Source organism: Camellia sinensis, chromosome 1 (genome assembly GCF_055761805.1).
Source record: "Camellia sinensis isolate YWXY chromosome 1, ASM5576180v1, whole genome shotgun sequence".
Classification (NCBI taxonomy): domain Eukaryota; kingdom Viridiplantae; phylum Streptophyta; class Magnoliopsida; order Ericales; family Theaceae; genus Camellia; species Camellia sinensis.
The window spans coordinates 61,111,686-61,183,774 of NC_138961.1; the positions used below are offsets into that span (position 1 = coordinate 61,111,686).

The window sequence follows — 72,089 nt, forward strand, 5'->3', positions numbered from 1 at the left end:
TCTCAACTCTGTTCCCAAGGCTCCTTGTAGACTCTGCCAAAATCTAGAAACGAACTTCGGATCTCGGTCTGACACAATGGACATCGGCACACCATGAAGTCTAACGATCTCATTCATGTACAATTCGGCAAGTCGGTCGGCATTGAATGTAGTCTTGACAGGCAGAAAGTGAGCTGACTTAGTAAACCTGTCGACTATAACCCAAATGGAATCCATACCTCTCTGTGTCCTCGGCAAACCCACTACAAAATCCATGGAGATGTGCTCCCATTTCCACTCAGGAATTGACAAGGGTTGAAGAAGTCCTGCCGGTCTCTGGTGTTCTGCCTTCACTTGCTGACAACACAGACACTGAAATACAAACTCGGCTATCTCTCTTTTCATGTTCGGCCACCAAAAGGTCCGCTTTACGTCCTGATACATCTTGGTGCTCCCTGGATGAATGGCAAACTTGGAACTATGGGCCTCTTGCAAAATCTTCCTTTTCAACTCTGGTACGTCGGCTACACACAATCTCCCTTCAAACTTAAGCACTTGATTCTCCATAGTGTATCCTGGCCTCGGCTTGGTGACGAATTCATCAATTACCTTCTTGAGGAATTTATCCTCTCTCTGCCTGGTCTTCACTTCCTCAATAATGGTCGGTTCCACCGAAACCGCTGTCAGGCACGCCAAACTTCCAACTAACTTCCTGCTCAATGCGTCGGCTACGGAATTCGCCTTACCTGGGTGGTACTGAATCTGCATGTCATAATCCTTCAGTAGCTCGAGCCACCTTCTCTGTCTCATGTTTAACTCTTTCTGAGTGAACAGGTACTTCAGACTCTTGTGGTCGGTGAAAACTTGACAAGATGTTCCATACAAGTAATGGCGCCATATCTTCAAAGCAAAAACTACAGCAGCTAGCTCCAGATCATGGGTAGGGTAATTCTTTTCATTGGGCTTCAATTGACGAGACGCGTACGCTATGACTTTACCTTCTTGCATTAACACGCAACCCAAACCTTTATGTGAAGCATCACTGTAAATCTGAAATCCCTCATTAGCTGATGGTAGTACCAGAACTGGCGCTGTAACTAACCTCGTCTTCAGCTCCCGGAAGGCTGATTCTCTTTTATTGGTCCATTCATAAGCTGCTCCCTTCTTAGTTAGTTGTGTCAATGGCACTGCAATCCTCGAGAAATCCTTCACAAACTTTCTGTAATAACCTGCCAAACCCAGAAAACTACGAACCTCGGACACGTTGGTCGGCGTCGGCCAATTCACAATAGCTTCAATCTTACTGGGGTCAACTGATATACCGTCTTCGTTAATCACATGTCCTAGAAATGAAATGCTGGAAAGCCAAAACTCGCATTTACTTAACTTGGCGTACAACTTCTTATCTCTCAAGGTCTGCAGGGCAAGTCTCAGATGATTCTCGTGCTCGCTCGTACTCCCGGAATAGATCAATATGTCGTCGATAAAAATAATGACAAACTCATCTAGGTACGGCTTGAAGACTCTGTTCATCAAGTCCATGAATGCGGCTGGGGCATTGGTTACTCCGAAGGGCATTACCAAGAATTCGTAGTGGCCATATCTTGTCCGAAAAGCAGTTTTCTCGATGTCCTCGGCTTTAACCTTCAACTGGTGGTAGCCTGACCTAAGGTCAATCTTGGAAAAGACTCGTGCCCCTCGTAGTTGATCAAGCAAATCGTCAATTCTAGGCAATGGGTACTTGTTCTTGATGGTCACCTTATTAAGCTCTCTGTAGTCAATGCAAAGACGAAGTGTGCCATCCTTTTTCTTAACAAATAGAACGGGTGCTCCCCACGGTGAAGTGCTCGGCCTAACAAATCCTTTGTCCAACAATTCTTGTAATTGCGATTTCAGTTCTCTAAGTTCGGCTGGGGCCATCCTGTAGGGTGTTTTGGAGATGGGTTGTGTTCCTGACAAGATGTCCACAGTAAACTCTATTTCCCTATCGACAAGGTGGCCAGGCAACTCACTCGGAAAGACATCGGGAAATTCCTCAACAACGGGTATGTCGGCTAACTCAACATTTCCATTCAAATCACTTAGTATACTGCATAAATAACCCTTACATCCTTTTTGGATCAACTTGTAGGCCTTCATGGATGAAATTAAGTAAGGTGGGGGTACTACTCCTTTACCCTGGAAAATGACCTCGGCTAGATCTGGGGTCTTCAGCGTGACGCTCTTAGTAACACAATTAATGGATGCGTGATTCGCACTAACCAATCCATCCCCAATATGACATCGAAATGGGTCATGTTCAAAGGCATCAAATCAACTAACAACTCTACACCCTCAATCATAACAACACACGCCCTATAAATGGATGCAACAATCATGTTTCTCCCAAATGGAATAGACACAGATAATACATAATCAAGGGGTTCTAATTCCCTATTCAACTTCTCGGCGAATATAGTGGACACAAATGAATGCGTGGAACCCGAATCAATCAATACGTGTGCATCTTGAGAACAAATTGAAATAGTACCTGACACCACTGCTTCAACATTCTGGGCGTCTCCTGGCACTAATGCGAAAACTCTGCCCTGCTCGTCTGTACTCCCCCGATGTTATTCTTCTGTGCAGAGCCCGGGGTGCTTCCATTCCTCTTCCCATCATCGGTCCTTGCTTTCGGGCAGTCCCTCACGCGATGGCCTATTTCGCCACACTCGTAGCAAGCTCCCGTTGCCCAATGACAAACCCCGAAATGTAGCTTTCCACAACTCGCGCACATCGGCTTAGCATTCCCATCCTGATTTGAGTTACTGGAACTGTCCACATTCACCTTCTTCTTGGCATTGAACGGAACTCGGCGATTGTCATTATTCTGTCTCTTCCTCTGGCCCTCACTTGAACTCTGGTATCGGTTCAAGTTAGCTTCAGCTAAGATAGCCTTGTCTAGTACTCCAGCGTATGTCGGCATGTTGAGCATGTTGACCCGGTCTTGTATCGGTCCACGTAACCCACTTTCGAACTTTCTCGCTTTTCGGTATTCGTCGTCAACCATATGGGGCGCATATCTCGCTAATTCGGTAAAGGCACGATCATACTCTGCCACTGTCTTGTTCCCCTGTGTCAGATTCTGGAACTCCGTGGTCTTTCGGTCTCGAACGCTAAAGGGAAAATGTTTGTTGTAGAATAACTCCAGGAATCTGGCCCAAGTCAAACCCGGATTACTTTCTCGAACCATCATCCACCACCTGCGGGCGTCGTCGTCTAACGTGAACGCTGCCAGAGACACCTTCTGAGCGTCTGTACTGGGGAAAATTTCAAACAGCTTCTCCATTTCTAAAACCCACGCCTCGGCTTTCATTGGTTCTATGCCCCCTTGGAATCTTGGCGGTTTCATTTTCTTGAACTCTCTGATCAGGGTTATCGTGTCGTTCCCATACAAAGCTTGCTGCGGAGGCACTTGTGGTACTGGAAGAGGTGGAGGCGGAGCTGCATATCGGCCATTGGTCTGCTCGGCCTGGGTAGAGGTGGTACCAGTATCCTGTGGCCTCGGTTGTCTCAGTTCACAAACCAAGCCTTCGACTAACCTTTCCAGTCTCTCCAACCTATCCTCGGAATGATCTCGGCCAACTGGAGGTCTACCTCTCCTCATGGCGCTGGGTGTGGAGGATGTGACACTTAGAACAAAAGAACAGGTAAACGTGTATGCAAGAGAGTATGATCATGTTGATGTAACAAATTGTTCATGCCAAGACGATGCACACCTTTTCAAGTAGCAAGCAACATGATGCAATCCTAACATTCTTCTAAGGGACATCCTATGCTCTTTAGGACTCAAAGTGTGTGGATAACGTACTATAAGGAACTTGTGCTCTGATACCATTCTGTCACGCCCCCAAACCGCCCCTAGTAGTTTGGAGCCGTGATGGCCAGTAATCCGTAATTACCGAAGGCCAACTTACAAGAATCACACACAATCAGAGTATTTATATAGGGGGCTCACAAATGCGGAAGCAATAATTCAAGATACAAGTGGTCCATAAGAGCAGTGCATAAGTCAAATGAAATGACATACATCTTTATAAAGTCTTACAACTTAAATACAATAAGGAAATAAAATACAAAACACAGCTTGACCAAAAGGCTTCTCAAGCCGACATATACAAGTACAAATGAAAATAAGCCGAGAAGCATGATCTTCAAGATGGTGCAAAAATGCTAATCCAAAACATGTCGGCAAAGCACCCAAATCACATCGGCAATCACGTCTAGGCCTCAATGCCTTCTTGTTCATCACCTACATATATATAGAGAGGGTGAGCTTGGATACTCAGTGAATGATATTAGAAATAAAGGTTTTGCATGATCGATATCCAAGATTTCTTTCAAAACAATACATAGCATACTTTACAATCAAGAGGGAAAAATCAAGTTCATTGCCGGCCTTTCAAGTTCTTTGGATGTTATTACATCTACTTAATACAAGAGGGTGATGACATTCCCAAGACAAGAGTGCAGTTGCATTATAGTCCCCTGCAACTAAGGACTTTCAAGACAAGCTGTGCTACGAAAGTTTAGAGTCCTCTAGCACTAAGGACTGTCAAGACAAGCTGTGCTGCGAAAGTTTAGAGTCCTCTAGCACTAAGGACTGTCAGGACAAGCTGTGCTGCGAAAGTTTAGAGTCCTCTAGCACTAAGGACTGTCAAGACAAGAGTGCAGTTGCATTATAGTCCCCTGCAGCTAAGGACTTTCAAGAAATGTCATCAAAACAAGATAGTGCTTGATATGCAATTAGGGATAGTCATTCATGCTAAATCAAATACTTTTCGAGACAAGGCAAAACAAGATTTATCAAAACGAGTGTAACATAGCTTTATTAGAAATACCACTCACATAGTTTCTTCAAACGTCGGGGTCGAGACAAGCCCAAGTCCTACAAACACATGGCAAAGCCTATTGAATGTACCTTCAACAAGTTTCGTATGTACACAAAGGGTTTCGAAAAAGACATGTTGGGCACCAACCAGGTCTAGGCCGAGGTTCCACACCTCTTCGCCGAGGTGTGTTCCCGAGGGCCACATGCAAGGAAAAGAGATCGGGAAATTCTGGGTTTCCCTCTGCTGATGAACATGAAGAACATGAGTGTGAAAACATGAAAAATATGGATGTTCGATCACAATCTGTTATCACAAATCTGGGATTTTCGTGCTATGAGTTTGAAAACATGGACCTGGGTACCCGTAGTTGAAAATCATGTAAGAACAAACACAAAACACGAGCCTAGGCAAAAAGCTTTCGGATTAAAACAAGACTTTTCTTGAAGAACACATAAATGCCATTTTCACTTTCTAAAATCGAGCTTCAAAACGATGCATGGTTTACAAATCATGTCCGATCATGCAATGCAATAACATGAACATAGAGAACATCATGAGCAGATCAAGAATCTAACCTTAGAACACGGATCTAACGGTTCGATCTCTAGGAATCAAGCTTGAAGATTTACTTCTTCACTCTAAAACCCTTTCTTCCTCCGAGAGCTTCTCTCTCTACAAGACAAGGTTATGACACCAAATGATAGCTTTCTATACCCGGTCCTGGGGTTAACCCTCTGCTGAGACACGTGGCGGCGACTGGTTGGGTTCATCCTGAAAAGGTGGCTGACAGACCAGACAAAGCATGGTGGAAAGGGTGTTCAATAAGCAAAGCGGTATGGGCTCTCTGACGGGGCAATGACATCGGCTAACAACAAGGCGTATCTAATACGCCACACGGAATGGCACTCCAGCAAGGGATGACATCGGCTAGCAAAGGACTTCGGCAACTAAGGTGACAATGACCTCGGCTAGGAAGGACAACACTTGACTAAGCTGTGCCACATCTTGGCCTAGATGCGCCACACCTCGGCCTAGGTCATGCCACTCCAGGACGAGATCACTTGGGTGCAAGATAACATCTCGGCTAATGTGTCAAGACGAGAACGGAGGTCAACAAGGGGTTCCAAGATACTACTACTAGACTAAGGATGACCTCGGCTTGGAATAACATCGGCTAGCATGACTCAGGCAAGGCATAACCTAAGTTTCACATCAAGGAAGGAACAAGACAAGCATACTGCACTTAGACAAATCACAAGGCTTCAAAACAAGGCATGGATCACATTAGCTCAAACGAAACAAATCACAACATACACGTGCAAGCTAAACAAGTCATAATCATACCGATGCTCATGAACATGATGAGGACATAAAATGTGGGTTCCTACAAAATCTCTCAACCAATTTGCTTCCTCACGTGCTGAAGTTAATGCTATAAGCTCAGCTTTCATTGTACAATTAGTAATTATAGTCTGTTTTTTAGAATTCCAACATATAGCACCACCACCCAACGTAAAAATAAAACCCGAGGTAGAGAGAGAATCACCTAACAAAGTGTTCTAATCGGCATTACTATATCCCTCAAATACCGCAGGATACTTGTTATAAAACAAACCATAATTTTTTGTACCAGATAAACATCTCATAATTCTTCCCATGGCTAGCCAATGATCTCAACTTGGCTTGGTAATAAATCTGCTAAGTACTCCAACAGCATATGCAATGTCAGGTCTAGTACAGTCAGTAGCATATCTCAAACTAATCATGCTAGCATATTCCTTTTGATTAATCACTTCTTTTTCATTTGTTATAACATATAAATGTATGCTTACATCAAAAGAAGTAGCAACATGCTTAAAGTCTAAAAATTTATATTTCTTTAAAATTTTCTCAACATAATACGACTGATCAAAAAAAATGCCATCATTAGTCTTGGTAATTTTAATTCCCAAAATAAAATTGGCTTCACCAAGATCTTTCATATCAAAGTGGCTATTAAGCATATTTTTAGTCTCATTATAATATGCAAATTAGAGCCAAAGATAAGTAGATCATCCATATATAGGCTAATAATCACATGTGCATTCTCACAAGTTTTATAATATATGCACTTATCACATTCATTAGTCTTATAGCCATTCTCAAGCATGCAGGAATCAAATTTCTCATGCCACTGTTTAGGAGCTTGTTTTAAACCATAAAGGGATTTAGTTAGCTTATACACCTTGCTTTCTTGGCCAGGCTCCACAAACCCTCGGGTTGGTCTATGTGAATCTCCTCATCTAGATCTTCATTTAAAAATGTTATTTTCACATCCATTTGATGAGTTTTTAAATCATGAATTGTAGCCACTACTATCAACACTCTAATGGATGTAACTCTAGTAACCGGAGAAAAAGTATCAAAGAAATCAAAATCAGCTTGTTGCTTAAAACCTTTAGCAACAAGTCTCGCTTTATATTTATCTATAATTCCATCCAGTTTAAGTTTTTTACAAAGGACCCATTTACACACAATAGTTTTACAACCTGGAGGTAAATCCACTAGCTTCCATGTTTTATTTGAAAGTAATGAATCTATCTCATCGTTTACAGCCTCTCTACAGAAAATAGCATCAGGTGATAATACAGCTTCTTGCACCGTAAGAGGAATTTCTTCCACATTGTAAAGGCAATATAGTTAAGGCCAAAATCTTTTTCAACTCTAGCTCATTTACTCCTCCTTGGTTGGATTTGAGAATTTTCTTGTTCTTGAAAAACTTGAGATGGAGTAGAAGAGCTAGACATGGATAAAATATTTTCAGAAACTATCTGACCCCCACTATTTATAGATTTGAAAGGAAATTCATTTTCATGAAAAATAGCATCACCTGATTTAAAAATAATATTATTTTTCATATCAAAAAATCTATAAGTTGTACTATGCAACACATATTCAAGAAAAGCACAAGTGGTACCTCGTTCACCCAATTTAGGTCGTTTAGGATCTGCAAGCCTCACAAAAGCTAAACAACCCCAAACCTAAATATTTTCAGAAATTATTTGACCCCCACTATTTCTGAATTTGAAAGGAAATTTATTTTCATGAAAAATAGTATCACCTAATTCAAAAATAATATTATTTTCCATATCAAAAAATCTATAAACTGTACTATGCAATGCATACCCAAGAAAAATACAAGTAGTAGCCTGCTCACCTAATTTAGGTTGTTAAGGATCTGCAAGCCTCATAAAAGCTAAACAACCCCAAACCCTCAAATAACCTAGATTTGGTTTATGCCCCCACCACAACTCATAAGGTACAATTTTAGTCTTTTTGTGTGGCACTCTATTTATCACATGGCAAGCTGTCAAAATAGTCTCACCCCAAAGATTTGAGGGAGCACCTGAATCAATAAGCATAGCATTCGTCAAGTCAATTAACGTTTTATTCTTTCTTTCAACTACACCATTAGATGAAGGTGAATATGGTAGAATAATCTCATGAATAATTCCCAATGATTGAACAAAAGAGTTGAATCCAAGAGATTCATACTCCCGGCCTCTATCACTTCTAATTCTCTTAATCTTTTTACCGAATTGATTTTCTACTTCAAGAAAGAATTCTTTAAAATTCTCAAAAGCATCAATTTTGTTTTTTAATAAATATATGTTTGTGTATTTTGAAAAATCATCAATAAAAGTGATAAAATATCAATTACCACCACGAGTTAAAGTTCCTTCAAACTCACACAAATCAATATGAAATAATTCTAGCAATTTGATATTTTTCTCAACACTTTTATGAGGCCTCTTGGTAATTTTTTCTTTACTGCAAACTTCACATTGCTCAAAAAAATTTGCCACTTTAGGAATTAATCCTAAGCTACTCATGATTCCCACATATGTACTGTTAATATAACACAAGCGAGCATACCAAAAATTAGCAACATATAAACTGAATTGGTAAATGGTTTATTAATCTCAACATTCAGTTTGAACATCCTATCACAAGCATAACCCTTACCCACAAAAATACCCTTCCTGGTAATCACATATTGATCAAATTCCATAGTTTGCTTAAAGCCAGCCTTATTCAACAAATAACTTGACATCAAATTCTTCCTCATAAACGGTGTATAAAACACATCTTTTAAAGTAAGCACACGTCCAGAGGTGAACTTAAGGTCAACCTCACCACTCCCAAGTATCTTGGTTTGACTAGAGTCACCAAGCATAATTGTTTTCTCATCATCAAAGGGAGTATACACCTTGAACCAAGCTTTATCATAACAAACATGTCTATTAGCACCAGAATCTGCTCACGAACCGTCCACATAATTAACCATGCAAATGTCTGTAATCATCGCCACAAATGGCTCCTCGATAACGTTAGCCTTTGGGGCAGGTGCACGTTTTCAGAATTTGCAAGTTCGAGCAGAATTCTTCATATTCTTTTTATAAGGCTTCAAATAAGCATTCTTGGAATTGTGACTTTTGGGTAAATTATTATTTGCTGAAACCACTACAACAAAAAGAGTCTTTGGAGATGAAAACTAATGACGAAAATAAATTTTGTCATGAAAGACGTACCTTTTAGTGAAGAAAATAATATTTCGTCTCTAAATGTACCATTTTTAGAGAGAAAAATAAAATTTCGTCACCAGTCTACATATATAACAAAAAAATTAGGTGACGAAATTATTTTTCGTCATTATTTTTATTTTTTTTGTCATTGAAGATTTTTTCGCTTTTTTTTTGGATGGCGCCAAAATTTTGAGACTTTTGATGAGGAAAAAATTAGTCACCAATTATAAAATTATTAATGACGAATATATTTTCGTCACCAATAATTGTTAATATTTTTATATCATTTGGTGAGAAAACAGTTCCATTGTCAATATTAATTTTGTCACCAATTTCGGAGGGAAAATTGAGCGGCAAAAGAAAACCCAAAATAGGCTCTACTAATTTTTTCGTTTGGCTTCTGAACATAGAATTTGTAAGCTGCAAAACCTAGTGGAAGAGAGGGAGAAGAGAGAGGGTTCGAAGGAAAGACAGCTTCCACTTCGAACGGTGCTCTCTATTCGACGGCGGCGACGATTGATTGTTCCATTCTTGAGGTATGTTCGGATTCCCCCCTTCTCTCTCTCTCTCTCTCTCTCTCTCTCTCTCTTTTACAGTCACTCCATTTTTGAAATTTCCTCTTCAAAATTCCCAAATACGCCCCGTGCTTTACAAACCCTTTCTCAATTTCTGATCTGATACTCGAATTTCATTATCTCCGAATATTTGTTTGGCTCTGTCATATCTGTGTTTGCTATTTTTTGTTAGGGTTTTATAACTGTTCTTTTGGATTCACATGTCTTGATTTTCTTCTTGTTGGGTTGATTTGTGCTATTAGGGGCTTGTGAAAGCCAAATATTCGATTGGTGCTATATTACCAATTCTGGGTTTGCCTTGCTTTTTAGTGGGTTTGCTTCTTTGTTCATGTTAATCTGATCTCACCTCTTGAAAATAGGCCTAAGGATTGAATTTGTGTCGAGAGAAGAAGATTATGTATTGGGGTTGTGGAATTTGGCCATTTACGCAGCTTCCATTGAACCATTGTTTGCTTATTTTCTGTAAAGAAGCTTGAATTTATTTTCCATTGAACCATTTTATTTGAATTTTGGTACTTAATTTCTTAACTTAGTTAAGAACTCTTGCATGACCCACTAAAATGCTTATTAATTTGTTGCCTACTTTATGCTTTTGGACTACTATTATTTTATTAAATTTAAAAAAATTACCATTATCAAAATGGCTTCTCAATTATAGGGCTTAGCTTGGTGATTTGAGTCTCATGAGCTGCATCCTCCTCCCCCTTCACTTAAGGGTATTTATATGTATGTATGTTGTATACAATGTTTGGAGCTTAGCCAATATGTCACTAACTTAAAATGCTATATTTCATCTTTAGTTAAAAACATCATTGGGTCTCAATATGATTCATATAACTTGGAACAATTACTGTCCATTCATGCGAGCCATAATTGATTCATTATATTTCTAATGGGCATGCCTTTTTTGAAAAAATAAAAATATTCACAATTTGGTTTCTCAACAAGGAAATCAATATAAATCGGTTTCTAGAAAGATATGAATCTCCAGGTTTCATGAGTTTGTTCTTATAAGATGTAAAGTTTTCAGTCATTTAGGGGTTCAGAACCATTCATGCCATTTCCACTTTGAAAGAAACAGTACCAGAATTTGATATATTAGTGAATAAAGTTAGCTTGTATGTTATTTTTCCCTTGATTGGGCCTTGTAGATTCCATGAGACTTTGAAGTTATACATTATACTTGTAGTAGAAATTACAAATTTGATTTTTTTTCGTTTGGTAAACTGTGCATGCTAAACTCCTCCTAGAGAAAGAGAAGGGTAAGTACAGACCAATCTCATTAGAAATTTAAATGAGTCATGACCTACTTAGACCTATTTAAAATGAATCTTTAAAAAAAAAAAAAAAAATTGAATCTTACATGTTGGGTAAGTACTAAACTACCTAATAATTATCCATTAGATAACCCAACCCAACTTATTTATTTTTTGTTCTTTGAGTCAACCCAACTACGCAACCACCATCACTTACCTTACCACAACCACTTCTCTACCACCGCCATTCCCCACCACCCCTATAGCCACCGCATCTGCTAGCACTTCCATCCCAACCCAACCCATTTATAACCCACCCAAACCCATCCAAACCTGTCCATTTGAATGTGTAGTATGTGGATTCTTATGGAATGAGGGTTAATCTTGAATTATTTGATCTTATATATATATATATATATAGATGTGTGTGTGTGTGTGTGTGTGTGTGTGTGTGAAGTTTATTTGTAATATTTTTTTAGATTGTAGAAAATAGGTGAAATAGTGTTTTGGAGAATAGTGAGAGGGTGAGATGGAATGGTGTAGTGATCTAGTGTTTTGGAGAACCACCGGATGAACCAATGTGAAGCCAATGTAAATACCATAACGGATGCTTTCATTGTAGAAAAACTTGATTACAAAACTTATGTCAGTTACCATTTCTTCAGATTCTCTCTCTCTCTTGCATGAACATGCCCCCATCTTTATTAATTTGTTTACCTATATGTATTTTTAGAAGTAATATTTTTCCATCAAACCACTATAAGGTTGATTATGCATCTATTAATATTTTTAGGATTATGTACATGAGGCAAAATAAGAAACCATTGTACTATTGATATGACCAATGGACAATATTATCAATTTATTTCACACGTAGAATGTAAATGAGCATTGAATTCCACTTATAAGATTCAAATGAAAAGCAAACCTCAAGCTGGACATCATTAAACCGTTGTCTATCTTGTTAGTTCTTGCTTTATAATAGAGATGTTGGTTCGTAGCTTTCATGCCAATAGAGTTATATGGACTTTGGTTGTAGTTTCTTTGTTCTTGTCGGTCCCCATTCAATGTTGTATTTAGGTTCTGCTAATTCAAGACGTGATTTTTCATGGATTTCCATGGAATTGGAATTACGTCGTTGTTATGTAGAATGAAAATATGCATTTTTTCAGAAACTCCATAGTTCAGACTAGTGAGACTTGACTTATATATGGGTTAGAGCTGCTGATCCGAAGCTGCCTTTCTCTGTCAATGATTTCTTGTTTAACTTACAACAAATTAAGTTTTGTAGAAGAGGGATAGGTTGAAGTTATGCTTGTTCTATTTTTCTCCTCTGTGTGCAGCTGCTGGAGTGTTATTAGCCTTATTTCTTATTTCTTTTCTCTTCTGATGATTGGTGCAAGCAGACTAGTTTGAAGTTGTGGTGTCTTGTTTTTCTGATCTATTTTGAAGTTGTGCATTTCTGCTACTGATCTGCTGCTGGTGTTTTTTTTTTCTCCTCTGTTTTGGTGCTATTTTCTGGTGCCTACTGTTGGTACTTTATTGGTGCTACTTGATAGTGTTTTTTTCTCCTATGTTTTGGTTATTTTTCTCTAGTTTTTGGGTGGTCGTATGAGGTCTACTTTGTTTTACTGATTTTGGTTGGTATTCTGTGGTTCCTCTAGTTGATTTCTCACCAACTGTTGTATTGTTAGCGGATGTTAGGCTAGCTTTTTTATGCCAATTTTTGTTTGGTTTCAATTAGCTATGCCGGATGCTTCTTTTGTAATTGTGTTTTAATATTTATATACTTCCTTTGTTTGCTGATCAAAAAAAAAATATCACTATTAATTCCAATTTAAAGCAAAACCCAAAATTAATCAAAGGTATAAAAATTGAAATTATGAACAAATGAGTAAGAACACCAAAAGCATGTTACCTAGAAGGATCACCATGAGCAGCCAACCATGGCTCAACCATTGATTCACCAAACCCATCAACAATTTGTTGCCTATATATTAAATCTCCTAACACCTCCACCAACAATACAATCAGCCAAATTAGCTTGCTTCCCCAACCAAATTAACTTTTATCTGCTCTGTTTAACTAAACCTGACTATAACTGTCTAACTATACCATAGAGAGAGCTGCAGCTGCTGTAGTATTAGCTGCTCTGTCTGTGGACTGTGATCTTGGCTGCAGCTGCCTGTTGTTGCTGCTCTGTCTGTGGACTTTGGCCTTGGCTACAGCTAACTGTTGTGGCTGCTGCTGCTCTGCCTGTGGCTACACCGCTGCTCTGCCTTATCAAAAGATCCCATTGTTTAGAATTATGAAGCAACTTGATAGTTTTAGAATTATGGAGCTGCTGCTGCTCTGCCTGAGCTGCTGCTTTGCCTTATTGTTATAGGAGATAGAAGGTGACTCATTTGTAGGATAAATATATCTTCCGTATTCTTCATTCAACATATGATCGTGGCCATGGCTTCTTGTACTACTACTGCCACTGTTGTAAGCTTTCTCTGCATACTCACTACCATATCTAAGCTGTTTTTCAAAACAAAAAAATGAAAATAAGCGCATATTTATTCTATTTCAAAATCAAGTTTAGTTAAAAAGTAATAAAATTCTATACATCGATATAGCAGAAAATAAATAAAAATACAAATATGGTTAGGATGTCTATGAAAAATTATTTTTAGAATTTGCAATATTGCATAATATATAACAATTAGAAAATCAAATGTAATATATGATTAATGCAAAACATAATTATGTTAAGCATCAATAATCATCAATCCTAATTGGAGTTAAAATATATGCATTACAGGAACATCACCTCTTTTAAGAAGAAGATCTCTTGTCTTGATTTTTTTTCCATGGAAACCTTCACTACTCTACAATATGATTTAAAATTTTTGCGTGAAATATTAATTCAAGGGATTGAAACTTCCTTGTTATGAAATATTTGGAGTTAAAATATATGCATTACAATTCGAAAAATTGGGGTGGTGGTAGTGGCTGTTACGGTGGCAGTAATGAGAGCTACATGGTATGCTTGTGGTGGGAATGCTGAATTTATGTTTAGCTAATTATATATAAGGATTTATAAACTTCCCTCCTAGGGAATTTTGGACTGAAGCGTTGACACCTTGAAATCCTCCTTTCAATTGACTGAGGATCTGGAAATCCATTTCCCTGGGATCCTGGATATCCATTTCCCTGCCAAAGCAAGCAAAAGATTAGAAACAAGTGATTTCCAAATCCATTGTCACTCCAAATATTTTGCCTCTATCTCCCTCATCCATATGCTAAAGTAGTGATTTTTGGTAGTTACTTTCAGTGTGCTGGTTTATTTTACATTTTCTATAGGTGGTTTTCTTTTTATTGGTTTCTTCGTTTGGTTGTTCTCTAATTACCTACAAGGTCTTCGTTTTAGTAGGATTCATTTACCTTTTAACTAATATCACTCCTTTGCCTTTTTACTTCAGTCATCTTTATTCATGCTTACTAATAGCATGACAAGTGATCTATGAGTTGACAGAAGAAAAGATTACATTAATTGGAATTTTTTGATGAAGTTAAGGGCAAGCGGTTCCTTAAGTAACAGTTTGTGGTAGTTGCACTACTTTCTTAATCAAAATGCTATGTTTATATACAAATTGGAATCTAGCCTCACAAAAGTGCTATTCCTGGTTAATGTCAAAGATGGAACCAACAATTTTTTTTTCCTTTTGGACTATAAATCTAACTACTTTTCCTAACATATATAACTATTACATTCGTCTTTTTTTTGTTCGCATTTCTTTCCCTACTTAAATGCTGCATTTGGGTACCATATTTAACTACATTTTACTCGTGGTAAATCAAAGTCTATTGCAATCTTATAAATCTAATTTGGATGTTAGACTGTGATAACCCTGGTCCGTGTTATGCTAATTAATCTTGATTATGATTGTGATTATGTGTTTGATATGATTTTGAGTGCCATTTATATGAATATATGTGGTTTTGAATTTTTATCTGTTCACCGTAGGAAAATCTGTTTGATTATTTGCTTTAGAATTTAAATTGAAGGCCCTCTCAGCCACAGAACCCGAAATTGATTACGCCATTGTGATTAGCGTAATTTTTAGAGCCTACGGTGAAATTTAATTGCAAATTTATTCGGATCAAAATAATTAGATTCAGAACGATTAATTAAGTGCTATTAATTAGCTATAATCAAATATGATTAAGAGAGCCTATAAATAGGCCAATATACACTCATCTTTCTCATTTTTGTTGAACTCAAAATTGAAGTCACACTTTAGAGAGAGAGGGAGAGGCCGGCTCTACAGAGAGAAAAAGGAGAATTGTGTATTTGGCTCAAAGTTTGTGAGATTGGAAGGCTAGGCTCAAGGTTTAACTACCATTTGTGAGAATTGAAGCTCCTAGGTGAGTATTTGGGCATAGATTCATGAATTTAAGTTTGTAATTTTGTGAATTCAAGATAGATGGTGATCAAGAACATAATTTGAGTTGAAATTGATGAATTTGGAGCTTGTATGTGCATGCATGTGCATATTTGCCATGAATTTATACATTCAAACATGAATCATGTTGAACAAGAAGAATTGAGCATTGAAGCATACATGCAAGCATGGTTTTGTTGAGTTTCATGAGAATGGGCATCATTTGTGCCATTTGAAATGGTATTGAGATCTATAATACACATGCATTAATGATCCATGAAGTTATGGAGTTTGGTTATATGTACATTGAAGTTTAATCATGAAGCAATGTGTTTTGGTGGTAAACTTGAGAATTAAAATCATGATTTTGAAGAATTGGTCTGATATTGCTATTGTCCTCATGTTATGTAATGTTTTCCATGCTTTTGCGTCAAAAACATGGGTTTTGATCTTTTGAATATCAAGTTTGAACTTCAAGAACAGTTTTGGAAATTTTAGAATTTTGCATGTCCGCTCGAGCGAGGGAAAGGCCGCTCAAGCGTGAAATGTTGGTTCCCAGAAGTTTTGCAGACATGATGTCCACTCGAGCGAGGAGATTCACGCTCGAGTGGCAAGCCATGTAGTTTGAATTTTAGCTCGAGCATCCGAAGTCACGCTCATGCGTAAATTTGAGGCAACCAGTACTTTTGCAGACCAAAGGGGTCCGCTCGAGCGGGGAAACCTACGCTCAAGCGAGGAGCCCTATTTCAGTAATTTTGAAAAGTGGTTTCACGTATTGTTTTCCGTTCTTTTTCATTTCTAAGCACTCTTATGCATACATTACGCATTTGTAAATGAATCAAGAAGATAAGAAAGAGGCCTAAGAGGAATGTGTGAATTAAGAATGGATTGAATCGTTTGTGACCCGATATGTGTTATGTATTATGTAGGGTCGAGCATAAGGACGAATTCACCGGCAGAACGCTGTGAGTAATATCTTAGTAAAGATATTTTCAAGTATGTTATTTTTCAAATGCTACTTCTATATAAGCTTCATGGATTTGTTGATTTGAAATATGAATGAGTATTCTATATGCCTAATTTTGTATAAGGTCGTTTGTCGTTTGCCGTTGATATGTTTGATATATCTAAATTGGGCCTAAGGCCGTTTGATACGAATGATTGGACCTATGGCCGTTTGACATGAATGATTGGGCCAAAGGCCGTCGGACATGAATGATTGGGCCAAGGGCTGTCGGACATGAATGATTGGGCCAAGGGCCATCGGACATGAATAATTCGGCCAAAGGTCGTCGGATATGAATAATTGGGCCAAAGGCCGTCGGATATGAACGATTGGGCCAAAGGCCGTCGGACATGAATGCAAAGATGGGCCAAAGGCCGTTTGAATAAAAGGGATCATGATCATGAATATGAAACACACATGGATATGAATATAAAGAGAATGGGCCCGAGGCCGTTTGATGTGCCTGATATGTTTGAATTGGGCCCGAGGCCATTTGATATATTCGAATTGGACCAAAGGTCATTTTGAATAGAGAGTTGGTTGGACCAAAGGTCGTTTCGCATAGATGGGCCCGAGGTCGTATTATTTTATATAAGAATTGGACCTAAGGTCGTTTTGCATATGGATATGATGTGTTGGACCTAAGGTCGTTTTGCTTTGTTGAGATTTGTAAATCTGATGTGAATGAGAATAGTGGTTCAAATGTGTACAGTATAAGTATGATTCATTTATGAACAAATCTCATTCATTAACCTCTTTATTTTGATATTATTCACTGGGCGTTAACTCACTCTCATTTATATGTATGTAGGTGAGCAAAGGGACGTTCAACCCCAGCCTTAGTGGAATTTAAGAAGGAACCCAAGTTTTGCAAAGTCAGCCCAGGTGTCTCACGCAAGAGGCTTTGTTTATGATCTTTTGCTATTTCTATTGGTCATGATAGACCGTTTATGTGTATAAGCTTTTGGTTTAGCTGACTATGTGTTTGAATGATCCGGGGTATACAAGATGCTAACTACTGGCATGTGGTGTGAGTTATTATTAAGTACATGTGAAATGTTTTGATATGCCATGTAAGCATAGCTCATTGAACAAAAATTTTAAGTTTGCTTCTGTTTGGCCCCTTAACTCTGATGGAGTATATTCTAATCTGATTTGAGGCCGTAGGTAATCTCATGATTACTGGCCGGTTATGATCTTAATATATAGGGGTGGGTTCGGGTCATGACATAGACTGTCAAAGGTTTAAGTAGCAATACACATCACAGATTTTGAGCTCATACAAATTGACCTATAAAATTTGTTCTGCCTTTGCAACTTGCTGAATATAGCTTTTGAGAATCTACAACCAGGTTTGATGCGTGTTAAGTAATTTTCCTAAAGATAAAAGTTATAAAGTGACAAAGAGAATGAGACAGAAATTAGAGCTCCACCAGGAAAAAGAAAGAAAGAAGATTCCTGTGAAATTCTTACAAAGAGAAAACCATGAACCTATATAGGAGACTCTTCTAGCCATCAAAACTTTTGAGAATAAGAGATTGTTAAAACATGCAAAACTTTGGACCTGGTTGTTCTATTTCACCTGGTTGTTCCCTAGCCATCAATGCTGCAGCTCTATTTAACCTGGTTGTTCCCTTGCCAAAGCCTCTATTTCACCTTTAGACCACATACTCATACATCAGCATGCACCAGCATTAGATACTTTATAGCTCTCCAAGATTTACCCACTGGAAACTTTTCACGATGTTGCTTTCCAAAAATACATGGTTCACATGATGAGTAATGTTTTTGAGTACTTTTGTCATGTGCCAAGTTTATATTTTGTACCTTTTGGATTATGGTTTGGCGACAAGTTCGCTAGAAACATTTGATCTATTTTGGTATGACAAGCTTACGTAAAGTACCTTTCAATTAAGGTGTTTTGGATATTTTGGGATTATGTTTTTCTTCTTTTACTTAATGGTGCATAATTATATTGTCTATATTTTCCAATTAAAGTTGAATTATGTTATATAGTTGTAGAAAATGGTCAAATGAAAAAGACAATGGCTGAAACCAGGTGATTTGAGAACTAAGAAGCTAACAGACTATGAGAAACAAAGAAATAAGCGAATCAAGAAGAACTATGAGGTAATGAACAAACTTGGAGTGAAGAATATCACAAATTGTTTGATGAGTGTGGTTCAGCCCAAATGTGCAAATGCAAAGGAAAAGGGAATTAGGGTTGAGGTAGATGATGATGATGAGTATAAACCATCAGAGAGTGAGAACGATAACGATAATGAGTCATTGGGTTCTTTTTACTGCAAGGTATTATACACATTATTTTATATTTGTGTGTGAACATGCCTTTTACTATTTAAATATCTTCTTTATATATCTTAAACATCATATCTTTTTCAAAATATAGTTTAACTATGTTAAATATCTTCTTTAGTATTCGATTATGTTATTTCAAGAACAAGAGATGCCACCGGGGTTTCATTTACAGTCTCATTCAGGGCCATTAACTCCCACCCCAGAAGAAGGAATGGATCCCCCAGGTCAAGAGATTGGTACCCAACCCTTACCACCTCATAATGTGCAACCTGAGCATGAAGTGACCGCATCTAGCAGTGTTGGTAAGTTTGCAAAGTTGTTTATATTCAATTTAAGGTCTAACTTGCATTTGTTTACTTACTAACTCAATTAATATTATGTCCTTACGGCATCACATGACAGACGTGGTCGTGGTCCAACACGCGGCATACAAACCCAACGCATTGTCGAGAAAGATAGAAAGATGTTGATTCATGTACCTAAACAGTTTGGTGCGCCAGTAGGAGATCAAGCCTCTAAGTTGGCCTCCAAGATTGGCATAGAGGTTTGTAGACGCGCTCCTGGGAACTCTTCGATATCCGCGCTTCTTGCGAAGGCGCGAATCTCGTTTTGTTCTGAGCTACTACAGTTCGGACTCAATGTCACGGTTCTGAATCTGATCTCGCAAAGTGCAATGCAAGACCGATAAATCACCAAAGAGTTTAAATTCGGCAAATTGTTTTGGAAAACTGATTTTTAAGAAAGAAGTGCCAAACATGGACTGCTTTGCCAGATACAGAGTCGCCACCTAAATATTTTATTTTGGGGGAATTTAGGAAACCCTGACTCGTGTCTAAGGCCACGTGTCCGTCATCACCAAAGTTACCTCGGCTCAGGAACTTGGGTATGATTGGGGAAGGTCATCTATGAGCACCCCCGTTCGCCCAATCAAAGATCGGCCTGTACTAAGCATGATATCTTGTTTTTGAAAACACACGTGTTCTTATTCTGGTTAATTAGCTAAACTTACTATGTGATGCGTACAACACACAAGTATAGACTAGATCGCCTAATTTGGAACAAAACATTGCATATCCGTTTGTTTGGAAAATGGTTTGAAGTTTGCTACTCGTAAGTAGGCTAAAATGCGGATTGGATGAATTATTCCAATTCAAGTAATCTAACCATCACCCACAGGCATTCAGGCATTTATATCAATTAAGCAAATAGCCTCATGGCAAGCATGCTATCATGGAAACACTCACACACATGCAGTATGCTAAAGCGTAAACACTCGCAGTGTACTCCAAGCCAAAACAGAAACTAGTTAGTAATCAATGCATGATCCTAGTTCATGTTAAGATGACTAATGCAAAACATGCAAAATGCAACTAGAAATAGGCTCATCTATTCGAAAATGGCATGTGAGATGCAGCAATTAATAATCATGTATTCAAATTGGAATCGAAATATGATGCAGTTAGTATGATGCGCCGAGCCCGGTGCATGCAATATAGATGAAAGGATGCACGCATGCAAAGCATAAGGATGCTAATTCAAAATATGCCCTAGAACTAACCATTGTAAGCGGTTAGGTAAAAGGGAGAAAGACGTGGGGTTGGAAGACATTCACACACGCACGCACACTTATTACAAAATTCACCCTCTCGATGGAGGGTCCGAATAAATAATACATGCCAACTAATTAACTAACTAACAAGCTAATTAATTATTACATAACCAAATGAATAACTAGCTACAACTAATTATTACAAAACTTAATTAATTAACAAATTAACTAATTAAATTACAAAACCAAATACTAACTAACAAGTAAGGAAAACAGTAAATAATGATGTTCCAGCTCTAGCTGGGGGAGAAGGGGATAAATGCTCGGTTGCCATCTCGAAAGCTCTCCGGATGCTCTTTTGAGGCTCTGTCTGCAGGGTGTCCTCAAGGAATTCCTGCTGAACCTTACCAAAACCAGTCTGGGGAATACATCAGTGGCCTGCCGGCCATGGGGAGCCACTGCCGACCATCCTGCCAACCAAGAGTGAGCACTGCCAGCCAATAATGAAGGACTGTCGGCCATCTGCAAGGCACTACCGGCCACTGATGTACTGGGACACCAAGCTGCAGCAGAGCACAAAATAGAGAAAATTGAGGGTCTCCCAAGGGTATGTACGCACTATGCCACCCCATATCACCTCGAAACATCAAGGGAAAGGCATAATCGGATCCACGACCATCAATCACGCATCCCGATGCATGATGGCCAAAGATCCAACTTGTGCAAATCAATGAGAAATGAATGCACAAATAAACACATAAATGCCTAGAACTCTACCATGGATAATCAAGAGCGTCGGCGACCGAGAATTGAGACACATCTCATCACTTGAAGTATGAAACGTCCCTCGTTTCTCGTGCACGGATTAATATTTAATCCAAACAACAATGCAACACTAGCATGGCAAACATGGAATATGTCCTAAGCATGCAAACATGCAACTACATGGCATACTCAATGCAAGGTAGTATGATTAACTTAACAAATCTAATGGCATGCACAATGCTAATGTTTACAACAACTAGCATACTCAATGCAAAAGTCAATTAGCATACTCAATGCAATGGTGGCATACTCAATACAATATACATAACATACACAATGGATTTAAACCAAAAAGGTAGACCTCAGTCATGTCCCAAATCAATGGCCAAACACCAAAACAAAGGCACCAAAAGACAAGGCATGCATGCACAATGCATTGGCCAATTAACTAGGCCTAAGAGCACAACCCTCAAGAGTGCTCAAGGAGTGATAAACATGGAAGTGTAACAACACTAAATACACTGAAATGTGGTAAGAAATGATGCCAAATCATTTAAACAACACAAGCATGGCATGCTAGAGTCCTTAAGTATGAAGGCTAATAAAGAGGACTACAAAGGAGGCATGCAATACATGGCACAAGTGCATGAACTAAGCATGGACAGAGCTTAATTAGGTCTAAATGAAGACTTAAACATGCTGAGATGAAGGCTCAAAGACCTAGGCATGCAAGCATACAAGCTAAGCCAGAACAAGGTAACAAATGCTCAACCCTCAAAGGCACTTAAAGCATGATTGAAGTGGGAACATGACAATGCTATAGGCTCTGAAATGAAGTATTAAGTGATGCCAAATCATCTAAATAGCTCAAAGATAGCATGCATGAGTCAACAAAACACAAAACTAGCAAGGCCAATTACACTACAGCTATACAAAGCATGAAGAATATGGCAAAAGCAACCCAAAACAGTCCTAAAACATGTTAAAGTGATACTAAAACATGCATGGAAGTAAGCCAAAACAAGCTAGCATGGTGCGCATAAGGCATGATGCATACAAGGCAAATAAGGTGGATTACACTAAACCTATTAAGGCCAAGCTTGGGATGACTCAACCAACAAAAATCAGTTATATCATGACATAATAACCCCAAAAACCCACTGTGATGGCATCCCAAAGACCTAAGCATAGAGGCATGCACAATGATCCATTCATGAGGCACAAAACACAAACTCTTCAAGGCATTGATAACATGTCAAATGCAAGTGCGTGGCCGTATTATATGGACTAAAATAACATTTGAAATGATGGCAAAGCATGGAAATATCACATGTATGGTATGGTAGGGGCCTCAAAACCCAAGGCTAGCCAAAGCATTTACACTATAGCTATACAAAACATGAGTGGTATGACCATGGAAGCCCAAAATGGTCCTAGAACAGCCCAAAATAAGAATAAAATCATACTGGAGCAAAGCCAAAATATGTTGGAATGATGAGTCAAATCAACATGCACATAAGGCTAGTAAGCAAGATTTGTTCTACAAGTATATGGAGCATGCAAAAGATGACCAAACCAACTTTAGACAGAGTTATTTCATGGTAAAACATCACCAAAAACATGCTGAAATGGACACAACATAAGCTAGGCAAACATGCTACTTTGATGAGCCACAAATGGGATTACACTACACATATAAGAAGCATGCAAAATATGACCAAACCAGCCATGGACAGAGTCAAGGAAGGTCCTAAAAGTCACAAAAAAGGGCCTGAACCGAGCCTCAAAAGTATAGGGATACATGCTCCTTTGATAGGCCAATGATACAAGCAAACAAGACAAGAGGAGAGGGGACCACCCTCTCCTATTTGGGGCCTCAAAACCACATTCTTACCACTGAAAATCCACTGGATTTCAGTGGCTAGAAGGCCAAACAAAGACAGCTCAAAAGCCTTAAAGCATGGTACAAAACAAGGCCAAAAAAGGCATACAAGAGGGTTGTACACCCCTAACACCAAAAAGACCTCAAACAATCATCAAAAGCACTTAAAACAAGAATCTTTTCAGTTGAAAGTAAGGCCAAAAACAATAAGCAAGGATGGCCAAAATGAGGTACAAATAAATACTAAAAAGGGGAATATACTCACCCTTGAAGATCACCTTCGAAACCAGCAACTTCAGAGGCTAGAAACCAAGTTTCAGAGCTCAAGTAACACCCCCAAGAACCTCAGCCCAAAGATGGTGGTGTATCTTTATGTGTTGTAGTGCAAAAGTGCAAGAAAAATGGACTTTAGAGCATAAACAAACACAATATATAGAGAGAGAATGAGAAATATATATATAGAGAGAGAGATACAACTCCTTCAAAACTTTCTTCAACCTCTGATATAGAGGAAGGCCTCCTCCTTATATAGAAGAATGCAAGAATTAGCTTGTTAAACAAGCTTGGCAAGAGCTTCATCCCTCCATACACGTGTATGGAGGGGAAAGGAGTGAAAATCAGCTGGCTCAAAAGATCTGGCGTGAAACCTGCTGACACAAGGGGTCTGCCGGCCATCACATGGCCGGCAGTGGCTCATTGATGGCCGGCAGGCTCTATCAATGGCCGGCAGGGCAAAGTTGATGGCCGGCAGGGCCAAAAGGTGGTCGGCAATACTTCCAAAAAAGCATGCAGAAAGGGCCAACACATAGTCCAAAAATGGGGCAGGAAGGATATAGGGTTTGGAAAGCTCAAACCTGTGACGTTCCGCCGCAGCAGTCGAGTACTCGGCGAGCAATCGAACTAGTTGTTGGGTGTACCTGCAAGCACAACCAAGTCATAAGGACGGTCAAAAATGGGGTGTCTAGAAGGCTCGAACGCAATTACCAGACTTAAGTGTTCGTAGGTGGAAGAAGGTTCACGATGCTGATAAGAAGCTGATGATCCAACGCTTGGAGGTAATTATTGTCAAGTAAAAGAGGCATAACACATGAAAATTGAAATTGAAACCCTTCACTATTGCCTTCTATATTTTTTGAAACTGAAATTGAGGTGATAGATGGAAAGGATTAGAGAAAAATGGTGTAGCATAGGGGTTTATTTCAGTTTGTTGCTTGGTCATGCTCAAGTTTTTGCTTCTTATGAGAACTACTCTCTTTGTTAGGGTGATTACAAGAACTTGCTGCTAAACAAGATATTACATGGTAGCATATCAAAGATTTCTAGTTTTGGAAAGAATTTAACGATTAGTAAGAATGGAACTATAACTATGTATTCCAGTTTGCATCCTTGCGTAGTGAAACACAATAGAAAATCTAAAAATTTAACTAGTGATGCATATATTAGAAAACACTAATATAACTAGTGATGCCAACAAATAAACAAGGAAGTATTCTTGCCAGTACTAATCAAATCATGGAAACAATAGCTATGAATAGATGGATGTCATTATATTGGCTTCAGGAAGGTGACAGACAGCAGAGGGTATTTGATTTAATTAGAATAGATGGAGGAAGGAGGCAAAGATCCTTGGTTAGCTGAAGCAAGGGTGCCTGAATTGTGCAATTCAGAAACAGATGAATTAGCTAAAATAGGGGCAGTAACTCTGGCATGTGTGATGGGCCACTTTTCACTTGATGAGTTGTGTGATGTAGTAGGCAACCTCATTTTCTGTCAACTGATAAGACTGCTGCATTTTACCAAGATTGATATTATTTTTTAAAATAAGAAAATTGCTCTCTGGGATCAAAATGTATTTTCCCATGCTTACTGACTTCTCCTGATGATTAATCATTTTGTTTAGTAGGTCTTGGTGCAAAGGGATTTGGACTTCCGGGAAAACTATCCAATGTTAAGGTCATCCTTAATGGTGGCCAGAGGGTCACATTCCTCAAACCTAATGGATATTTTTCATTGTATCCTACCACCTTCATGTCATGCATTGAGACTTGACCAATTTCATTTTTGACTTATCTTGCTCGCATTGTATAACTCTGCACTCTTTTTTCTTTCTATGACTGAAATTGTTTGGTGTTCTACACATTGCTCTTTTCTGTTCCTTTTCTTAGTTGGTGGTTGCATCTTTTGGGGTTTCGTAGATTGAATTTGTTTGAAGTTTTCAAACTTGATTTCCTAATGCTTTAACTCATGGTGGGCAATGCATGCATCGACAATGTCGTTTGGTTATACTTCAAAATACTAAGTTTCTATAAATGGCTTAAGGATGTAATGCTCATCATCTTTTGGAGGTTGGATAAATGTTTCAAAGTGATAATCAAATGAAGGGAGAACCGACATGCAATGGATATGGAAAACTTTGCGAGATTCTATATGATGTCATATCAGAAAATAGTATCAAATAGTTCAAGTAGCTATGAAGGCATGAATTGGAAACTGACAACTCATCAACATCAATAATCAATATTGTCATTTAAATTCATGCCTTCATAGCTATTAGAGTGAAGTTTTGTTCTGGCCTTTGATAAAAAGGTGTTGCACCTAAATTTTACTATTTTGTATTTTGATGTTTCTTTTTTTCATTTAATTTACGAATGTTTTATGTTTTTGGTATCAGGACACCTTCAGCTTCTACATGTCATTCATGTTTGCTGGGGATGATGACTCCATCATGCCTACTGATGACTCCATGCCTTTACCTGTGGTAGCCTTCATTGAGTGTGGACTTCTGCTCCCACTCAACACCCTTTTTCCGTGAAATACTTCATTATTACAAGTTGAACCCAATGCAACTTTCCATCAATTCCTATCAAACCATCAATGGTATCATAGCCTTAGCCAAACAAGAAAACGCTGGGATCACATTAGTCGATATCCAATATTGCTACACAATGTGTGGCCTCAAAAAAGACACCGGCTACGTTTACTACCTCAAGCCGAGGTCCACTGAATACAAAATCGTTGCCGACCTCCCTGACTCCAACAAAGGAGCTGGGGACGATTATTTCATTACTTCAGGGAACTGGGAGTTCGCCCCAGATGAAGACCTCTATCTCTTCCCTCTCCTTCAATCAGTCTTTGTAGAGGGCAATGGTAAGAGCCCTGCATTCATGCCTACTTGCTTTTTAAAGTCTTTCATACTTTATCTATTTCTTAATGTCTGCTTCTCTTGCAGCTGTTCCTAAGCCACCAAAAAACTTTTGCCAATCCTTCATTCCTAGCAAGGAATTGAAGAAACTTTTGGACTTGCCAATCCATAAACGAAAGGCGCCTCTGCTTCTCAATTTTATTCCAACATACAAGTCAGCTCTGCCCGACGTCCCTAGGAGGAAGAAGAAAAGTCTTTCTCCACCCTCTGCCACAACTCCACAAACCGTGTCCACATCTCGGACAGACCAAAGATCAACCTCTGATCTAGCTGAGCAACCGTCAACCTCAGCTCCATACTTGGTTCCAATATCCCAACGCCGCCGTCGACGCCGAACAGTTTTTTCTATCGAGGTGGGTCGCCCAAAACCAGTTGCCAAAGATTTCCTGGCTAACATTCCAACTGATGTTGATGCCCAACCAGTTCCAACCTAGCCTCCAAAGCCAAAAAAAATAAAAAAGGCTCAGCCCAAGGCCAAGGTGACTTAGATCGATTCTGAGGATACCTTACCAATTTTCAAACTGGCTCCGAGTGAAAAAACTGCCTCTGTCCCTGCGAAGAGGTCCGCTAAAACACTTCCATCCGAATCCACCAAATCCAAAAGGCCGAGGTCATCTTCCGCAACGACCTCAGGGTCTAAGAAGCCCGATGCCCCCTGGACCCCCGAGATTACCCTGGAAAATAAGCCTGTTATGGCTAGCGATAGCGTCGATGATATCAACGTCGGTGTAGCCCTCAGTACTGCTCTATTTCTTCCAGGCGATCTCAAACGGAACGCCGAGTTGAGCGAGTATGAAAATTATGCTTTGATGCTACAGCGATCTGTTCAGGTAAGTATCTTCACTTGGTAATTTTCCTGTCTTGCTCTTCATTTCATACTTTGAATATTTTCTAATACTTCTATTTTCTTTTAGGCCATCCAGCATGCCCACTCTTTCTCAATACAATCTTTTGAGAATTGTGAGAAGCTAGTCGAGAAGAAGAGGGAGCTCTTCAGCCTTCAGAAAGCCAACAAATGCCTTCAATTGAAAATGAAGAAGCTAGAGGACCAGGCCGAAACTGCCATCAAGGCTCAGACCGATGCCGAAGAGAAGGTTGATTCTGCTGAGGCCATTAAGAAGGTTGCTGAGTCCCAAAAAAGAGAGGCCGAGGAGAAGATGGCCCAGGCCCAAAAAGAGCTGCAGGAGGCCTTGGCTACCAAAGAGGCTGAAATCAAGGATGCCGACGAAAAGGTGTATGCCCAGGGCATGGCCGATGTCACGGAGGCCTGCGAAAAGCAAGTGAAGGAGGCATGCAACAAGGGTTTCACCCTTGGTTGGATGTCCCTTCTAAAAAAACTTAATGTCCCTGAGGACTCGCCTTTGAAAAATGCTGACGCCATTCCTCTTCCATTCCCTCCAACACCAACTCCGGCTCAATCTGATGACAACGACTCTGAGTCCGAGGAGGAGGAGGTTTTGGTAAGGAAGTCCAAAGATGCTGCTGGGGCCAAGTCTCCTCCTCAAAATGAGCAAGTCCTGGATTTGACTCAAGATGAGGAGGATGAGGAGGTTCGCAAAGATGCTGCTCCTGAGAAAGTTTTATCCAATGTTCCTCTTGCCGATAAGAGCCTAGATGAAACCCTGCAAGAAATCGACGCTGAACTTGTGGCCGAGAAGGTTGTCGAGATGTCTTCTCAGCAATCCTCCGAGGTCCAAACCCAGCCTGCTGCTGAAGACTCTTAATTTTGATGTTATTTTCTTCCATCTTTTGTACTTTTGCTTTTCTTCTTTTGGGAACAATTGTAAGCTTTTGGCCGACGTGCCTTTTCTGAATATTAATACAACTTTCCTTCTCTGACTACTTGTATCTTTGTCTTCTCTTTATTGCTCTTGCATGATTCTATACTTAGAAATTTTTGTATGTCTTTAATATACACTTCAATCCTTGTGCAACCTCCTCGGAGTGACACACCTCGGTTGTACAAACTGATGATTTATCTCGGCAAGTACCTAACTACCTTTCTCGCCGTAATCTTGGTTTCGCCTTGTAAATACAAAATTTCCACAAGTGTTTAACCTTAGTCTTCCATCTTGTAAGTTGTCCACAAATTTCAACAAGTGTTAGATATCATCTCGGTTTAACTTCAACTTGTAAATTGTCCACAAATTTTAACAAGTGTTAAACAATGGTCTCGGTTTAACTTCAACTTGTAAATTGTCCACAAGTTTCAACAAGTGTTAAGCAATGATTTCGGTTTAACTTCAACTTGTAAATTGTCCACAAATTTCAACAAGTGTTAAGCAATAATTTCAGTTTAACTTTGACTTTTAAATTGTCCACAAATTTCAACAAGTGTTAAATAATGATTTCGGTTTAACTTCGACTTGTAAATTGTCCACAAATTTCAACAAGTGTTAAACAATGATTTCGGTTTAACTTCGACTTGTAAATTGTCCACAAATTTCAACAAGTGTTAAACATTGATTTTGGTTTAACTTTGACTTGTAAATTGTCCACAAATTTCAACAAGTGTTAAACATATTCTTCTTCTCTCTACCTCCTAATGTGAACCTAAGTTTCACTTGGGTTCTTATTATGCATATATTCTAGAGACAATGTCAAGTATCTTGAAAGAAGAACTAGCTGAATCTTTATTTATTTACTTCGGCAAATGACAAAGGAACAAAGAAATTCTAATGATAGAAAAATTTCAAATTGCAAGTGTTCCAAGGTCTTGGCAACTCTTTGCCAACATTATCTTCAAGCCGATATGCCCCATTGCCCAGCACCGACATGATTCTGTAGGGTCCTTCCCAATTTCGGCCAAGCTTGCCCTCTCTGGGATCCTTCTTGTTGCCGACGACTTTTCTTAAGACGAGGTCACCAATCTGAAATTCCCTTGAGTTAACCTAATGTACTAGTCCGATATGCCCAAAGTATATTAGGCAATTCATCTACCCACTTTCCTTTTACTGCCTGCAGCCGCTTCTTTATCCCATCCAGAATTACTTTGTTGGAGGCTTCTGTTTGTCCATTGCTTTGTGGAAAGCTTGGGTTGAAAAGTAGTTCTTGATCTTGAACTTTGCACAAAAGTTCTTGATTAGCTTACTGTCAAATTGAGTTCCATTGTCCGCAACAATTGCTCTTAGAATCCCAAACCTGGTGATAATGTTCTTCGAAATGAAGTTCTTCACGTCCACATCTCGGATCTTGGCAAGAGGATCCATTTGGTGAAGTAATCTGCTGCTACCAGCAGGTACTTCCTTTGTCCAGTTGCTTGGGGCAGTTGCCCGATGAGATCCATGCCCCATTGGGCAAATGGCCAAGGACTAGATACAGGGTTCAAGTCTGCTGCTGGCTGGTGTATTAGAGGTGCAAACCTTTGGTATTGTTCACAGTTATTTACATAGGCTTCTGCATCTTTCTGCATGTAAGGCCACCAATACCCCTGGGTGATGGCCCTATGAGCGAATGATCTGCCCCCAGCGTGGCTTCCACAAATTCCTTCATGTATTTCATATAAAAAATCTTCGACTTGTAAAGGGTGTACGCACCTTAAAAGGGGTCCAGTGAAGGACCTTCTGTAGAGATGTCCTTCTGCTGTCAGACTGAATCTTGCCGACTTTAATCTAATCTTGTGGGCCTCTTTGCGGTCATCTGGCAGCTTTCCTTCTTTTAGGAACGCAACGATTGCGTCCATCCAACTTGCTCCCATGTCTACGCACATTGCTTCACGCTCTGTGGTTACTGGTTCAATGCTCGGGCCCGACAGGTAGTCAATCATTATTGTCCTTGCTTTTCCAGGTCGTACTGCACTAGCTAGGTTGGCCAACGCATCGGCGTGGCTATTATCATCGCGGCTTACCTGAAGTAGTCGGCAGTTCTGAAACAAGGCTGACAACCTGATGACCTCCTTTGCGTAGGCCGACATTCGTTCATCTCGGGCTGCAAACTCGCCTGTTGTCTGGTTAACTATCAGTTATGAATCACAAAAAACTATTACCTCATCTGCTTGCACTGTTGCTGCCAACTTCAGTCCTGCAATGAGTGCTTCATACTCTGCTTCGTTGTTTGAGGCCTTGAACCCCATACGAATTGATTGTTCTAGTACCTGCCCATCTGGGGATATCAATACTACTCCTGCCCCGCTCCCTGTCGGTTTGAACTCCCATCAATGAATAGTCAAAAGGAGTCGCCGATGTAAATGCTGTAGGGTCTGAGTTTTCCTTCTTTCTTTTGTTCTTTCGCCTTTTCCTGGGCTTCTCCTTGCTTGTTTGGACATCGTTCATCTTGGCTCAACGGAGCCCGATGTACAATGGAATCTGGCGTGAACTCGGCCACGAAGTCGGCCAGAACTTGGCCTTTGATTGCTGTTATGGGCCTGTACTCCAGATCATATTGGCCTAGGGCGACTGCCCATCTGGCTATTCTTCCTGTTAAGTCTTCCTGCTGCAATAGGGACTTCAATGGATGTTCTGTCAGTACCACAATTTTGTGGGCCTGGAAGTAATGGTTCAACTTTTTTGAAGCCATTACTAAAGCTAGTGCCAATTTCTCTAAGGGTAGATACATCGTTTCTGCGTCGGCTAGGGTTTTGCTTACATAGTAAACTGCCCTTTGCTCCCCTTTTTCTTCTCAGATTAGTACTGCACTTATCACATGTTCTGAAACTGCCAAGTACAGGAACATCTCCTCTCCAGGTTCTGGATTTGAAAGAACTGGAGCTGTAGTCAGGTACTTCTTCAGATCGGCTAATGCTTCTTCGCACTCCTCTGTCCAAAGAAAATCCGTGGCTTTCTTCACTACGTTGAAGAAAGGTTTGCACTTGTCTGAGCTTCTACTTATGAACCTGTTCAGGGCTGCGGCCCTTCCAGTTAGCATCTACACCTGTTTTGCCGACGTTGGGCTCTTCAACTCTAGGATGGCCTTGATCTGATCTGGGCTGGCCTCAATGCCCCTTCTGGCCACCAGGTATCCTAAAAACTTACTAGATCCAACTCCAAATGCACACTTCGATGCATTGAGTCGGAGCCGATATGTTTTAAGGATTTCAAAGACAGCTTTTAGGTCGGTGAGATGACCCTCAGGCTCCTTGGTCTTAACGACCATGTCGTCGATGTAGACTTCTACTATTCGGCCAATCAGGTGTTTAAACATTTTAGTTACCAACCTTTGGTAAGTTGCTCCTGTATTTTTCAACCCGAAAGGCATTATTTTGTAACAGTACAGGCCTTTTGGAGTGATGAACGCGATCTTCTCTTCGTCTGGGAGATACGTGGCTATCTGGTGGTACCCCCCGTAGGCATCTAGGAAGCTCATTCTTCCATGCCCTGAAGTGGCATCTACTAGCTGGTCAATCTTAGGTAGAGGGAAACTGTCTTTGGGACAGGCTTTGTTTTGGCTGGTAAAGTCTACGCAGACCCTCCATTTACCGTTCTTCTTCTTTACCACCACTGTATTGGATAGCCATGTCGGGTAGTGAACTTCTCTAATGGCCCTAGCCTCCAGAAGTCTGTCTACTTCTTCCTCTACTGTTTCGACGTGCATCAACGTCGGTCTTCTGGCTCGTTGAATTACAGGTTTGGCTGACCTGTCGACATTCAGTTTGTGGCAAGTGACCTCGGGGTCAATGTCAGGCATTTCGTAAGGTGTCCAAGCAAACACCTCAATATTTGCTCTCAAAAAAGCATCCAACTCTTTTTCCTCTTCTTCGGCTAAGCCCGAGCCGAGAAGAAAGAAGCGTTCTTCATCCCCATCCTAGACGAGGATTTTCTTCAGTGCCTCTTCGCTCTTTTCGGCTGGCTCATTGCCGACGTCTTCTAGGACTTCCACGTCCTCATCTTCAATTTCTACCTTTTCTGGCTCTCGTATGCTACAGGTAGATTTCATTGCTGCCATGGAGCAATTCTTCGCCTGCAGCTGATCGGCTCTGACTTCCTCTATCCCCTACTCTGTTGGGAATCGCAATAGTTGATGCAATGTCGAGGGAACTGCCCCCATCGCATGCAACCATGGCCTTCCCAAGATGATGTTGTAAGGGAAGGGTGTGTCGATGATGGTGAATTCTGTCTTGATCTTTCTGGTGCCAGTCTGCACCTCCAAGCTTACTGTTCCCAGTGGCCATGTCGGCGTTCCATTGGGCCATTGGATTGTTCCATATCATCTGGGTGAAGGCCGAGCTCCTTGTAACATCGGACATACATGATGTCACAAGAGCTTCCTTGGTCAATCAGGATGCGTTTCACTTGGCACTCCCCAACCTGGAGGGATACTACCAAGGCATCATTATCCGGATGCTGGACCATCTCTAGGTCGGCTTCAGTAAAGGTTATCATTGGTCCCTGGTACGCTTCTGCTCGATGTCTTTTCTCCCCGGCTTGGTAGACATGTTGTAGGTGTTTTACCTTCTGGGTCTCTCCTCGGATTTCGTTTTCGTTGACCTTCGAGTGGATTACGTTGATTACCCGAGGTCCTCCCGTCTGCGGCTGCTGCGCTGGAAGAGGTGGGGCTGCTGGTGCCTGAGGCAATCTTGCCCGCTCTTCCCTTGTCCTGGTCTCATCGACAAGGTCTCTCAGATGTCCTTGTCTCACCAGGTCTTCCAAGTGTGTTTTCAGGGCTCTACAACCCTGAGTTGTATGTCCATCTTCATTGTGGTAGGCACAATGCCTGCCAACATTTCTTCCCATGAATTCTCCTGGAGTCCTTTCTGGCGTTCTGAAATAGGGCTGGTTCCGAATTTGATCCAAGACTTTGTGAATTGGGATTCGGAACACAGTTGTCACTGCCTGCACAGCCCTGAGTTCTGCTTCTGACTTGCTCGATCCATTGTTGCCTCGGTCTCTCTTCGGCTAGCCGTTTCCTTTCTCCTACTTTGTTTCCTTGGTCCCCGACGTATCTTCATCAGCTCTGGCATACTTCTCGATTCTGGCCATGAGTTCCTCCATACTTTTTTGCAATGTCTTTGCCAATGACTTCCGTAGTGGACAGTTATCTTTCAGGTCATTCTTGAAAGATACGACTGCCACTTCTTAATTATATTCACGTATTCGGTTGAACACCTCATAGTATCTTTTGGTGTAGGCCCTAAGGCCTTCATCTTTGCTGATCTTCAGAGCCATCAATGCATCCACTCTTAATGGCTGAAGTTTGTTTGTCACGAACCTGGCCACAAACATCTCGGCCAGGCCTTTCCAGATCTTCACACTTTCCTTTGGTAGTTTGTGAAACTAATCTGATGCAATCTCCCCGAAGGACGAGGGGAACACTTTGCAGAACAATGGCTCGTTCCCACTATACAATGCCATTAAGTTCAAATATAATCCAACGTGGAAGTTGAGGTCTGACTTACCATCGTATATTTGGAACCTCGGCATACTGAATCTCTTCGGCGCCTCAAACCTGTCCAATTCCACCGAGAATGGTGTCCTTGGCTTTTCTGGAGAGGTTACCTCAGCGTCGACGTTCTATTGCTTCCTCTTGAGGTAATCCCTTAAGTCCTCCTTCGTCCGCCCAGGAGCCCTGCTATCTCCTGCTTTTAGTCTCTTTGGTGCACTACTTTCGGCTTCGTGGTGAGTCCTCTTCGACCCTTTTCTGTGAGTTGTGTCGAAGCACAGTGCCTTCCCCTGAACATGCCGATGTCCTTTGGGGTCTGCCTCCTTTGTGCGATGTGTCCTTCGTGATTCCTTTCTTCTTGATCCTCTTCGTCCGACTTCCCTAGAAGGTCGGTGAGAGTATCTTTCGCTCCCGTTGTGCTGAGGGGCTACGGGGATTGTTTTCTGCCCTCCCTTCTAGGTATTGGCAGCTGGAATCGGCGTGTCCTATAGCGGGAATGGTGGCTGCATGACGTTATTTTGTATCATGAAATTGACGACCGACTGCAGGTCTGTCAATTTGTTTGCCATCTCTTTTACCTCTTCGTCCTTCCGCAGGCACCTATCATTCCATACTTGGAGGTCGTCCTCGTTGTAGTACCCACTCCGATCTGGTTTCTTTGGTGCGTCGCCAGTCTGGCCGACGTCTTTTACTCTGTGAGTTTGCTCATGAGTTTCTACGTTGGACCTGTCTCCTTCGATATCAAGGTCAATAGGTCTCCCACTCCCAGCAGGAGTGTCGTCCCCAATCTTTTCCTGCTATCCATTACTGGCCATCTATTCTACTTTCTTTCCCACAAACGGCGCCAAATTGTGTGGGTGAAAATCTGACCACACTGCCAACTTAGTATTCAGTTGGAGAGCACTGGCAGAATAGATGACACCTGTCTAACCTGCAATAGAAAGAGAAGATTCCAGCGGTGGTTCATCCACCAGGGGGCACTCCGACGATCAAGTCAGTATATCTCTCACAGATAATCAATAGTGCAAACTCACTATTCAGAATATAAATTGCGTACCTTAGACCCACGGGGGTGCCTCTCTTTTATAGCTAACTTAATACTTGTGCCAACAGGAGCCTAGCTCTAAAGGACTTAGGATTACTATTAATCTTGGACTCCTAGTAGGATTGGGATAAACTCCCTAAGAGTCTTATCCTTTCCTAACTGAAGTCTTCCCCCTTTCTAGGACTCTTGTGCCTTATCCGCTTATCTCGGACTCCTCTTGTGCCTTATCCGCTTATCTCGGACTCCGATATCTTCGGAGGTAACCTCAGCCTTGCCGAGATAACCTCGGCGTCATGACCAGGACACGTGGCACCTCAGCTGACACGTCGGCGTCACCCTGACCACGTTTTGGTACTTAGAAAATATATCCCCAGAGGTTTGATTTTTAATTTAATGATTTGTTCTCTTTTAAATGGATCATTGACATAATGTGAAAAATTAAAGAGTAAAATTAATACAATTGAAATTATAGCAACCAAATTGACCAAAGAAATAAAATAAGATGACTTGTATAATTTGCCTTACTAAAGGGTAAATTAAATTTTCTATCCTTGCTTTTATATTGAATAGTGGGAAGCGGTGTGGATGGTGTTAAAATGTAAGGAGTTGGTGGGAAAAGGATAGGGTGGTGAGACATGGGTGAACAGTGGTCATGGATGGTGGGTAGTGATGGCGGGTATAGAACATATATTATAGAGAAAACAGAGAAAGAAGATAGGGTGAAGAAATAGAGAAGAAGAAGAAAATTAAATTTTTGTCCAAAAAATATCTAATGTGGGGTTAAGTGGCAATTTTTGTTAATAAATTTAACACCAGACTAATAGAATAATCATATTGTAATTTGACCCAAAAGTTAAGAAGTTGACAAATTGAGAAATGAGGGATTAAAATGAAATTTGGTTTAAACTGCTAGAGTGCAAAGTGTAATTAAACCTTAATAAAAACAATGAAGGTGTAAGAAATAAAGCTATTATTTTAGTCTAAAATTTATTTTGATGGGAAAATTTTAAATAAAAAGAATATACCTATGTATATATATATAAATAAATAAAAACCAAGGTTTGAAACTTATAACAAAATAATGAATTTTTGATTTTGTAAATTTAAACTCTAATTTTTTTATTTGTTTTCAATTTTAATCATTCGTCTATTTGCATAAGTAAAACTGATGAAAAAAATATTTCAGCTTATTCAACAAAAATATGTGGGATTAGATTAAAAATAAATTAAAAAACTAGAATTTAAATTTATAAAATTTAAAATTTGAAATTTATTTTGTTATGAAACTTTGAATTTATTTTTGTAATTTTTCCTAATCTCAGAGACTAAGTTTTGCTCGTTAATTGGATGAATGTTTAGTGTCGAAATATTAATACTAGACAAATAAGTATCAAATAAAAACTTTTAAAAAATGGCTTCAAATCTTGGTTTGTTTGACTGGTTTGTTTATTTGGAGAAGAAGCAACGCCGAGTCAACTCGATGTTCTAATCCAGTTTTAAATATAAAACAAAAACACAAAAAGAAAGTGGAAAAAGTCTACATAGTAGTACCTATCCAAATCCCAGAACGGTGGAAAACTACAAATAAACAAATAAGAGGGAAGCTGGAGCAATGGAATCTGGTCCAACAAACAATGTGTATAACTTTGAAATCACCACATTATTACCACATTATTCATATCCTATAAATAAATTCTCTATAAAAAGTGTGTAGGAATAGACTTTCCTTCCAAGCATATATAATAACTTATAAAAAAAAACATATAGAAAAGTGAGAAATATAACTTTCTTAAAATTAGAAGTTCAATTGAAAGGCTTTGAAGAAGAAGGCAAACAAAGAATTCTACATGGCAGCAGCTGAAGACAGTCACAGTTAGAGAGAGAGAGAGAGAGAGAGAGATGCATCCCTCAAGAAGAAGAGGTTTGGTTCCATTCATCATCTTCCTCAAGGTAGTTTCAGACCCAACCTGAGTATCAAGCAAAGCAAGCAATCAAAGTTTCAATTTAATTAACAGATGAGTTTTCCTGAGGAATATGTAACATTTTATCTGAGGTTGTTGAGGGCTGCTGAAAATGATGACACACGGGAACTATATATATTGCATGAACAAAACTCACTCTTGTTGCACGGTCCATCATTATGGGGAGAGAATGAAAACCCTCTACACGTCGCCTGTAAGCATGGCAGCGCTCAATTTGTGATAGTGGTTCTGAATTTAAATCCAGGGTTAGCTAGAAGAAGAAGAAACAGTGATGGTTTTAGTCCTATGCATGTGGCTTCGGCTAATGGGCACATTGAGATAGTTCAAGTGTTGGCGGATTTCGATTCTAAACTCTGCCTTGTGGAGGATATTGAAGATCGGGTTCCTCTCCATGTGGCAGCAATGAAGGGGAAAGGGGATGTTGTTAGGGCATTAGTCCATGCATGTCCGGAGTCTCTTCGAAAGCTGACCTGCCGCGGAGAGACTGTTCTTCACCTTGCCCTCAAGAATCACCAAACTGGTGCTTTCATAGTCCTTTTGGAAGAGATTCAAAAATGGAAGCAAGAGGAGCTCCTTAACTGGAAGGACATTGAAGGCAACACTGTTCTGCACATTGTCACCTCCCGTAAACTGATCCAGGCATGCTCTCTTCTCTCCTCTCTCTTCTCTCTCTGTTTGTGCATACAGATGGTCATGTCATGTGGGCAAGAGTTCAATATTATAAGATTGTGTGGCTTTATAGAACACCTTGGGCATGGAGTTGAATTTCGCAGAGAAAGAGAGTCGATTAATCATGAGTTAATTTTCTTAATTACTCTAATTAAATTTTTTCTTTTTGTTTTGTTATGGTGATCATGCTAAAATTCTTTACAATTAGAGAAATCGTGTACATAATTTTATTTCTTACCTTATTTTTTCATTTCTAACATACCGCGTCAATAAATACACAAGAAATTATATATAACATTTGAAGTTATGGTTTTTACTCTCATGAATCTTTTATCAAAAGTTATCAAAAGTTGTCAAATACAGCCAAGCTAATTAGGACACTGCCTTAAGCCTCATCATTGGCTCGTGAGAGACACTGGTTGCCCAGCTTTTTCTTCCAGCCCGCAAGTCCATGAGGTAGGACTTCCGTGTAAGGTTTTGACTCACAGACCGTGTCAGTAAAAAAAAAAAGGAAAATGTTTGAGAGCCATAATTTTTGTGGCTACAATGACTCAAAACTATCAAAACGACGTCATTGTAGCCACAAAAATTGTGGCCCTCTAGCATTGTTAAAAAAAAAAATTATAAAAAATGTTACAAATTTCAAATGATTTATCAAATTTTTTATTAAATCTCTCACGTGGATGTGAGATTCACACAAACCCATATATGTGTGGGTCTCGTATCTATATGAGAAGCTTAATAAAAAATTTGATAAATCAATTGAAATCTCTAGCCTAACTCAAATTTTAATTTAGCCGGAAAACGGGCTTGAAATCTATTTTCACATACAGGTCCAGCCTGGCCTAATAATGAGGCTTAGGCTGCCTCATCAAAAGGTAAAATTATGCAATAGGGTAATGACGAGTAAGCTCGTTATACATTATAATGTTTATTACGAATAATAAAATGTTACTATTACTTTGCTAATTTATAAAAAGAATAATAATAATAATATATAGTTTGAGATGCCAAACAATCCACACTCCTGGCTGAAACCTATTAAGCCAAGTTCGTGTGAAAAGATGTTCCTGTGAGATATCTATATATGAGCAATTGATGTCGTGTAAATAAATATATGAAAAATTAGACCTTTGAGTTTTGGAATTTGTTTATTGAATTAATTTGATTCTTATAGTTCTAATTGTTTAATTTTATCATTTAATTGTTCAAATTTTGTTTAATTAAAATCAATTAAGAAATTAGAGGGAAAAAAAATCAATCGGAATAACACATTTCAAATTAGGGACTTACCCATTTCTTCGTAATTTACATCATATAAAAATAAAAATCTAATTACGATTGTGTTCATCAGGCAAATTACTATTAAAAACAACAGGTATATACCCTTCCTCCCGGCTGCACCACCCGTCGGTTATTGCCCCGTTGCTACAAAACCCTAGCCACCGCCACCGCCCCACGAAAACCCCTGATATCGCAAATCCCCAGCTCTCCACCACCGCGACCTGCCTCCCTAACCCCCACTGAAGAGCAGGAAAGGAGGAGGAGGTGGGGAAAAGAGCATGGAGAGGAACAAAAGAGGATAATGGAGCTACTGCTCATAACTCTTACAGCTAATTTTTTCTATCTTTCTCTATAATTATGCCTTCAAAATATTTTTTGACAGCAGTTACAAGTTCTATGTGTCACAGATTCTGGAGCTACTGCTCTCACTCAACCTCAACTCTACAAATGGGACAGTAATGGTGGATGTAAACTCCATTAATGGCAGAGGATACACACCCTTAGATCTCCACTACGAAACCACCGCCAATGACATGCTTGCACGAGAAATCCGCCTAGTCCTTCATGATGCTGGTGCTGTCGAGGGACGTTCCTTGAACCACCTCACAGCGGCAGCACAACCACCACCTCCACAACCATCACCACCATCTACTGCTGAATCACAACCACCACAAAAACTATTGCCAGTTAAGATCAGAAACCCCTTATTAACTGTTCTCATCATGGCTGCCACTTTTGCCTTCACTTCTTCCAACCCACCCAATTATTTCAATCTACAAGTTGTCACGGATGTCAAACATCCTCCTCCTCGCCTCACCTTATCCTCGTTGGTATTGGGTTCTAAATCTAACAACCAATACAGGGGCATATTCTACTACATGATGTTCAACATTGCTGGATTTCTTGCAAGCATGTGTGCCATCCTGGTTCTGGTAAGGCCACTTCCTCACAGCTCAGTTGTGAGCTTTGTCATGGTTACAATGTTCATTGCTTATCTTCTTGTGGTGGATAAGATCATGCCAAGTTTCTCAGTCATATTATTGGGTTCCTCGGAAATTTCAAGCACTCCTCTTGTTTGGTTATCAGCTCTGGCATTCATATTTTGTGGATTTGTGATTTCGCTTCTTGTGAAACTATTTCGTGTGTAAAATAACTGATGTATTATTAATTGATATCTGATTGATGTATTACAAGATTGTTCTATTGTATTGATATTTGTATCTGTATATTACAAGTCCTATATATAGAGAGGTTTTGGGAGTAGTAGGTGTAGAGTGGGTGGTGGTAGTAGGTAAAGTGGAGGTTGTAGGTGGAGTGGGTGAGAAGTAGTGGAGGTGTGTAGTGGTAGGTTTTAGTGGGGTGGATGTAGTGGGTTAGGTTTAGTGTACATTAACAGCCCCCCTCAAACTCAAGGAGGATAGGAACTAACCAACTTGAGTTTGAAGAGAGTAACAAAACAGAAAAGTAAACTGATAAGTAAAAAACAAAACAGGATAGGAGACACGGTATGGTCGTGTCGGACCGTTGTAGCAGACAGTTTACGGGGTCATGTCGGACCGTTGTAGCAGACAGTTTACGAGGTCATGTCGGACCGGCGTAGAAAACAGTTTACGGGGTCATGTCGGACCGTTGTAGCAGACACTGTGTGGTCGTGTCAGACCGATGTAGAAGACAATTTATGGGGTCATGTCGGACCGGTGTAGAAGACAGTTTACGGGGTCATGTCGGACCGTTGTAGCAGACACTGTGTGGTCGTGTCAGACCGATGTAGAAGACAGTTTATGGGGTCATGTCGGACCGTTGGAGCAGACAGTTTACGGGGTCATGTCGGACCGTTGTTGAAGACAGTTTACGGGGTCATGTCGGACCGATGTAGCAGGACAGTTTACGGGGTCATGTCGGACCATTGTAGCAGGACAGTTTACGGGGTCATGTCGGACCGATGTAGCAGACAGTTTACGGGGTCATGTCGGACCGTTGTTGAAGACAGTTTACGGGGTCATGTCGGACCGTTGGAAAAGACAGTTTATGGGGTCATGTCGGACCGTTGTAGCAGCTGTGGTGGTGCACCAAGGGGGCGACTTAGGGAGTGCGCCATGAGCGACTTATACATGATACTGTGTATAACCCCCCCTCAAACTCAAATAGGTGTAAAGATAGAAACCTATTTGAGGTTGAAACAAAGGGATTGATAAAGCTGACCGGTGTAGAAGACACTGTATGAGTGTGTAGATAGGCTGCCCAAAAAATATACATGGATGTAGATATCGAGCCCTCAAAAGTCGTGCCCTCAAAAGGTGTGTCGTCAAAAGGCGTGTCATCAAAAGACGTGCCCGAATCATGAAAAGGTGTGCCATGAAAAGGCGTGCCAGGTTGTCGGTGTCAAAAGGCGCGCGATGCGCGTGGCTGTCTCTGTGTCATGGTCGTTATAAACCGAAGCGGAGGAGGCAGAAACTGAGACAGAAAAACTGAGAGAAACCTCTGAAAACTTCTTCATTTTGCTGAGAAAGAGAGGTCGTTTTGCTGAGAGAGATAGGCTGTAACACTCTGTTGCTGTTGCCCAGAAAATGGCTTCGTCGTCCCGTGGGCTGCTCACTCTCTTTCCCGATCTCAACGAGTCCACAGGAGAGAGAACTGGTGCGGTGTCCCGTGAACCTCAACCAAACACCACTGGGTTTGCTCCGTTGAACTTTCCGATGCAGTCGGTGGAGCAAAAAATGGCAGTGCAAACGGATGTGGAGGCTAATCAGTATACTTTGAAGGCATGTGTGGAGTCCATGACGGCGGTCACAAACTTGTCGCACCGGCTGCAGAGTAGGACAAATGAGGTGCAGCAATTAAACTCCCAGCTGGCTCTGCTCCAACGCATGTATAAGGATGCGCGAGCAGAGATAAGCGTGCTAAGGGCAGAAAACAAGGAGCTGAAGCGGAAGGCCACCGTGATGTTCCGATTTGGAGGTCCGCCATATGCTGCAGTGGAGGAGCAGGGAGTAGTGATCGTGCCCAGTGGAGTGGGAAACACGGAGGCAACACCGTCAAGGGCCGCTCAGGACGGAGGCAAGAAGAAGAGACCGGCGGCAGAGTAGAGAAGGAAAATCCCGCCTGTGGATGTGGTGGTTTGTTGTTTTGTTTTGTGGTTGGTTGGTTTTTTTTTTTTTTTTTTTTTTGTGTAAAATTGTGAACGGGGTTGATCCCGGAGATGAATAAAATATGGGTGTTGTGCAAATGTGTAAATTGTTTTTTTTTTTTTTTTTTTTTTAATATATATATATTTTATATACTCCTAGTGGGATGAATAGTGGGTTCTTGCGACAGATATTGTGGGTGGTGTGGAGTCTGACAAAAGAAAGAGTGGGAATCATGAGATGGGATTAAAGTGGGCTAGTGGAGATAAATATTAGTAAAAGAAAAAGAAAGAAAAAGAGAGGGTGTAAAGGGAGAGAGAAACTTAGGAATCTAGAGAGAGAAGAGAGCTGGGTTCGGTGGGTGTGTATGCATTTTGTTTAAAAATGAAAAGGTAGAGAATATTAAAGAGAGAGAGAGTTGGTGAGTGGGCTATGCACGGAGAGAACCAAAAACGAATAATAAAAAAAAAAGGTGGCTTTGGGTAATGGGGTGGACTCTCTCTCTCTCTCTTCCCAATTGTGTTCTATTCTATCTATGAGTAAAGCTGAAAGAAACAGCACCCACTTCAACAGCTGTACAGATCCAGACGCCGAAGTTGTCTCTCTTTCCCCCAAGACTTTATTGGAATCGGACCGATACGTCTGTGAGATTTGCAATCAAGGATTTCAGAGGGATCAGAATTTGCAGATGCACCGGCGGCGTCATAAGGTGCCTTGGAAGTTGTTGAAGAGGGAGTCGCCGGAGGTGAGGAAGCGGGTTTTCGTGTGCCCGGAGCCAAGCTGCCTCCACCACGACAGCGGCGGCGTGGGATTCAAGCGGCGGCGAAGGAGTCGCCGGGGTTCCAGGGCAGCCCAGGAAAACCCACTGGACGGCGGGAAGGTGAAGGAGTCTCCGGGGCTCCGGATCTGAATTTGCCGGAAATGGAGTTCATCAAATGGAGGTCTGTGGGTAGTGGTTGTCGCCGGATTTGGAGAGCTTCCATCAACATGGAGAGAGAGAGGAATGCGTTGAGTGCAGTAGTGTTTTCCGAGAGGGAGAGAGAGCAGGTTGAGAGAGCTAAACCTCCCACCACAAATGATCAAGGTATGTGTTTGTGATATGTGTTGAAAAACTCCCGCGGGCAGCGAAGGCAAGGTTGCCGGCCGGCTGCCCGCCGGAAAGAAATGAGGATAGGCCTAAATCTTATAGCTCTGATACCATGTAAAATAACTGATGTATTATTAATTGATATCTGATTGATGTATTACAAGATTGTTCTATTGTATTGATATTTGTATCTGTATAATACAAGTCCTATATATAGAGAGGTTTTGGGAGTAGTAGGTGTAGAGTGGGTGGTGGTAGTAGGTAAAGTGGAGGTTGTAGGTGGAGTGGGTGAGAAGTAGTGGAGGTGTGTAGTGGTAGGTTTTAGTGGGGTGGATGTAGTGGGTTAGGTTTAGTGTACATTAACATCGTGGAGTCTACAACCGATGGAAATCGTCAAGAGGCCATGCATGATATGCTGTTTGGGGTGATCTTTTGGTTTGATGAAGGCATTTCTCTTTGATAAAAGGAGATTGTGTGTATAAATAAATAAGCACTAAGAAGAGAAGGACCATGGTGCATGGATGGCCTCTCTTTTTCTTATATGTTTATGAATAAGTAAGGGAAATGCTGGGTAATGGATATGCTTGGCATGTGTGTAAAAATCTGTATTGAAATATGTAAAATATATATAAATATGTGTGAAATTTATATTGGAGTATTAATTTTATGTCGTTATTTACATCTTACCCAGCATGTAGCGAGTCATAATAAATAATGATAATTTTGAATTAAATGCCCCACTTAATCTTAATGCATCAATCAGTTATATTGTATTTAAAATCATGATTTTATGAGTGATTCGTGAAAAAAAGGGGGGGGAGGAAATAGAATTTCTTCTTTTTTTTTTTATTTGTTGATGTCATACACATGCAATGGTTCGATTATAAATTTAAATTGCAAAATACTTATTGTTTAAATAAGTCATAAAAATATTTAAGAGAAAATTTAAATAATAAAAAAAAAAAACAGGATTTTGACCCTTATAATAAAATAAATCCAAAATTTTTAATTTAATTAATTTAAACCTTAAACTTTTTATTATTTTTTTTAATCTAAACCATTTACCTATTTTTGTTAAGTAAAATCGATGAAAAATTTGATATTTTAGTTATTAAACATAATAAAAATAGGAATTTTAGACATTTCATTTAGTTTAATAACTAGTTTTTTTTTTTTTTTTTTTTTTTTGTGTCGGGTTTAGTTGACGAAAATAGGTAAATGGTATAAATTGAAAACAAATCAAAACATTAGGGTTTAAATTGATAAAATTAAAAATTCAAGATTTATTTTGTTATAAAGGTTAAACCATTTGAGCTACATGAAAAAAAAAAATAAAAAATAAAAAAAAAAATAAAAAAAAATAAAAAAAAAATAAAGGTTAAACCATAAGTTTTTTTTTTTATATAATTGTCCCAATAATTTTTTTGTTGTGTAATTATTCTTTTCTACCTTATCAGCTTCGGGAGTGTAAATAAAATGAGATGAACTGTTTATATAGAGATATGATGTAATATTTAATGAACATTAGCGGTCCTTATATTTTACTTCTTGTATCATTTTAATTTATATAATTTTTATTAGCTCAATTTTGACCTTTAATTTTATATTTTGTTCCAATTTAGTCAAATTGATAATGTTGATTAAGATTTTTGAATGAAATTGGTCATTGAGTTGGTTAAGATTAACTCATTGAGTTGAACAAATTTATAATTTTGCCTATAAAAGCATAATGCATGTTGTTTATATGCACATTTTCATCAAAAATACTAACAATTGTAATCAATTAGAATAAATTGAGACAAAATCATAAAAAATCGAATCAATTAAAATTACAAAACTCAAAATGAAGGGTGAAAATATAGAGACTGACAGGGTAATTTATCCAAATAACTTAATTGGGCTCAAATAATTTGAAATAAAAACTTGGAACTATTTTATAATAAGAACATTTTAGATAAGGGAAAACAAAAACATTAAGGCTATGTTTGTTTAGTTCCATAAGATTAAATGGATTAATAGTACAGTGGGATTATTAGAGACGATTACTAGTGTGCTGGTATTAGATAAGAGATGTAGAATAAATAGTGTTTATTTGCACTACCAAATTAGTAATACTATAGATAGTATTAATATATAAAATTAATATTATTTTTTTTTAGTATTTTTTAATATTATAATTTATTTATTTTTCTTGGTTTCTAAAAATTATAAATTTTGCTTAAAAATCATTTAAAAATTCACTAAATCCCTCACTCAATTTCTAATCTCAATCCCTCCATAGGATTGGTAGTCTTACTAATGGGGAGATTACTAGTTCAATGGGATATTAATCCACTCACTCATATCCCTGATCAAATACTCTTTGAGTGGGTCCCACGAATTATAACTCCAATCATCCTTCCCACAGAGTCAAAAAAGCATGGCCTAAACATGTTTATATTTTACCTTAGTTTTAATGATAAAAGCTAAAAGTTGAAAAAAAATTAGGCCTTGTTTGTTTGGTAGATTAGGGTGAATGGGATTATGAGTACAGTAGAATTAAGTGAGGAGATTATGTAGTGGTATTAATTTAAGGCATGTTTGTTTGTGTACTAGTGTGGTGATATTAATTTATTAGGATTAAATCTATAAAATTGCGTAAACACCCTCATTGTATAATAATTAGCTTTGTTGTTTTTGTAAAATAAGGACAAAATTATCTTTTCACACCTAATCCCATGAGATTGGATTACCAATCTGTAGACGCGCTCCCGAGAACTCTCTGATATCCACGCGCTTGCGAGGGGGCACGAATTCTTGTTTTGTTCTCTGAGCTACTACAGTTCGGACTCAATGTCACGGTTCTTAATCTGATCTTACAAAATGCAATGTAAGATTGATAAATCACCAAAGAGTCCAAATCTGGCAAATCATTTTAGAAAACTGATTTTAATAAAGAAGTACCAAACATGGACTACTTTGCCAGATACAAAGTCGCCACATAAATATTTTATTTTTGGGGGAATTTAAGAAACCCTGACTCGTGCCTAAGGCCACGTGTCCGTCATCATCACAGTTGCCTCGGCTCGGGAATTTTGGTACGAGAGGGGAAGGTCGTGCAATGAGCACCCCCGCTCGCCCGATCAAAGATCGGCCTGTACTAAGCATGATATTTTGTTTTTGAAAACACATGTGCTCCTATTCCGGTTAATTAGCTAATCTTACTATGTAATGCGCACAGCAAACAAGTATAGACTAGATCGCCTAATTTGGAACAAAACATTGCATATCCGTTTGTTTGAAAATGGTTTGAAGTTTGCTACTCGCAAGTAGGCTAAAACAGGGACTGGATGAATTGTTCCAATTCAAGCAATCCAACCTTCACCCACAGGCATTCAGGCAGTTAATCACATAAGCAATTAGCCTCATGGCAAGCATGCTTTCATGGCAATCAATAACACACATGCAGTATGCTAAAGCGTAAACACTCATAGTGTACTCCGAGCCAAAACAAAGAACTAGTTAGAAATCATGCGTGATCCTAGTTTATGTTAAGATGGCTAATGCAACACATGCGAAAATGCAACTAAAATAGGCTTGACTATTCTAGAATGGCATATGAAATGCAACTTGATACATGTATTCAAATAGGTATTGAAATACAATGCAGTTAGTATGATGCGGCGAGCCCGATGCATGAAAAATAGATGAATGAATGCACATATGCAAGCATAAGGTATGCTAAACAAAATATGCCCTAAAACTAACCATCGTAAGCGGTTAAGTAAAAGGGAAAAAAGAAATGGGAGTTGGAAGACATGCATCACACATACGCACGCTTATTACAACAATTGGCCCTCTCGAGGGAGAGACCGAATAAGAGGCTAACTAGCTAATCTAAGCTAATTAAACTAATTATTACACAACGAATTAATTAACTAATCCTAGTTAACTAATTATTACAAAACAAATTGAAATAGCTAAACACATTAACTATTAAGGTACAAACCAAAGCATAAGCTAGCTATCTAAGCATGGTAGCTAAGGAAAGCAGTAAATTAGGAGCCTCAGGGGGATAGGAATGCATGCAAGCCCGGTCGCATCGTTTGGAAATCCAATGTGATGTCCCGATTTGCCTCTGTTTTCATTTGTCCTCAGAACTTTGCACCAAGCTCCAGAAATATGAAACTCCACCTTGGGAGACCTGTTGGAGGGTGGCCAACCACTTTTGGTCTCTCCAACCACCTGCCGACCACTTTTCTTGAAGAAAGCTAGAAAAAGTGGTCGGCCAGCTAGTTTTTCTGGCTGGCCGACCAGTTGTTGCTGCTGAACTGCAATTTGCTGCAACAGAGAGCAAGAAATGGCATGGCAATGTATTTGCAAGATATGTGTGCACAACCACCCTTCCTATCATGTCATGAACTCAAGGGAGTATAGTTCTCGACCCTCGGGCCACCAATCGCGCATTTCAATGCATGATGGCCGAGAGGCGAAGTTGCACAATTCAATATGAAAATGAATGCACAAGTAAACACATAAAACCTAAAACTCTATCATGTATGATCAAGAGCGTCGGTGACCGAGAATTGAGACACGTTTCATCACTTGAAGTATGAAACGTTCCTCGTTCCTCGTGCTCAGATTAACACTTAATCCAAACAAATGCAACACATAACATGGCATACACAATGCGACTCAAGCATACAAACATGCAACGCAATGAAACAGGCACGTGAACAATATGCAAGGGACAATCATGCAAACATGCAATGCAACATGAACAACCTAGCAAGGCTAATGGCATGCACAATGCTAATGCATGCAAGAACTAGCATACACAATGCAAATGTCAATTAGCATGCACAATGCAATGATGTAACCTAAGCATACACAATGCAAGGTAATAAAAGCATGCAGACAACATGCAATAAAACATGCTTAATGCACTTAAACCAAAATGGACAGGCCTCAGCCATGCCAAGACAGCGGCCATAACACAAAAATAAAGGCACAAAATACAAAGCATGCATGCACAATGCATTGGTCAACCAAGTAGGCTTAAGAGCACAACTCTCAAGAGTGCTCAAGAAGCGATAAACATGAGAGTGTAACAACACTATAAACATTGAAATTAAGTAAGAAATGATGCCAAATCATTCAAACAACATAAGTGTGGCATGCAATGGTCCGAAGGCATGAAAGCTAGGAAAGAGGATTACAAAGGAGGCATGCAATACATGGCACATACACATGAACTAAGCATGGATAGAGGTCAAATAGGTCTAAACAAGGACCTGAACATGCTGAGATGAGGGCTCAAAGGCCTAGGCATGCAAGCATACAAGCTAAGCCACAAACCAGGCAACGATGCACAACACTCAAAGGCACTTAGAGCATGAATGAAGTGGGAATATGGCAATGCTACATGCTCTGAAATCAAGTATAAAATTATGCCAAATCATCCAAATAGCTCAAAGATAACACGCATGAGGCATCAAAACACAAAGCTAGCAAGGCCAATTGCACTACAGCTATACAAAGCATGAAGGATATGGCAAAGGCAACCCAAAACAGTCCTAGAACATGTTAAAATGAGTCTAAAACATGCATGGAAGGAAGCCAAAATAAGCTAGCATGGAGGGCCTAAGGCACAATGCATATAAGGCAAATAAGGTGGATTACACTACACCTATTAAGACCAAGCATGGAATGACTTAAGCAACAAAAATCAGAGTTATATCATGGTATAATAACCCTAAATAAACACTAAAATGATGGCTCGCAAGCTAAGGCATGAAGGCATACGCAATGATTCATGTTAAGGCATAAAGGGACAAACCCTCCAACGCATTGAATAAGTGAAAGATGTAAGTGTATGACCATGAAACATGGACTAAAATAACATAATAAATGATGTCAAATCATTAAAATAGTCCAAGTAATGCATGCTAGAGGACCCAATACACAAAGCTAACAAGCTAGATTGAACCATAGCAATACAAAGCAAGTCATGCATGGCCAAAACAACTAAAATTAGACCTTAAACATGATAAAACATGAATAAAATCTTCTTTGAGCTGAGCCAAAAGCATGCTAGAATGACATGTTAAAACATGATGCACATTAGGCTAATTCATGGGATTGCACTACAAGTGCATGGAGCATGCAAGGGCCAACCAAACCAAACCAAAACAGAGTCATGACATGGCAAAACATCACCAAAAACATGCTGAAATGGAAACAAAACAAGCTAAAATAACATGCTACTTCAGGAAGCATACTAGACTAGTTTAAGAGATTTACACTACAAGTGTATTAGGCATGCAAGAGCCAACCAAACCAAGCAAAAACAGATCTAAGGCATGTTAAAACAACACCAAAAACCTACTGAGATGGCCCCAAAACAAGCTAGAAAGACATGCTCAAACATGAGGCACACAAAGCTAGTTTGTAAGATTTATACTACAAGTATATAAACCATGCATGGAGTGACCAAACCAAGTAAAAACAGTGGTATGCCTCAGCAAAATAACAACAAATCTACCACTAAAAATCATCTGGATTTCAATGGTAGAAAGGTCATGCAAAGGCTACAACAAGAGCCTAAAGGGATGGCTCAAAACAAGGCCTAACAAGGCCTAAGAGGGAGTAGATCACCCCCAACGAAAAAGTGAGCTTAAACAAACATTTTAAGAACAAAAAATCAGAACTTTTTGCAGTTAAGAGCTAGTCCTAAAATAGCATGCAAATAGGCCCAAAAGCTTAAGCAAGAATGGGGGTTTTAAGGGATAGAAACTCACCCTTGAAGACCTCCTTTATAACTACAACTCCAGCAAGTTCTTTGAGCTTAAACCAGTCTAAGAACACCAAAAACATCCCCTTAGCACCTCCGCAACCAAAGGATGGTGTTTGAGTGTGTGTTTGTGTACAAAAGTATGACAAATCTACACTTTAAGGCACAAAACAAGCGCCAAAAGAGAGATATAGATACAAGATTATATGTATAGCTCAAGAGAGATTTTTCTAAACCTAGAGGCGGGAGGAGGAGCCTCTCTCTTATAAAAAACAAAAGGCAAAGCTTCTTCAAGAAGCTAAGGGCCAAGGCAACGTGTATAGAGGATGGCTCCGGTGCCCTCCAGTTGTGCCAGCTGGAGGCAAATATCTTCAGAAAGCTGAAGGAAAGCTGCCGACCAGTTAAGTGGTCGGCCAGCTACTTTTTTTGGTTTTTCATCAGGACAAACATTGGTCTCTCGAAAAGAAAAGTGGTCGGCCAATGGTTTCCAAGGCCAAAAGTGGTCAGCTAGGTGTCTAAATTGAAGCCCCAGAAGTTAGCTTTCCAATGGCGCCAGCCTTGCATCAAAATTCCAACTGTGCAAAAAGTTATGCCTGTTTTGGTGAAGCCGCGCAGTTTCGATCCAACCGGATTGATGCCGAACTTCTCCCAAACTAGTTTTCTTCTCTCCTTTCTCATTTTCTTCAACTCCAAACCCCTAAACAAGGTGTTTTGAAATATTTTTCAGAGATTTCATCTCTCTTTCGTTCATTTCCACTTTGTCCTTGCTCGGTTTACCGAAAAGCGCAACATTTAACGAAATGTGAGCCTCGGAGTATCGTAGGAACTTTGTTTCAAAAATGTTTTGAAAAGAGGGTTTTAAGGTCTAAAAACCATTCAAAATAGCTTTGGTCCAAAATGAGGTGTAAGGTTGGGATTTAACTCTCCTCTCGCCGAAGAAACCGAACCTTTGCACTGCACAGCTTTCAACACCAAGTAAACCATCAGTAACGCCTAAGTCCTAAGGGCGGTCAAAAATGGGGCGTCTACAGTTGCCCCTCTTTGACAGAGCTCAGAGTCATGAAGTGATGTGAGTAAATGTCAAAGTCCAAAGACGACCTATTTTTGACAAGGCCGAAAACTTGGACAAACAAACAAAATACTGATAAATAAATGGTTGCGCCCGCAGGCTGCCTACGTATCCCTTTGCAAGGAATCAAACCAGCGTAGTTCAGGGGCAGAAAGCAAAAGATACACAATATATAAAAAAAAAAAAAAAAAAAAAAAACAAGTAAATGATATACAATGTAACGAAACAATGGAAATGATATGCAATGTAATTGAGATAATCAAACCACAAGCAGTACAAAACCACACAAATATCATAAAGGGATGGAGATGCAACGTCAGACTACTTTTAACATAGAAAAGGCAATGGGCACGAGCCAAACGACGCCTAACACAGGCTAAGTGCCTACATCCTCAATGCTGGCCCAACCCAGCATGGATGCTTACACATAACAGAACCGTGTTTCAATGTGAAAGGGGTGCGAGCACATGCAAAACTATGTGTTTCGCAGAGAGACCACAAAGTACAAGTAATTGGGTGGTATGATATAAGTGAGGAATGATCTGTTGAGGAAAGATCGCGATCCTAAATGCTGAATACAACAAAACAAAGTACAATACAATAGATGCAATGGATGAAGTGAATAAGACGCGTGGCCAAACCATATCTTGCCTAGAAAAGGCATGGACATAAACAAACCATGTCTAACACAGAAATGGTGCCGTCACCCTCAAACAATAGGCGCATACACATAATCACATAACCATGCTTTAACGCGAAAAGTATGGGCACATGCCAGACTAAGCTTAACATGGAAAGGCGCAAGCGATAGATGGACAATGCAGCTGAATGCAACAAACTACAATGCAATGGATGCAATGAATGAAGTGAATAAGGCACATGGCCAAACCATATCTTGCCTAGAAAAGGCATGGACACAAACAAACCACGTCTAACACAGAAATGGTGCCGTCACCCTCAAACAATAGGCGCGTATACATAATCACATAACCATGCTTTAACGCGAAAAATATGGGCACATGCTAGACCAAGCTTAACATGGAAAGGCGCAAGCGATACAATGGATATGCAGTGAATGCATGCGATATATGCTATGTACAATGCAATGTAATAACTAAAATGCAATGGATGGAGTGGATAAGGCGCGCGACCAAACCATATCTTGCCTAGAAAAGGCATGAACACAAACAAACCACGTCTAACACAGAAATGGTGCCGTGACCCTCAAACAATAGGCGCGTACACATAATCACATGACCGTGCTTTAACGCAAAAAGTATGGGCGCATGCCAGACCAAGCTTAACATGGAAAAGCGCAAGCGATACAATGGATATGCAGTGAATGCATGCGATAAATGCTATGTACAATGCAATAGACATACTAGATGATGTAGTAATTAGGAAGTGAAGGTACCTTACAGGGGCAATTGGCAATGACCTACCTCATGCTGATGTAGGAATCTTCCCCTTCTTTTTGGTTGAATCACAAGTACTACTTTTCTCCCTAGTGTAGACGCGCCCCGAGGACTCCCGAAGCTCCGTGCTTTGCGAAGGCGCGAAATCTCGTTTGTTCTCTAGGATACTACAGTTCGGACTCAATATCACGGCTCTGAATCTAATCTCGCAAAGTGCAATGCAAGATCGATAAATCACCTAAGAGTCCAAATCCGACAAATTGTTTTGGAAAACTGATTTTTGTAAAGAAGTGCCAAACATGGACTGCTTTGCCAGATACAGAGTCGCCACCTAAATATTTTATTTTGGAGAATTTAGGAAACCCTGACTCGTGCCTAAGGCCACGTGTCCGTCATCACCAAAGTTGCCTCGGCTTGGGAACTTGGGTACGATTGGGCAAGGTCATGCAATGAGCACCCCCGCTCGCCCGATCAAAAATCGGCCTGTACTAAGCATGATATCTTATTTTTGAAAACACATGCGTTCTTATTCTGGTTAATTAGCTAATCTTACTAAGTGATGCGTACAGCAAACAAGTATAGACTAGATCGCCTAATTTGGAATGAAACACTGCATATTTGTTTGAAAATGGTTTGAAGTTTGCTACTCCCAAGTAAGCTAAAATGCGGATTTCAATGAATTGTTCTAATTCAAGCAATCTAACCTTCACCCACAGGCGTTCAGGCAATTATATCACATAAGAAAATACCCTCATGGCAAGCATGCTATCATGGCAACACTTACATACATGCAAGATGCTAAAGCATAAACACTCACAGTGTACTCCGAGCCAAAACAAAGAACTAGTTAGTAATCAATGCATGATCCTAATTCATGTCAAGATGGGTAATGCAACACAGGCAAAATGCAACTAGAATAGGCTCGGCTATTCTAAGATGGCATATGGGATGCAACAATTCGATACATGTACTCAACTTGGAATTGAAGTACAATGCAGTTAGTATGATGCGCCGAGCCTCGGTGCATGCAATACAGATGAATGAGCAAGCATGCATAGCATAAGGATGCTAAATGAAATATGCCCTAAAACTAACCATCGTAAGCGGTTAAGTAAAAGGGAGAAAGAAGTGGGGTTGGAAGACATGCACACACTCACACACACTTATTACAAAAATTGGCCCTCTCGACGGAAGGTCCGAAAGAATAATATAAATCAACTAATTAACTAACTTACAAGCTAGTTAATTATTACATAACCCTTAATTAATTAAACAAATTAATTAAGCTATGAAAACAGTAAAACAACCTCGATAAGAGGGACAAATGCACGCTCGACCGGCTTCGCTTGAAAATTCGTTGCCATGCCTCATGTTGCCTCTGTTTGCACTGCTCTGTACCTCTGCAAAGTGTGAAAATTCCCAACACACTTCTGATTCACCCCATGGACACTGTGGGAGGCCATCGGCCAAAAATCATGGTCATCGGCTAAGATAAACAGGTCATCGACCAAATATGAAGCCATCGTCCAAACACTTGTAGCCGACCGGCATTGAAGATAGCCGATTGGCCATCTATTCCTACAAACTGCTCTTTTTGCTGCAGCAGAGGACAAATAGAGTATGGCAATGCATTTTCAAGACAATGTTTGCAACTACACCCCTTATCATGTTTAAGACTCAAAGGAGTGTAGTTCTCGACCCTCGGGCTACCAATCGTGCATTCCAATGCATGATGGCCAAAGGAGTCAAGTGTGCAATTCAATATCAAATGAAATGCACAAAACACATAAGGCGCCCCGACCTCTGTCATGCTTGATCAAGAGGTGAGGGATGCACACACAATGCAATGCAAACATGCAAGCATGATGCAAACAACACAAGCATGCAACAAGTACGCAACAAGATCATGCAATGCATCTAATATGCAATAGGCATACAACCTAACATGTAAACATGCATGGCACGTAACAAAAATACAAAATGAAGCAAGCATGCAACAACATGCAAAGATGGACTTAAACTAAAGTGGACAGCTCTTAAACATGCCCAAATCAGTGGCCAAAATGATGAATTGGAGAAATGAAATGTAAGTCAAAGCATGCACATGTAAATGGTCCAACACCTAGGCATAGGAGGGCAACTTTCAAGAGCACTTAAAAGGGGACAAATATGGACATGCGACAAACATTATAAGCTCTGAAATCATGCATGGAAAGGTGCCAAACCAACCAAACAAAGTAAGTATAGCATGCAAGAAAGCCCAAAGCTTAAGGCTAGCCAAAGGACTCAAACCATGGCCATGCAAGGCAAGCCCCAAAGGGCCAAGGGCTATTAAAACAGTCCCAAATCAGGTCAAGACAAGACCAAAAACATGTTCGAAACTAGCCAAGACAAGCTAGAACACAACACCAAAATCATGAGGCATGCAAAGCGACAAAAGGGGTGTTACACTACACCCATTACAACCACACATGGCATGACTTAACCAATGAAAAATAGAGCTATGGTATGGTAAAACAAGACCAAAAACCCACCTAGATGGCATCTCAAAGGTCTAAGCATGGAGGCATACACAATGGTCCATTCATGAGGCACAAAACATCAACTCTTTAAAGCATTAAAGGAGTGATAAGTGCAAGTATATGAGCATAAAACATGGACTGAAATATCATAACAAATGATGCCAAATCATTGAAATGAGCCAAGTAATGCATGCTAGTGACTTGGACACTTGAAGCTAACAAGCTAGGATGCCTTAGGGCTGTACAAAGCATGTCACGCATGGCCAAAACAACTAAAATCAGAGCTTAAGCATGCTACAACATGGACAAAAACTTCTTGAAGTTAAGCCAAAACATGCAAGAATGATGGTCCAAATGCATGAGACACATTAGACTACTTCATGGAAATGCACTACAAGTGTAGGGAGCATGCAAGGAGCTATTAAACCAAACCCTAACAGAGGTATGACATGGTGAAATAAGCCCAAGAACATGCTGAAATGGACACAACATAAGCTAGAATGACATGCTACTTCATGAAGCATATAAAACTAGTGTGTGTGATTTACACTACAAATGTATAAGGCATGCATGAGGTGACCAAACTAAGCAAAAACAGTGGTAAGCCTCAACAAAATAACCACAAATACATGCTAAGATACAAGCTAACTGTAGACGTCCCCGAACGTCCCGGGGGAAAATCCCCCCTGTTTTGTTCATATGGGCTCACTACAGTTCAGGACTCAAATGTCACGGTCCTGTATCTAATCTCGCAGAACGCAATGCAAGACCGATGAATCATCAAAGAGTCCAAATCTGGCAAATCATTTTTTGAAAACAAATTTTTTTGAAAGAAGTGCCAAACATGGACTGTTTTGCCAGATACAGAGTCGCCACCTAAATATTTTATTTTGGAGAATTTAGGAAACCCTAACTCGTTTGCCTAAGGCCACGTGTCCGTCATCACCAAAGTTGCCTCGGCTCGGGAACTTAGGTACGATTGGGGAAGGTTACTTCGTGAGCACCCCCGCTTGCCCGATCAAAGATCGGCCTCTACTAACCATGATATCGAGTTTTGAAAACATTATGTGCTCTTATTCCGGTTATTAGCCTAGATTTACTATGTGATACACTCAGCGTACAAGTATAGACCGGATCGCCTGAATTGGAATAAGACATTTCATGTTTATTTTTTAAAGCGGTTTGCTACTCGCAAGTAGGCTTAAAATGCAGATTTTGCCACCCTCGGGTGGGCTTAGAAAAGATGGTTTTGCCACTAGCTAGTGGGCTTAAAACTCACAGTCAATGCATTATTCCAATTCAGATAATCCAACCTTCACCCACAGGCATTCAGGCAGGTATATCACATAAGCAAATAGTCTCATGGTAAGCATGCTATCATGGCAGCCACTCACACACATGCAAGGATGCTAAAGCATAAATACTTACCGAGTACTCCAAGCCAAAACAAAAGCTATGTTAGAAATCCATGCATGATCCTAACTATACAGAAATGCCTAATGCAACACATGCAAAGATGCAACTACAATAGGCTCGGCTATTCTAAGAATGGCATATGAGATGCTACAGCTAACACATATTCAACTTGGAATTGAAATACGATGTAGTTAGTATGATGCGCCGAGCCCGGTGCATGCAAGACAGATGAATGGATGCAAACATGCGAGCATAAGTATGCTAATTGAAACATGCCCTAATCTAACCATCTTAAGCTGATAAATAAAAGGGAGAAAGACGTGGGGTTAGAAGACATACATCACACACACGCACACTTATTACAATTGTGCCCTCGCTCGGAGGGTCCGAATGAATATTACACAACCAAAATAAATAACGAATTATTACACAATACTAATTACTTAACAAATGAACTAGGTAAGCAAAGTAAACTAGCATGCTATGCTATGTGCAATGGATTGCCTCAGCTCTGCTCGGAATGATGGAGGGTGTATGCATGCTCAATTTGCCTTGTCGGTAAATTCCATCGCGATGCCTTGACTCACCTTTGTTTGCAATTGAATCCAGAAACTTGCACAAAGCTCCGAGAGGCTAAAACTCCACTCTGGGAAGCTATGGGAGGGCCACCGACCAACTATTGGGCTTGGAGACCACCCACTGACCAGTTTATGTGGGAAAAACCAAAAGGGGTGGTCGGCCTGCCAGAAAAGCTGGTCGGCCGACTAGTTCCTGCCTCCAATTTCTAGTTTTTCTGTAACAAAGGCAAGAGAAAGAGAAAGCAAGGTATTTGCAACACATGTGTGCACGACCACTCTCCCCGTCATTGCACAAGCTCTAGGGAGTGTAGTCCTCGATCCTCGTGTCACCAATCACGCATCTCGATGCATGATGGCCAAGGAATCGAATTACATGACTCGGTGTGAAATGAATGCACATATGAACGCAACAAGGCCTAAACTCCATCATGGATAATCCGAAGCGTCGGCGACCAAGAATTGAGGCACGTTTCGTCATTCGAAGTACAAAACGTCCCTCGTTTCCCGTGTTTGGACTAAACCCTACTCCAAACACAATGCAATATGCATGATATGCATGAATGCAATTCTAACATGCAATCCTAGATGCAATGCCACTGAATGACACAAACATGCAAGGGATGAAAATGCAAACATGCACCTAGCATATACAATGCTAACACTACATGGCATGCACAACACATTGCAACATGGCATACACAATGCACGTGATGTAACATGGCATACACAATGCTCTAACATGCAACCTAGCATACACAATGCTATAGACTGAAATGGCATACACAATGCACGACGGACTTACACCAATATGAGTGGACCTCAGCCACACTCACATCAGTGGCCATATGATGGAAATGAGACAACCGAAACACATGCAAACATGGACGGGTGCAAAGGACCGATCCTAAGGCATAACATGCAACTCTAACTAAGCATGGCAGAGGATGAAACATGGCATAGAATGGGACATGATACAGCTCTGAAATGGCATAAAAGATGGTCTCGAAACATGCAAATATGTCACGCAATGTATGCTAGGTAGCTCGGGTACCGAAACTAGTGAAGCGGGTAACACTAGTGGTACACAAAGCAATGCACGAATGGAAAAACTAACCCCAAACAGACCCTAGGAAGGTCTGAAACAGTGGGAAAATGGCCTAAAATGATGGCTCGGAATGCAAAAAAATGGAGCTCATTCAATGGTCGATAGATAAGGCATACAAGCTCGACTCTCAAACGCATTTAAAGAGTATAAAACATGGCAATATGGCATTCAAACAAGCTCTGAAATATGATGTATAATGAGCCCAAAACATGAACACACCTCAATATATGCATGGAATAAACCTCAAAACTCAAAGTTAAGCACGGGTATTGAACTACAAGCATGAAAAACCAACATCATTTAACCATGAGACCCAAAAATAGAGCTAGGGCAGTCCAAAATAAGCACAATATCAGTTTAAGGCATGGCCAAAAAGTGTTAAAATCAAGGATCAACAAAGCATGCAAATAAAGCTAGTGAACCATAAGTTACACTACAACTATATGGAGCATATGAAGGCTCACCAAACCAGCCAAAAACAGAAGTATGCCATGCCAAAATATGTCCAAATAACCACTAAAACTCAGTCAATGCATGCAAGAATGATGGGCTCCTTTGAAAGGCCAATAAGGGGTTTGTTCTACACATGCATGATGGACACACACAATGGCAAAACCACCTCTGGAAAGAGGTTCTGAGGGTCCTAAAATCCACTAAAAAGATCCTAAAATGGGTCTAGGAAACATGCAAATAAAGGCCCCTTTGAAAGGCCTTGGATGGGATTGTTCTACACATGCATCAAAGACACAAAATATGGCAAAATGGGCTCCGGACAGAGTCAAGGAAGACCTTAAAACTCACCAAATAGGGCCTGAAATGTGACTTTGAAACATGCAAATGGGGGCCCCTTTGGAAGGCCAACAAAGCTAGTAAAGAGAACAAGGGGTGAGAGGGTCACCCCTCTCTGATTTTGGGGCTCAAAAACACATGTTAGCCACTGAAAATCCACTGAATTTCAGTGGCTAAAAGGCCAAACCAAGGCCATCAAAAATGCTCTAGTACATGGCTCAAAACATGAGGAAATGAAGCATGCAAGGGGGAAGGTGACCCCGAACAGAAAAATGACCTTGAACAAACTTGAAGAGGAGCTCAAAAAAATACTTTTTTTAGTTTATGTTGAAGTCCAAAAATACTTTCAAATAGAGCTAAACTATGGAGCAAAAATGTCAAAATGGGGAAAATAGAGACTTACCCTTGTAGCCAAAGGGACCAGCAGCTTCTGGACCAAAATAACACACCTTCAATCTCTAAAAACCAGTCCCAAGTTGCTTAGAGTGATGGTGGAGGTGTTGTGCTAAGAGGTGTAGGGCAATGGTGCAAGAACAAGGGTGTTTTGAAGCTTGGAATAGAGAGATATAAGGAGGGGTGTAACTATGAGCCTTCACCAATCTTGGAACCCTTGCAATGGAAGAGGCACCTTTCCTTTATAGAAGAGAGGACCTAAAGCTTCTCGAAGAAGCTTAAAACCAAGCTTAAACATCCTCCATACACACGTGTATGGAGGATGTATTCTGAGGCTTCCAGCTGGCACAGCTAGCTCACACTCATTGAGACAAAATAGAGGGTAGCTGGCCGACCAGTTCAAGTGGCCGGCCGACCACTTGACCTGGTCGGCCGACCAGGGGTCAAAGGGTTCAAGATCCAAAGCTAGTTGTCCATGAATCCCTTGAAGTTAGCTTTCCAATGCCGCAAACCTTGCATTAAAATTCCTCCTGTGCAAAAAGTTATGCCTGTTTTGGTAAAGTCGCGCAGATTCGGTCCAACCGGATTGATGCCCTACTTCAACCAACCATATCTCCCCCATTCGGACTTGGCCTTAGGAGATTCTTGAGTGAAAAATGAAGCCCCAAAAGTCTTCTTTCCAACGATGGTGGCCTCATATCTTAACTCCAAGTATGAAAATGAATAAGCCCGATTTAGCGAGGACCGCTTGACTTTTTCTCTCCTTCCCGGATTCATGTCGAACCACTTTTGACCACCTAAGTGGTCGGCCATCTGATTTTCTGGTCTTCCATGCAGCCACATTGAATCCCCAGAAGTTAGCTTTCCAATGGTGCCAACCTTGCATCAAAATTCCTCATGTGCAAAGAGTTATGCTCGTTTCGGTGAAGCCGCGCAGTTTCGGTCCTATCCGGATTCATGCCGAATTTCTCCCAAACTAGTTTTCCTCCCTCTTCTCCTCTTTTCTTCAACTCCATACCCCTAGACAAGGTGTTTTGAAAGATTTTTAAAAGATTTCATCTTTCTTTCATTCATTTCCACTTTGTCTTTGCTCGGCTTACCGAAAAGCGCAACATTTGACAAAATACGAGCCTCGGAACATCGTAAAAACTTTATTTCAAAAACATTTTGAAAGAGAGGGTTTTAAGGTCTAAAATCTTTTGATCAAGATTGTTTTGGTCCAAAAAGGGGTATGAAGTTGAGATTTGACTCTCTCTCCTTGTCGAAGAAACTGAACCTTTTTCCTGCACACCTTTCTCCACCATGTAAACCATCAGTCGCGTCCAAGTCTTAAGGGCGGTCAAAAATGGGGTGTATATACTAACACAAGCTTAACAAACATGTTCACTCATGGGGCATATAAAGCAAGTATTGAAGACACAAGGAGAGGGGATGACCCTCTCCTTTTTGGGACCTTAAAACACCATCCCCACCACTGAAATCCAGTGGGAAGGCCTAAACAAGGTGATCCCAAAGCTTAAAAATAAAGCACAAGAACAAAGCCGAACAAAGCCAAACAAGGGGTAAACAACCCCAAACCGAAAAGTGACCTCAAACAAAGGTCTCAAGCACACAAAAATAGAACGTTTTGTAGTTTAGAGTTAAGCTTAAAACAATAAGCAAGAAGGTCTAAAAGCTTAAGCAAGAATGGGGTATTAAAAGGTAGTTTGTTCACCCTTGAAGAACATCTTCAAGAACACCACTCCAGCAACTTTTCCAAGCTTAAACCACTCTAAGAACTCTGAAATCAACCTCAAGGGACCTCAGCTCCAAGAGGATGGTGTTCTACTAGATGTTTGTGTGCAATAGTGTGAACAAAACATCCTTTTAGGCACAAGCACACACACAAATGTAGAAAGAGAGGAAATATGAAGAGAGATAGATATAGAACTTCTATATCAACTTTTTCAGAACCTCTGAGAAGGGAGGAGGAGCTCCCTTCTTATAGGAATTCAATTCCAAGGCTTCTTGGAGAAGCTAAGCAAAAGGGCAAATCCCTCCATACACGTGGAGGGGGTGAATTGTGCATGCCAACTGTGATAGCTGGCATAAAATATCTGCAAAAAATAGATGAACAGGGTTCGGCCAGAAAATATGGCCGATCGACAAAAATAAGTGCCGACCGACCAAAAAAAGTGCCGATCGGCCAACACTTTTGGCCGATGGAAAGAAAACCAAGCCGATGGCATCAAGCCTTGGCCGATGGGTTGAGGGGATGGCCAACAAGCCACCCTCTTCCCCCAGAAGCAAAAACACAAGTGTTTGATCCACAACCAAACACAAAATAGACAAGTTGAGAGATCCTAAGGTAAGGCGCGTGGCCGAGACCTCCGGGAACTCAAAACCAACACGAGCACGGATGATCATCGAGTGTTCAAACGATGACGTCCAAGTTTTGAGGACGGTCAAAAATGGGGTGTCTACACCTGGCTATGGTCGTAGCTTTCCCTATTCTCCAACAGGGTGATAGACTAGGTTGGTTCAGTATCTAGAACTAAGGCGCATACCCGCTACCTCAACCTATGGGGCTTCCATACAGATTTCAAGCCGAGGATACACCCCTGGGTATTTAAACCAGACTTTAGTCTCAGAAATCCCGAACCTTTGCGTTCTAGGCATCGGCCATTCGAACTCTAGTTTCCACCGTCTCAGTTGATCTCTTAGGAACTCACAACAAACACAGGCAGGTGGCTATACCAGACCACCGGAAGTCGTTCAGGCACGATAAACACCAAAGGAATTGCACCTTCAGAGGATTTAAGGTCTCCTAGACCAGGAGGGATGCGAATACGTCCAAGCACGTCTCATGCGAGAGGAGAAAGGTATCCAAACGAGTTCGAGAGAACAAGAATGGTCTCACCCGGAGTTCCTCTGACTGAAACACATACAACATCGTCTGGTTGTGCCAGCTTCAAATGAACCGTACATACAATATCGTGCCTTCAACTCACAGTATAAAGGTTCCGATATGTGGACAAGGGGTAACCTCTGTATGTAGAAACCACAGATGCCGCTTTTCTTCCCAACCATATTCACAATTTTCCCTATTCTCCAACGGGGTGACAGACTAGGTTGGTTCAGTATCCAGAATTGAGGCGCTCACACGCTATCTCAACCTATGGGGCTTCCATATAGATTTCAAGCCGGGGATACACCCCTGGGTATTTAAACCAAACTTTAGTCTCAAAAATTCCAAACCTTTGTGTTCTAGGCATCAGCCATTCGAACTCTAGTTTCCACCATCGCAGTTGGTCTCCTAGGAACTCATCGCAAACACAGCCAAGATGCCCCTGGCAGGGAAAGGTACTCAGGGAGAGCACTTCTAATTGCCATTCTGGCATGAAAATAGTCGACATAGTATTCTGTTCACTTTGAACACACAGCTCGTACCGCGCACTGCTCATTCTGAACACACAGCTCATAACACAGTACTCAGTTTATTCTGCACACGGCTCATACAGCACACTGCTCACTCTGAACACACAGCTCATAACACAGTACTCGGTTTATTTGGCACATAGCTCACACAGCCCACTGCTCAATCTGAACACACAACTCATTCTGAACATACTGGATGTAGTGACGGAACTTGCAAAAGTTGAAGCAAAATCAGATGCTCCAAATTTTCTCTCTTTTCTTTTGCTTTGCGGCCTGGAACCCATACAGCTTCAGATAGGTCCTGGTTTTACTGTTCTGACATGACCTGGGTTGAACCCTGCGGTTTTTATGAAAGAACAAATCCTATTTTGCACAAATGTGGAGAACGGCACAGCACTCTTGAGCACAAAATGATTTATTTTTGAAATCGAGAAATGAGTTCTGGACCGGGTATTGAGCCTACGACTGAACACAGCGCACTACAACTCAACAAAGGGAAAACAAAAGGTAAACAACCTAAAAACATCGAGAAACACTCGAAACGACTCAAAACAAGAATCGAGACAAAACACACACACAACACTCGGATGTGTTCCAAAGGCGAGAGACTTCTCGGATGACGGGGAGCCCAGTTTCTTCGGGTATTGTTTCCCACCCTTTCTCATTTGTGATTCTCACATCACTCGGCCCTCAGGCTCTGTTTTTCTGAAAAAGCCATTTTCTCACTTTTTCTCTCATCGCACATCTCTCTATTCTTTAATCTCTTATTTTTTATCCCTCCCCTAGGTGGTTGATGGATAAACAAGATGTTACAGGCTCTTGCCCCTAGCATTCCGCTAGATTCTTCTTCTTCTGCTCACAGTAGTGAACTTTCCTGCAGAGGGGTTGCAACAAGATGTGCAGCAGATCCATAGCTGACAGCGGTTGGCGACGCCCTTGGCCAGTATGGATGTGATCATACCTGTCTAGATGAGGGAGTGGAATATCCTGATCCATTCCAATTTGTGCTTCGCACATGGCTTGATACCCCGCTGCTTGGAGGGTGAGAGAGCTTTCAGCCCTTTGCTAACAGCTTCAGTTGTGCCCTTTTCTGGCGAACAAGGTGACCTTCTGGCAAGTATGTTGACAATGGGGAAAAGACAGAACACCTGACTCAACTGTGCCCCCTAATTCATCATTTTGACCATTTTTTGTTTTTGTATTCTACTAAAACAATTTTGACCAACATGAGAGTTAGATTAACATACTTGTTTGATTTTCTGATTTAAAATCATGCAAGTTAGGTTATGAGCACTGAAAATTTTCCTTTTTTGGGTCCAAGAAACGATCCTGTTTTGGAAAAATGGAATAATTTTCAAGAAAATTAGTCAAACTCAGTAAAAATTCTCAAAAACTATTTTTGCAAACGGCCACTGCTTAACGAGCACAGAACCTACTCTTGCGATGCACAACCTCAGATCCATAACAACGGAAAGTTGCCCCTTGTTTGAATGGCACCGCAGCACATTATATGGCAACGGAAAGTTGCCCCTTGTTTGAATAGCACCGCAGCACACTACAACCAGTCCTCATAGTAACGATCATAACTGAACTCTCAGATACAGAGAAAACAAAGATGATCAAAACCATTACATGGACATAGTCGAATTGGAAGTGTTTTACGGCTGGACTTCAGAATGAAGTTGCCTACGTATCCCAAACATGGGAATCAAGCCTTACGTAGTTCCGGTTAAGGTACACTCGGGTATTTAACCTCTCCTTTTGCGCTCTAACTTTTGCCAAGGCCGCCTTTCCAGGTTTTCAACCTTGCAAGCTATTTTTTTCTTCTTTTCAATTCTTTTCATTTCTTTTTCTTTTCTCATTTCCTTTCAGAATTTTTCATTTATTTTCAGAATTTTTCATTTCTTTTTCATTCTTTGCATTTTTCTTCTTCTTTTTTCTTTTCTTTTTCCTTTTCTAGCTCTAACTTTTGCCTGGGTCGCCCTTCTGGGTTTTCGGCCCAGCGAGTCTCTTAAGGGTAAAAGTGTAGCTTTGTCCATGTCAAATGGTTTTGAGATCTCGAAGCCATCTGAATCCAAGAGAGTGGCTGTTGTTCGCTGATGATGTAGGAGTCCATCCAATGGGGGGCTGAATTTGCCCCTAGTGTTGTGGATAGGAACTCAGTTGTCCTTCAACAATACGTTTCTTCTTTCCTCCCTTCTGGGATTTGGCATTCTTGCTGATCTTCATTAGCTTGAGGAATGTCCCAATTTTTGACTCTTCGAGCCCATTTGAAATTCTTTTTCCCTAGTTCGAGGGGTGCTTCTGATCTATCTTCGCAAGCTTCTTTTGGCGACGTATGACCTTCTTGGTCTGACTTTGTTGCCGCTAATTCATAGGCTGCTTCAAATATGGCCACACAGGTCTCACATTGTGGTTGACCGTTGAATGTTCTGAATTAAGGTTCAAGGTTTAAAAGCGAAGGGGGGGTCGAGTCTCGAGGCTGAGAGCGATCCTAAGCTGCACAATCTCAAGAGCGATTCCACACAGGTCTTCGCAGGACGGCGCAAAATATTTTTTGAAATCTTTTAAGAAAGCGACTAATCGCTCAACGTAAAACCAATCTTGATCAAGCCAAGATCCTTCTCAATACTCACATTAACAAACATGATCTCAATCATTAAGGGCTTAGCACGCCTCTCTTTCTCTCAGTTTGATCAAAGTTTTGCAAATCCGAGGAATTCCTTCCTCTTTGTTTTCCTCACAATGTTCAAAAAGTTTTGAAAAACTTAGGTTAATGCAATGAAAAACTTTTTCCTGGGTCGCCCTTCCGGGTTTTCAGCCCAGCGAGCCTCTCAAGGGTAAAAGTGTAGCTTTGTCCATGTCAAATGATTTTGAGATCTCGATGCCATCTGAATCCAGGAGAGTGGCTGTTGTTCGCTGATGATGTAGGAGTCCATCCAATGGGGGGCTGAATTTGCCCCTAGTGTTGTAGATAGGAACTCAATTGTCCTTCAGCAATACTTTTCTTCTTTCCTTCCTTTTGGGATTTGGCATTCTTGCCGATCTTCGTTAACTTGAGGAATGTCCCAATTTTTTACTCTTCGAGCCCATTTGAAATTCTTTTGCCCCTAGTTCGAGGGGTGCTTCTGATCTATCTTCGCAAGCTTCTTTTGATGACGTATGACCTTCTTGGTCTGACTTTGTTGCTGCTAATTCATAGGCTACTTCAAATATGGCCACACAGGTCTCACATTGTGGTTGACCGTTGAACGTTCTAAATTAAGGTTCAAGGTTTAAAAGCAAAGGGGGGGGTCGAGTCTCGAGGCTGAGAGCGATCCTAAGCTGCACAATCTCAAGAGCAATTCCATACAGGTCTTCGCAGGATGGCACAAAACATTTTTTGAAATCTTTTAAGAAAGCGACTAATCGCTCGCACAGAAGACAATGTAGAACCAATCTTGATCAAGCCAAAATCCTTCTCAGTACTCACGTTAACAAACATGATCTCAATCATTAAGGGCTTAGCACGCCTCTCTTTCTCTCAGTTTGATCAAAGTTTTGCAAATCCCGAGAAATTCCTTCTTCTTTTGTTTTCCTCACAATGTTCAAAAAGTTTTGAAAAACTTAGGTCAATGTAATGATTTAAAAGCACAGAAGAGTAGGCGAAGAGCACTGTCATTTCATTCAAATCCTGGCACAACTGGCTCAAAGCAGAAATAAGCACAAAAACATGAAAACCACAGCTGTTTCATTCAGATCTTCTGGTGTAACTGGCTTCGCGGCAGAAACAGACTCAAAAGAAAACGAAAAGACAAAAACAGAACAAAATAGTGATGTCCGAAGTAACACCCTCGGAATCACTCGACTCCTATACAACAAGACTGACTCGATACAACAAGACAGACCCGAAACAAAAAGACTGACTCAAAACAAAGAGACAGACTCAAAACAACATAACAGAATTGACTCAATACCCAAGCCAGAACATAAAATAAACAGCATTTGCAAATGCTCAAAACAGTGCGTGCCATACGCCATATTTGGAGTAAACTGAGCGCCGCCCACAGGTGGTTCATCCCCTGATCACATCACATTATCCCCCAAGTTCATTGATCCAGTGACGATAGACTTTGCTGAGCTTGGTAGGATGATGACCTCATCGTCAATCAAATCATGTACTTCGTAGCGAAGACGAAAGCAATTGTCGGTGCTATGACCGATTTGTTGATGGTATGCACAGTATTGGGTACCATCATACGAGAGAGGGAGGTTACTCGCAAGAGGCCGAGGTTCAAGGGGTTTGAGATGGCCTTTTTCAACGAGGATTTGAAGAGCCTTAGACAAAGGCATATAGAGGGCATGGAAGACCTTGCGACCTCGGGGTTGATACTTCGAGGTTTGTGGATTTTTGCTGGACGCACTAGCAAAGGGGTCGGCAGGTGCTGACTTGGTTTTCTGATCTTTTTCGGGTGTAGGATTAGAGCTAATAGGATTGTTTCTGGTACGACGGCCCTTCTCCCGGTTCTCCCCTTGCTTTGAACTGCTCTCATTCTGAGTGGGGAAAGCGTCATCTACAGTTTTTGCAGCAACTGCGAGCACTTGTTGTTTGTTCAGTCCCTCAGCTTTCAAAGCCTCAACAGCCCACAGGAGTTGTTCATAGGGATCCATGTCTGCCTCTACCTTGTTTTTTCCACTCGCCTCAGCTTGGTCAAAAGTTTGGGTTGCTACATCAATGCGAAGCCCTATGGTTGCCGACACGTCATTGCAAGAACTTAGGATGGCTTCAGGTTGGCTGAGTTCAATTATAATTCACCCTAATAGTGGGGGCTCTTCTGGCATGAAATTTCTGACATGTGATATGGTCGATGGCGGAGCTGACATTCCGAAGGCTAGATCAGCCACAGTTCTCTGAAGGTCGCCGATCATTCCCATCAGCTCAAAAGTGGTGGGTTCACGGGTTTGAAATGATTGGGGTTCCCAGATTGGATGTGCGGCAGGCACCCTAGGCGGGCGTTGTATTTCAACATCGGTCTCACCCTGCATGGTGATTCCCTGGTTTAATGCCGCTGTCATGACCACAATTTTTTCTGAATTTTGCGTCATCATGAGTCTGCTGAATTGAACAGAGGTGATATGATTGGTGACTAACGGATCAGATGAACCGGTGAGCCCTGACTGGCCCTTCTCTACCTTACCTCAGCAAAGGAAAATACTGGCTGCTCTGAACTGAATCTCTGACCCGACAAAGTCTATCAGCAAAAGTCCAATGTACCTGGGGGATATCGGAGTCTTCTGAAGCTATAGTTCCACGACTACCTTGCAAAAGAGAAAACAGGCAGCATCTCAGCCCAATTTCACTGGAATAAATATGAGCACAGCTGAATAACTGCACTTTTTACTAGATTCTGCCTGTAAACTGATACCCTCAGGTAAAACTGATTCTCAAATACTAATGCCCGCAGGCCTGATGCCCAGACTTGCAAACTAATACGTGCCTTCTTATAGAGACACACTCTAAAAGCACATAGCAAGCAAATGAGAGCCAAAACACCCCTATGGAGGGGTAGGGTTTCCCTATCCTATTTTGTCAGGAGCTAGGGTTTCACTACGCACGCATCGGTTTCAAACAACCTATGATCGGGTAAGCAGTTTGTCCTAGTTTGGAATAGTTACTATGGATTCCGATATGCACTAGGTCGAATGGTCAAAAGGGGTGCCCCGGTGACAACTGGGGTTTGTGTTCCCATCGTGGCAGAGCCCGTAACCGGTCAAAATTATGGCATACAACCTCAGGCAAACCGTTCAGGAATAGCAGACGGCGAACACGGTGTCCTAGGCGTACCAATGCAAACGCAATGCAAAGAGACACATAAGTGTAGTCAAAACAAGATATCATGAGTTCGAGTCAAGTTCTCTAAGTCCCCAGCAAAGTCACCAGAAATTGTAGACGCGCTCTCGGGAACTCTCCGATATCCGCGCGCCTGCGAGGGGTTGCGAATTCTCGTTTTGTTCTCTGAGCTACTACAGTTCGGACTCAATGTCACGGTTCTTAATCTGATCTTACAAAGTGCAATGTAAGATTAATAAATCACCAAGGAGTCCAAATCCGGAAAATCGTTTTGGAAAACTGATTTTAATAAAAAAAGTGCCAAACATGGACTGCTTTGCCAGATACAAAGTCGCCACCTAAATATTTTATTTTTGGGGGAATTTAAGAAACCCTGACTCGTGCCTAAGGCCACGTGTCCGTCATCACCAAAGTTGCCTCGGCTTAGGAACTTGGGTACGAGAGGGGAAGGTCATGCAATGAGCACCCCCGCTCGCCCGATCAAAGATTGGCCTGTACTAAACATGATATTTTGTTTTTGAAAACACATGTGCTCCTATTCCGATTAATTAGCTAATCTTACTATGTGATGCGCACAGCAAACAAGTATAGACTAGATCGCCTAATTTGGAACAAAACATTGCATATCCGTTTGTTTGAAAATGGTTTGAAGTTTGCTACTCGCAAGTAGGCTAAAACAGGGACTTGATGAATTGTTCCAATTCAAGCAATCTAACCTTCACCCACAGGCATTCAGACAGTTAATCACATAAGCAATTAGCCTCATGGCAAGCATGCTTTCATGGCAATCAATAACACACATGCAGTATGCTAAAGCGTAAACACTCACAGTGTACTCCGAGCCAAAACAAATAACTAGTTAGAAATCATGCGTGATCCTAGTTCATGTTAAGATGGCTAATGCAACACATGCGAAAATGCAACTAAAATAGGCTCGGCTATTCTAGAATGGCATATGAAATGCAACTTGATACATGTATTCAAATAGGTATTGAAATACAATGTAGTTAGTATGATGCGCCGAGCTAGGTGCATGCAAAACAGATGAATGAATGCACGCATGCAAGCATAAGGTATGCTAAACAAAATATGCCCTAAAACTAACCATCGTAAGCGGCTAAGTAAAAGGGAGAAAGAAATGGGGGTTGAAAGACATGTATCACACACACCACGCTTATTACAACAATTGGCCCTCTCGAGGGAGAGACCGAATAAGAGGCTAACTAGCTAATCTAAGCTAGTTAAACTAATTATTCCACAACGAATTAATTAACTAATCCTAGTTAACTAATTATTACAAAAACAAATTGAAATAGCTAAACACATTAACTATTAAGGTACAAACCAAAGCATAAGCTAGCTATCTAAGCATGGCAGCTAAGGAAAGCAGTAAATCAGGAGCCTCAGAGGGATAGGAATGCATGCAAGCCCGGTCGCGTCGTTTGGAAATCCAATGCGATGCCCCGATTTGCCTCTGTTTTCATTTGTCCTTAGAACTTTTCACCAAGCTCCAGAAAGATGAAACTCCACCTTAGGAGACCTATGGGAGAGTGGCCGACCACTTTTGGTCTCTCCAACCACCTGCCGACCACTTTTCTTGAAGAAAGCTAGAAAAAGTGGTCGGCCAGCTAGTTTTTCTGGCTGGTTGACCAGTTGTTGCTGCTGAACTGCAATTTGCTACAACGGAGAGCAAGAAAGGGCATGGCAATGTATTTGCAAGATATGTGTGCACAACCACCCTCCCTATCATGTCATGAACTCAAGGGAGTGTAGTTCTCGACCCTCGGGCCACCAATCGCATATTTCAATGCATGATGGCCGAGAGGCGAAGTTGCACAATTCAATATGAAAATGAATGCACAAGTAAACACATAAAGCCTAAAACTCTATCATGTATGATCAAGAGCGTCGGCGATCGAGAATTCAGACACGTTTCATCACTGGAAGTACAAAACGTTCCTCGTTCCTCATGCTCAGATTAACACTTAATCCAAACAAATGCAACACATAACATGGTATACACAATGCGTGTGAAGACCCAAATATAAATTTAGTAAATAATTAAATAATAACAACAATAATATTACAATCTCAAATATTTTGATGGTGAATCCTAAAGTGCAAATTATATTTTTGGGGGATCTTTAATTAATTTTTAAAGTATAAATAAATTTTTATGGAAGTTCACAATTTTTTAAGACTTTTGATAATAATCTTAATGATAGTAATAATAATAATAATAATAAACTAGTTAGTAAGGGGTCTTTTTGGAAATTTATATTAGGTGGATAAAACCCTAATGGTGAGATATCAATTCTTTTTTCTAATCAACACAACAGCAGCCACTTTAGGCTTAACAGCCGTGAGTCATTGAGGGAGAGACAGACAAAGAAGCTTGTGGCAATCAAGGAGGGAGAGGAATTCTATGTAACCAATACTTTGTGGGTAATTTAATTGTTTATTCTCACTTCTATTATTATTTTTTTTTTATCTTCTATAGTTGAGTTCGTGAAATGCATGGTTGATCATTCAGGTATATATTAATTTATGGGCTGGTGTGAAGGGAAGTTTAGTATATCAAACTTGGGTTATGGGAAATAATGATGGAAGAAGAGGTGCTATGTGGTTGCGTGAGTCTCATTGTGGAAGAGATGTGGCATTTTTTTTTTTTTTGTGTGTTTTGTTGGCAGTGGACTGGTGCCCTTGTTTGGTATAGGTCTAGATATAATGTTTAAGGTTCAACACATTCATGCATAAAGATTGGGTATTATTCAAGGAAAAATTCTGTGCAGAATCATAGACTTTAAAAATCAAGAAACCAGACCAAACAAATGAATTTTAATCTGAAATTTTTACAGTAGATTAATTACATATTGAATTGCATATCTGAATTTTTTCATAATTTTTGGGAGTCAAAATCCATATAAATTGAGGTATTCAAATCTGTCCAGGAAACCAGTCCGAAACAGTAAATTCGGGAGTGTTGTTCTCTTTGGGTATAAATCCAAAAATTATCAAATTACCGTCATTAGAACCGGTTACGAGTCTAGTTTCGTACCTTTTTGGCCTTGCATTGATTGCTCGTGTATATTAAGAGAACCGTCAATTTCTTTAAAGTGCTGCAGAAAACAACCTGTTTGGATATAATAAATTGTAGATAATTATTTTGATAAGCAAATCAAGTGAAACCAATTGGGTTTGAAACTTAGGATATATTAGATCATATCTGGAGGTTATTGGAATTTTTCGAATAGCGTGGTGTGGGTTTTGTAATTTTCAAAGTTAGCGAATAGATTGGGAAAACTTGTTTAAAACACTGTTTCATCTTAAAGTTATTTTTAGTTAAGTTTCGATCGGAATCTATGTCTTGGGTGATTTTAAACCTTGAAGAACATGAACTTAGGTAATATTTAAGAGTAACGGTGAGTTGGGTTGAGCCGTGTTAGTGCGCTTTAGTTGAGGTTACTTAGTTCGTATTCTTTAGTATTTTTAAATTAGTAGTGACGTGTAGTTTTTATACTTGGTTCAGGTCACTAGTTGGACTTTTACACTCTATTCGAGGATTATATTATTTCGTTTTCAGGTGAGTAGTTTCATGCTACATATTTTTATAAATGTTCCCCTACCCTGAACTGTTGGAAAAATTAAATTGTTGTTTCATGATTAAACTGTTTTGATAAATTATTATATTATCAATTGAATCAAATTATTTCTGAAACATGTGTGAACTTGGCATACTGTAAACTATTTGTTTTGGTCTCATGTTTATAATGATGAACTACCATGTTTTGTGAAACTGATGTGTATTGATTATTGGGACCATGTGTGTATTTAGTCCAGGGAAATTATTCCACTGTGTGTGGTGACTCTGGCCACTA

General features: G+C 40.4%; 1 protein-coding gene across 1 annotated transcript; it reads left to right on the forward strand.

The window, feature by feature from the left end:
- Positions 1-36,773: 36,773 nt before the first annotated feature.
- On the forward strand, positions 36,774-39,841 carry LOC145798563 (uncharacterized). Its single transcript, XM_082886692.1, has 2 exons — positions 36,774-37,379; positions 39,101-39,841. The coding sequence occupies exons 1-2, from the start codon at positions 36,774-36,776 to the stop codon at positions 39,839-39,841; spliced, it is 1,347 nt and encodes a 448-aa protein (XP_082742818.1).
- Positions 39,842-72,089: the final 32,248 nt, after the last annotated feature.

Excerpts from the sequence above, each read along its gene's own strand:
- LOC145798563 (XM_082886692.1), top strand. The coding sequence starts at position 36,774 with ATGAGTTTTCCTGAGGAATATGTAACATTTTATCTGAGGTTGTTGAGG. Across the intron at positions 37,380-39,100 it reads CCTCCCGTAAACTGATCCAG|ATTCTGGAGCTACTGCTCTC; the intron begins GCATGCTCTCTT and ends TATGTGTCACAG.